General features: G+C 34.9%; 3 protein-coding genes and 1 long non-coding RNA gene across 4 annotated transcripts; 3 read left to right on the top strand and 1 right to left on the bottom strand.

Moving 5' to 3' along the window:
* Positions 1–2,312: 2,312 nt before the first annotated feature.
* On the bottom strand, positions 2,313–5,103 carry LOC132800648 (uncharacterized). Its single transcript, XR_009635858.1, has 4 exons — positions 4,951–5,103; positions 3,872–3,937; positions 3,517–3,662; positions 2,313–2,637 (listed from the first exon to the last, which is right to left on the bottom strand). It is a non-coding gene; the product is annotated as an uncharacterized LOC132800648 (long non-coding RNA).
* A 16,575-nt stretch (positions 5,104–21,678) lies between these two features.
* On the top strand, positions 21,679–24,978 carry LOC107405624 (receptor-like protein EIX2). Its single transcript, XM_060814899.1, has 4 exons — positions 21,679–23,089; positions 23,174–23,711; positions 23,839–24,832; positions 24,958–24,978. Exons 1-4 carry the CDS (start codon positions 21,679–21,681, stop codon positions 24,976–24,978), a joined length of 2,964 nt encoding a protein of 987 aa, XP_060670882.1.
* Positions 24,979–53,626: 28,648 nt separating this feature from the next.
* LOC132800680 (receptor-like protein EIX2) lies at positions 53,627–56,761 on the top strand. The gene has a single exon (XM_060814898.1). It carries the CDS (start codon positions 53,648–53,650, stop codon positions 56,759–56,761), a length of 3,114 nt encoding a protein of 1,037 aa, XP_060670881.1. The 5' UTR covers positions 53,627–53,647.
* A 7,687-nt stretch (positions 56,762–64,448) lies between these two features.
* LOC132800679 (leucine-rich repeat protein 2-like) lies at positions 64,449–64,853 on the top strand. The gene has a single exon (XM_060814897.1). The coding sequence runs from the start codon at positions 64,449–64,451 to the stop codon at positions 64,851–64,853; it is 405 nt and encodes a 134-aa protein (XP_060670880.1).
* Positions 64,854–72,089: the final 7,236 nt, after the last annotated feature.

Raw genomic sequence — 72,089 nt, 5'->3', positions numbered from 1 at the left:
CCATCTTAATATTGTTGAATGTTTCCCACAATAAGTAGAAGGTCACCTACCGAGTCCATTAAGCTTAGCTTCATTTGCAATCGTTGATTTCAGCTCAAACTTCTTCAATGGGTCCATTCCTATCCCAAATGACAACAATAAATTTCTTGCTCTATCCAAAAATAAATTTTCTGGTACTATTCCGAAGAACATGAGTTATGATTTGTATGTCCTCTCTCTTTCTGACAACTATATAAATGGAGAAATCCTAGCTTCTATAGCTAATAATCATCATCTTTTAGTCATTGATCTGTTGAGTAACAACTTAACAGGAAATATTCCATCAAGCATTGGAAATTGTTCTTTCCTAACAGTATTAGACCTCAGTATGAACAATTTATCTAGTACAATTCCTGAATCCTTGGGTCAATTAAGGGAGCTTCAAACCTTGCACCCAAGTGACAACAAGCTTTCTAGATATCTCCCAATATCTTAGCTAAACTTATCTAGTTTGTAGACACTGGATCTTGGATATAACAGGATAATGGGTAGAATACCACCGTGGTTTGGGAAAGGTTTCAAAAGTCTAAGAATTCTTAGCTCGAGGTCTAATTCATTTTTAGGAGAACTTCCACCAGTGCTATCAAATTTAAGCTCATTACAAGTCTTGGACTTGGCAGAGAATCAGTTGAATTGCAGTATTCTTGCTAGCTTTGGAGATTTCAAAGCTATGTCACAAGTCCAAAACATTAACCACATTATCTATTTTATGGGGCATTCGACCATTATCTCTTGTATGGGAGGGCTACTACAAAGAAAACGTTACTGTGAATTTGAAAGGATAGCTTCGAACGTACACCAAGACCCTCTCCTTTCTAACCAGCCTAGACCTCTCAGGAAATAATTTGAGTGGAGATCTTCCTATTGAGATAACAAAATTGTTGGGTTTGGTGGTCTTGAACTTGTCTAGAAACCATATAAGTGGACACATTCCTGAGAGCATTTCAAAGTTGAAGCAATTGTTGTCGCTTGATCTCTCAAGCAACGAGTTTTCAGGTACTATTCCTTAAAGTTTGGGATTGCTCTCATTTTCGGGGTATATGAATTTGTCAAACAATAACTTATATGGAAGGATTCCTTATTTAGATCATCTGTCAACTTTTGATTCACCCTCTTTTACTGGAAACCTTGACTTTTGTGAGACTCCACTTGCTGTAAAATGTCCAGGAGATGACGAAGAAGATTCAGATAAGGGTTGGACTACTCCCAGGGATGGTGACAGTTTGTTGATAAGTGGTTTTATTTGAGCATTGGATTGGGATTTGCAGTAGGAATTCTGGTTCCTTTTCTGATATTGGCTATGAGGAAATCCTGGAGCTATTTTGGTGCTGTGGATGAAATTCTAAAAAGAATACTATATTTATGGTTGAAACATAGAACCATGCAGAAGAGGAATAAATGGCATCAACAGTGAAGATAGTTTTTTTCTTTTTTTTTTGTCGTTTTACTTGTCAAGATTGTGTTTCTTTTGATTGATCTTTTAGCTATATTTACTACTTGTTGAAATTGCGTTGTAAAGGAATCTAAAAATGAATGAATAAGATGGAAATGCATGGATGCCTTTAATCCGTATGAATGAGTTTTTTAGTTTTCTGCATCTTGTTTTTTCTTTGTCTTGTTCTTTTGACTTAATATTTTTGTATGAAACTGTAAAAAAATCTAGAGGAAAGAACAAAAAGGAAGTTCAAATATTAGTTACAATATTAGTAACTTCAAACAGTGATGGTAAGCAATTAGAAAAGTTTTTATAGGTTTTCCTTTTCTCGGCCAAGAGATCATCATCTGGTTGGGCCAGCACAGAGTCTCCTACACTAAAGCAATTAAAACATGAAGAAAGGCCAGCACAGAGTGTCCTAGACTAAAGCAATTAAAACTGTGAAAAATTGCCGCTTGTTTTCCATTAAACACAGGGCAAGGAAAGAATTGAAGAAAACAAGGTAAGCAAGGTTCTATTACAATTACTGAATGCAACCCGGGTAGTTCCATTATGTCCAGCATTTCAAATGGAAACCATAATAATTGTATTATGCCTAAGAAGCTTTTCATTAGGATTTTTTAAATAGTGTAAAACTTTGGACAAATCACCTTATAAACTCACAAAGCTTAAGTTAAGTCTCTATTTAGACCATCTTTTTAGTTGCTCAAAAGCTTTATTAACGGTCAAAACTCACTTGAAACTGGTTATGAGCTAGCATACTGCTACATTTTAGAAAGTACATAATTTTAGATATCATATGTACACAGCAAAATTGTTATCTTTTCTGAAGTTCTATGTCTTCTTTTCTATCAATTTTATGCGTAACACATCTCACATACAGTAAAACCCAATTTCTTTAGTACAATGGATAATATTACCAGGCAAAGACTAATATGAGTATCAAAGCTCATATGGTTCAACAAAAATAAAAAATTCAGATAGTTAATGTTATAGTACATAGATTTTCAGCAACTACATAATCATGACTTTCTTTGTAGCTTCCTTCACTGACTTACAAAAAGGAGTCACTTGCTTACCTCAAAAGCCACATTTTCTTATTTAAACATCCATGAAATGTCTTCTGTTGTGTAGAAAGGGAAGCCAAAGACCAACTGTAATAACTGCAGAAATAAAATAAAATAAAATAAAACAAGAATGACCACCTTTAATAACTGCAGAAATAAAAAAGAAAAGGGAAGCCAAAGACCAACAGTAATAACTGCAGAAATAATAAAAAAAGATTATCATGCAAAAACATATACATGTGCAGGTAATAAGCAAGTCTATCATGCAAATATATAAGTTCTAAGAAAAAAATCCAAACATAAGAAGCAAAAATATAAAATTGAAGAACGATGAGGATAACTTGTAGGGTCATGGCAGTATGACCTTATGGTTGAACCCCACAATCTCCTATTGCATTCAATTTTTATGCACATATGAGAAGGCTATTGGAATTCACATAATGGAAGACACCTATAATTAGTAAAGTCTTGTGAAGAATGTCAATTTATATGCAGTTTCTCTGTCCTTGCTCACAAATTTTGCTCCACCTCGTCTAATACATGATGTACATAGATGGGACAGGTTATATTTGAACACGGACTATATCTTCAAATAGACCTACTTTTGAATAAATAAAACATACATATATAAATAGTCCAAAATGATAACTAATATGATTAGGGAAAGAGAATGATACTGATAACAATGTAAATGGCATGTAGATAAGCATTATATACTATCAATATTGGAACAGATTTAACACTGGAAAACGATATGTAACTAGTTAACTGTGCTACATGCAATAGGGAAGTAACAAAGTAATTGATGCTGTATTCTTCTAGCCCATTTGCAAAATCAATGCAAATGTTACATAGGCTACAACCAACAGTTTTTGAAGCTGAATGTACCACTAACAAATAAAAGAATCTTATTTTTTGAGAGGACAAAGATATTGATCAATTGAGAATAAAGTACAAAACCACAAGCAAAATTACCTATTCCTTTGCAAAGTGAGCACACATTAGGCATGCATGAAGGTAACTTGCTCTCCTTGCCAACCAAAATTCAGACACTTTCTCTGGAGTTCAACAATCCGAAGTCTTTTCAGATGCCTTTCTGATCTTCACATTAGTTTCCCCATCTATATTTAAAGGCAACAACTAAGAATTAAAGAAGACTAGGTGGATTGAACCATGGTGTACATTACATTAACAAGACTAGTTTCCCCCATCTATATTTAAAGGCAACAACTAAGAATTAAAGAAGAATAGGTGGATTGAACCATGATATACTTTACATTAACAAGAAATAGCTCTTCAAAATATAAAAAGAGAAAAAGGATGGAGAAACCTAAATGAGCAGACACCATCTGGGGGGTTTAGCTAGTAATAAGAGAAAGCAAATCAGCAGGGACACCTGCAACCAGTGGCAAGTATAATATTCTTGTGTGAGAATATGAATAACAACAGCAGCAGCACAATTCTAAGAGTTAAAATTCCAAAAGAAAAAAAGAAGAAAAAAAAGGTTTCTAACTTAAGCAGAAAAGGAAAAGCAAAATCAAGAAGGATATAGTCAAAAGTCACCATAAAATAAATATTCTTGACATCTAAGCAATTGCATCCTATATTCATGCACATCTTTCAGGTAATAATATATCTAACATTGTGCATAATAGCTATTCTGCAGAGGCATCGTAAAACCTCCATAAATTGTTTTCCAGAAGCTGGTATCATATAGAAGAAAAGAACTCACTTGACAACCAATTTAAACTAACAAGAGGTATGAACTAACAACATTGCAGGCACAACAAACATAGTTTGCATGGCAGAAATCTTAAGTGCACAATTTGTGCTTGAAACTCTCCTTCTTTCGTTTCTTTTTGTCCTAACTTCAATTGAGTTTCATTTGTTGTTATGATGTTTATAAAATGTTTTGTATACTTGGCTATGCGGGTATTTTAGAAAAATCACTCAAAGAGGAAACAACGAGATATACAAGGAGACTTGGGTATGCTTCTAATGGAGATGGATATCACTCATTATTACAGATTTGGGTACAACCAAATCTAATCACGTTCACTTCTCTAAGTTACATGCAAAAAAAAGTTATCTAAAGAATCAACTCGGCCAAAATCACCATATAATTACAGATCACATAACATATTCCAGTAACAAAAGCACCCAAAAAAAAAAAAAAAGATTTCAAAATTCACAGGTCAAAACTAATAGCAATATTACTCAGCTGTTTGTGTTATATAGCAAGGATGAGTGATATTTTTCTAACAAAAAGTCAATTAAGCAAATTACGCACCTTTGCTCACCAAAGGCAAAGAAAAAAGTAAGATCCACCAAGAATAATAGTAAACCCTAAAAAAAGTGAGACGAACGCCCTATATAGCAATCAGAGAGTGAGAAGAGTCCCTGTCTTACCCAATTTCTTTTGGGATCGGTGATGGAGTTGCAGACACCGGCCAATCCCATCGTCTCGTCTTCTTCAACAATCTCTCTTCTTCCCGCAGCTTTTCCTCTTTTTCTTTTTTTATTTTATTTTTATATTTTCGATCGAGAGAGAGAAAGACAATGATTTGAGGTTCGCAATGTATATGTAATAATTAATTATAATAATATTAACAGCTAAAAACCAAGAAAAAAAAAATATTACCGTTCCTGAATTTAAATTTTCTTACCGTTGGTTTTTCGAAACCCCGAATTTTCAATTTTTTTAATTGACCGTTGGTTTTTCAAAATTCAAATTATCATTATCATTATTACGCATACTCTCTCTCTCTCCCCTCAACTTCTGGCTTTTTTGACTGGATTGAGCCTTCAGCTAAGTAGCCTATCAGGGTCAGCCAAATATTGGGCTTTAGATTTAAGTAATATATGCCAGAATTTCAGCCCAACTTATTAAAAATTATACATTTCTAATAAATTTAAAATAAAGAGGAAGATCCCTAAGCCTAAACTTTATAATCTGTATATTATGCTTTTTCACCCAACAAAAAAAAGAATCTGCATACCATGCTCAACACAAATCAATATAAATAAATAAATATATATGTATATATGTTATCAATTTCAATTTTAATCTTTTTAGGATATATTTTTCTATGATCTTATGCCATTTTTTTCCTTTTGCAAATAAATGTTGATGATAGCAATTTTTTTTTTTCAAACATTTCAAAAGGATGTTCATAATTATTTTTTTATATAATAAAATTACATTTTTATACAAATAATTTTTATTTGTTTATTTTTTCTTAGCAAATATTTAATAAATAAAAATAGCACAAATACTTTTTTCAACATAATAGCAATAGTACTGTCTTTAATGATGACACACTTCATTCTTCATTCTTCACTATTAAGTTCCATTTTCTGTTATATAGACCAAGAGAAATTTTAATTTTGCTGATGACGCACTTTGTTTTTAGTGAAAGCTTTATAGATTCATTTTTGCTGTTTAAAACTTTGCATCTAGTTAATAGAAAACAGAATCAATATCTCATAGGAGTAGAGGACGGCGAAATTGTGTGATCAATATAACTAGATGTTTTCTATTCTATTGATTTTGATTTACCCAGAAAAAATAAAAATGGAGTAGATATACAAATTTCCTATTTCTCTCTAAATTTAATTGGCCTTGCCAACTACTATTCATAATGTGCAGGGGCTGGCCCTGAGATTTTGTTGGCCTTAGGCCAACCTTATAGTTTAATTTCTTATCAATATTTAAAATAAATAATAAATACAATAAGCAAAAATAATAATTTTAATGAAATAGATTTGTATGTTGTATATATTCAAGAAATATAAAAGTTAATCACACAAATATTAATGGCCACTTAATAAGAGCAACCAAATTTTTTTTTTTTTTTTGAAAAAAGCCCTGTCTCATATTAGTATTTTTGCTAAAACAATTAATATTGTTGTATATATTCAAGAAATATAAAAGTTAATCACACAAAATTATAGCTTTAATGGAGAAATCTAGTGGTCCCTAGACCACCTTAATCCACAAAACCCCTCTATTTAAATTTCAACAAGTGGCAAAAATTAACTGACTAGGACTTAAAATTTTTTTTTCCCATTTTTCCACTTAAAATTTCTTTTCATTAAAAATTTTCCCCTAGTTAAATGTTCGGAATTTTTTCTTCCTATTTTGCCGAGTAAACATTTCTCTATTTAATTTTTTTCTTCAATACACTAAAATTTTTTTTCCCCCAATTTAATATTTTTTCTCAGTAAAATTATTTTTCTATTTTGATTTGGCTCATTTGGCTACTTAAAATTTTTAACACTTGTCAAATTTTGAATAGAGGGACTTTCTAGAGGAAGATGGTCCTAGACTCCTAGGGACCACCTGATTTTTCTCCCTTTTTACTAAATAAAAAAAAGAAAATAAGTAAAAAAATAAATAACATTAACTATCCGAAAATATTTATTTTTTACCAAAAATATATATATTTTTTGTTTTTAGCTATCAAAATATATTTAAACAAACACAAAATAATAATATCTTATTACAAATCAAACATTGGGAAATTAGAAACTTTTTTTTTTTTTTGAGGAAAAGGAAAATTAGAAAATAAAATTGTTTAAAACACTATAACTATAATTAATAAAATTATGTCAATTTTTTATTTTTAGTAAAATAACTAAAATGCCCTTTTTCACTAGTGAAATGGTTATTCGTGGGTTTCACCCGTTAAGATGTGTTAACACTATAGGTGTAAATGAATTGACCTATTATCAACACAATGCCGTGTTAGTTAAACCCGAACATTGAATTATTCATACAGTTTCATGTCGTGTTAATGGATTGCATGAGATTTTATCAGATCTATATTGATGGTGTTGGATTTCGAATCTCAGCGCAAGATCCTTATTCATATTAGCAATGAGGAGATCTTTGAATGAAAGCAACTTTAGTTTTTAGTTGAATTAAAATACATGTGAGCCACATAAAATAACAATTAATTCTTAGATATACATGCTTTGGCATTACATATAAAATCACAATTTTAAAGGCTATCAAGTGTTTTTTCCCCCTTGAAAATGCATTCTTGGTTGGGTATCTAATTTAACAAATATTCAATAATTTAAATAGTCCGTTTAGTTTTGTCTTTATTTCCACATTAATTAAAAAAATAGACTAATGTTCAAGAAGATAAACAACTTTTATGATCTTATTCTACCAAAATTTTAATCAGGTAAAAATGTTAAAATTAACTAGTAATTAATTAGTATGGATATATATATATATATATATATATAGCTGTTAGTCACTTATCTTTAAAAAATTGAAGAGATGTTGGATGGTAGCACACAATAATTGAAAGGTGGTGAAAAAGAAGCATTTTTATATGTTAAGCTTCTGTGAAAGGTAAAAAGCTAGATGATTATTTTATGGTCCAAGTCCTTAAGACACGCTTCAAATGTCATGCTATAAACTATATAATACTTTTTAAATCAAATGCTGTGCCTGTTTTCTCCCCCAAAATTCACTCTGTGGAACTTTCCTAATCTCTTCTATATGATATAGATCTTGTTACCAAAGCTAACAGAAATGAAATTTCTATGGTAGAAGATGTGGTGTTTGATTTCTTTATCCATACTTTTTCTTTATTTTCTAATTTGTACTGTAAAGATAACTACTGTGTCAAGTATTATTCGTGTTAAAAAAATAAAAGAAAAAAGATGAAATAAGGTACAGAACACAAAATTTGCAGAAAATCAAAAGAGAGCAAACTTTAAAATTAATTTGTAGAGAGAGAGAGAGAAAAAAAAAAAAAAGAAAAAAAAGAGAGAAAGCTGGTTTGAATTGTAGAGTCAAAAGGTAAGGATGCAACGAATTCAAACTATTATTTCAAATATCACTATTAAAGTAAGCCTTTTGTGGAATAAATTTCAACAAACTTGGAAAAAATGACCACCATTATCGATTAAACAAGTAACATGACTTGCTTTATAGCTATTTTTGTAGTTTATTCTTCTCTGCCACAGAAAGAGCTAAGAAGAAATAAATTTGCATATCAAAATCAGGCAGAGAAAATGCTTTATCACCGACTTGGTAAAGTGACATACCTGCCTTGAGATTACTTTTTATATAACTTTACAATACTAGATTCCATAGACTTTTTATCATGCACGGTTGAAATATAGAAGAGAAATAACAGAGAACTTGCAGAGATTACCATTACCAGTGAAGAATTTTCAGCTTCGTTACCTAGCTGTAGATTGTATCATGAAGAAATCTATTATGTGAACATTTAATGTAGAAAGGCATGCATAACTTATACTTTATACCTAAATATTTTTTCCCCATATTTTTGAACAATTTTTAACTATATTTTGCTAAGAAACTATGGAAAATCTGAAAAGGAAAAACAACGAAAAAGGAAGCACTAACAAGAGTAACTATATTTTAATACCAATTAACACTGATGGAAAGGACTACCTAGCTTTACATGATCATAACTTTCCCTGTGGCTTCTTCAAAAGTAGATCATCTGTTGGTTTATTATTGAATTCAACTTTTCCATATTTTCATCTTTTTGTTGGTTGAAAGTCTGTTCTTATAAAAGCCTATATTCCTCTTCACCAAAACACAGTTCACATTTCAATTTTGTGGTTTCTGCCATAAAGTTTGTGCCTCTGATGGAAACAATTACAGGGCCCCCATTAGTGTTACTAATTCTTTGCTTCATAGTTATAGGAGAATTTCTTGCCAACACAGATGCTGAGGTGATAAATTACTTCAAGTCAGACCGAGAAGCTCTTTATGACTTAAAACTTTAGCAAAAGTTATTACTTTAAAGCGCATTATGCAATAAAAAAATATTTTTTTTCATAAAGCTTGTTCACTGGAATTGACCTGTTATCAACACAATGCGATGTTAGTTGAACCCAAACATTGAATTATTCATACGGTTTTCTATTGTGTAAATAGATTGCATGAGATTTTGTCAAGTGTATATTGATGGTGTTGGATTTGAATCTCAGCGCAAGATCCTTATTCATATTAGCAGTGAGGAGATCTTTGAATGAAACCAACTTTAGTTTTCAGTTGAATTGAAATACATGTGAGCCACATAAATATAACAATTAATTCTTGTATTTACATGTTTTTGCATTACTTATAAAATCACAATTTTAAAGGCTATCAAGTGTGTTTTTTTTTCCTTTGACAATGCATTCTCAGTTGGGCATCTAATATATCAAATATCCAATGATTTAAATAGTCCGTTTAGCTTTGTTTTTATTTCTACATTAATTAAAAATATAGTATTTTACAGCTAATATTTAAAAAAACAAATAACTTTTATGATCTTATTCTACCAAAATTTTAATCAGGTAAAAGTTAAAATTAAATAGTAATTAATTAGCATAAATATATATATATATATATATATACAGCTGTTTGACACTTATCTTTAAAAAAATTGAAGAGATATTGGATGGTAGTAGACTACAATTGAAAGGTGGTGAAAAAGGAACATTTTTATATGTTAAGCTTCTGTGAAAGCTGAAAAGCTAGATGATTATTTTATGGTCCAAGTCCTTAAGACACGCTTCAAATGTTATGTTATAAACTATACAATACTTTTTAAATCAAATGGTGTGCCTATTTTCTCCCCCAAAAATCACTCTCTGGAACTTTCCTAATCTGTTCTATATGATATAGATCTTGTTACCCAAGCTAACAGAAATGGAATTTCTATGGTAGAAGATGTGGTGTTCGATTTCTTTGTCCATTCTTTTTCTTTATTTTCTGATTTGTACTGTAAAGGTAACTACAGTGTCAAGTATTATATATTCATGTTAAAAAACATAAAAGAAAAAAGATGAAATGAGGTACAGAACACAAAATTTGCAGAAAATCAAAAGAGAGCAAATTTTAAAATAAATTTGTAGTGGAAAAAAAAAAAAAAAAAAAGAGAGAGAGAAAGCTGGTTTGAATTGTAGAGTTAAAAGCTAAGGATTTAACGAATTCAAACTATTATTTCAAATGTCACTATTAAAGTAAGCCTTTTGTGGAATAAATTTCAACAAACTTGGAAAAAATGACCACCATTATCTATTAAACAAGTAGCATGACTTGCTTTGTAGCTGTTTTTGTTATAGTTTATTCTTGTCTGCCACAAAAGGAGCTAAGAAGAAATAAATTTGCATACCAAAATCAGGCAGAGAAAATGCTTTATCATCGACATGGTAAAGTGACATACCTGCCTTGAGATTCAATCTCTATTTGATTATATGTTTCATATAATATATACGCTTTTCATGAAATACTAGACAATGATTACTTTTTATATAATTTTACAATACTAGATCTCCATAGACATTTTATCATGCACGGTTGAAATATAGAAGAGAAATTGACAGAGAACTTGCAGAGATTACCATTATCAGTGAAGAATTTTCAACTTTATTACCTAGCTGTAGAATTGTATCATGAAGAAATCTATTATGTGAACATATAATGTAGAAAGGCATGCATAACTTATACTTTATACCTAAATATTTTTTTCCCATATTTTTGAACAATTTTTAACTATATTTTACTATGAAACCGTGGAAAATCTGAAAAGGAAAAACAACGAAAAAGGAAGCACTAACAAGAGTAACTATATCTTAATACCTATAAACAGTTATGGGAAGGACTAACTAGCTTTACATGATCATAACTTTCCTTGTGGCTTCTTCAAAAGTGAATCATCTGTTGGTTTGTTATTGAATTCAACTATTGCATATTTTCATCTTTTTGTTGGTTGAAAGTCTGTTCTTGTAAAACCCTATACTCCTCTTCACCAAAACACAGTTTACATTTCAATTTTATGGTTTCTGCCATAAAGTTTGTACCTCTTATGGAAACAATTGCAGGGCTTCCATTAGTGTTATTAATTCTTTGCTTCATAATTATCGGAGAATTTCTCGCCAACACTGATGCTGAGGTGATAAATTACTTCAAGTCAGACCGAGAAGCTGTTTATGACTTTAAGATGAAACTTTAGCAAAAGTTATTACTTTAAAGTGCGTTATATAATAAAAAAATAATTTTTTCATAAAGTTTGTTCGCTGGAATTAATGTAGATATGAATACATTTTGTAGTTTCAGCGAAAAATAAAAAGAATTGTAAAGACTATGAGTCTTGTAGGATGCAAACCAAGATGGGGCAAAATCAATGAACAATCCCACATAGCTCCGGAAGGAAATTGTTAAGTGCCTTATATGTGTTGAAGTTTCTCTACTTGTAAAAGGCTTTTTGGGCAAGCTAGTGGCACTTCCAAAAACAAAACACTAGTGGATTTGGGTCGAGAATCGATCCCCTTAACCAGTTTTCGATTTTATAATATATTTCAAAATTTTGATAGTAAATGGGAGAGCATTGGTCAAATCCGCTTAATAATTGCAGATGGATGAAACTTGTTAAAATCATTAGAAAGTATCTCCACTTTGTCAAATTTCTATTTTGCAATGGGAGACTCTTATTTTGTTTGCTTTGTGGGATTGAAAAAAACAATTAGATAACAATGGAAAAGAATGGAAAAGAATGTAAATGAGAAATATACAAATAAAGTTTGATAGGAAAGACCCCTCAATTGAATGCAAAAGAATTTGAGATTAACTAAAAAAAGGTGCTTAAGTTAGTGTATTTTTTTTTTCTATGGGTTTCAGACACCTTACAAGGTGAAATTTCTTTATAAGATGGACCACAAAACTATGTGGGGATATCCCTAATCTCTTCTATTTGATATGGATTGTCTACTAGCGTAACAGAAGTGGTATTTCTATGGTAGAAGATCTGTTGTTTAATTTTTTATCAATTCTTTTTCTTTATTTTCTAATTTGTACTATAAATAAAACTACAGTATGAAGTATGATTGACGTTAAACCAAGTTTGCAGAAAATTAAACTAGGAAAAAAGAAAAAGAACAAGAAAAGGGAGGGGCATACTTGCCTTGAAGGACACTCCCTATTTGTCAGAGAAAAATATAAATGAAATGAAAGTCCACTTCCCATCAGTTTAAGCTTTTAGGATCAGTAGTATTTTAACTTGGTATTAGAGTCAGAGATCCAAGAGGTCCTGAGTTCAAAACTTAACAACTCCATCCAAAATTAAAAAAAAAAAAAAAAAACAAATGTAAGAAAACAGAGAAGCCCAAAAAAGGTGAGCTTACATTTGAAGAGGAGTGTTAGAGAAAAATATAAATGAAATGAAAACTTATTTCCCATCAGCTTAAGCTTTTGGGATTACCATTTACAAGTGAAGATGGTATATAGTATTATAAAAGAATATTTTTCAGCTTCATTTCCTACCTGTAGAAATTATATCATGAAGAAATATATTACGTGAAGAAATTATAAGGTGCAAAAGAATGCATAGCCTTATTTTATGCCTATAAATAATTTTTCCATACTTTTTAACAATTTTAACTATATTTTTACCAAGAGACTACTGAAAATCAGAATGGAAAAAGGACTAATTAGCTTTACATGATCATGGATTTTTCCGTGGCTTCCTCAAAAGTTGTTCATAATTTGGTTTCTCATTCAATTCAAGTTATCAATATTTTCATATTATTGTTGGTTAATTGGAAGTTTGTTCTTATATAGGATACTTCTTCCTTCTTCAGCAAGACACAATTTTCTTTTTTTTCTTTTTTTCTTTTTTTGTCAATTTCATTTCTGGTTTCTGGCATAAATCTAGTGTGTAACTTTGATGGTGGCAATTACAGGGCTTCCATTAAAGTGCATTGTAATATTTTATATCGGCTAATATACATAAAGATAAACTTTTATTATCTTATTTTATGAAATTTTTCACAAGTTGAAAGTAGAAATTCAATAGTTATTACCCATGTCTATAGCAGTGAATAGCTTAGTTTAAAAAATTGCAGATGTGCTGATTGTGGTCGATTATAAATGAAGGGGGCGGGTCATGAAAATGAAAATTCTTTTTATGTCAAGCTTCATTCATTGATCTTTCAAATAACCGCTTAACAGGAAGTATTCCATCATGCATTGGGAATAGTTCTAAGCTCAAGGCATTAGATCTCGGTAAGAACAATTTATCTAGGAATATTCCTGGATCCTTAGGTCAACTAAGTATGGTTCAAACATTGCACCTAAATGACAACAAGTTCTCAGGAGAGATCCCAACATCTTTCCAAAACTTATCAAGTTTGGTAACGCTGGATCTTGGAAACAACAGATTAATGGGTAGAATTCCACCCTGGATTGGGGAAGGTTTACATTGGAGATGATCACTCAAACCAAGAACACTTGGTTTTGGGTGACAACTCTGTAATTTTGCTTTTGCAATTTAAAATTTTGAATCTATGTCATGGAAAACAAAATCAATATCTCATAAAAGCAGAGGAGGACAAAATTGTATGATTAGTATATCCATATATTGGTTGTCCCAAAAATAAATTGGAGTATATGTACACAAGCCTGACTAGAATTTTGTAGTCCAACGAATTTTCTATCACTGTTAGGACTTCAGAGATAACTGGCCTTAGAAACACTATATTTGATGGGCCACAGAGTGAGTGCAAGTAAAATAAATATAATTTGCTAGTTTAAGCATTCAATAGTATATTATGATCATTCCCTTAACAATAATAGTATATATTAGGCGTTTACATACTTTGCATTACTTATAAAACCACAATTTTAAGGATAACTAGTTTCTTTTCCTTAATAATGTATTCTTACTTGGATTTACTATGTACTTACATAGGCTCTATTAATTTATCAACCATTCTCAATGCTAATTTTATTCATTTATTTAAATTATCATCTGCTTAGCTCTAATTTTTATTTCCAAAGTAAATTTATACGGATGATGTCATTATACCAAGTGAAAGTAGAAGTATATACGTGTTGAAGCGTTCAAGGTTAATGTGCAGATGTCATACGTAATTGCACACGATTGGACAGTGATCCCCCACCAAAAAGGTTGTGGTAAATATATCTTAACTTAAAAATAGATCTAAGAGTTAAAAATTGTAAAATCTTAGAAACATGTAAGGCCAAGATTGGGTGTTTAGACAAATGTAATAAATCTTGGCTTTTTGGTCTGCCTTCCAGGTAGAAGCCGTGGGGTGTATACGTAAGCATCAGAATGTGAAGTAGAGGAAAATAGAAGAAAAGCTTTTCACCTCTGTTTTTCTTCGTTGCCACACATACAAAGGAAACGAAAAAAGAATTATATATACTTTTTAATTTCCAAAAAACCTAAAAGTTTTTTTTAATGTTTTTTTAATTTTTATTTATTTGTTTATTTGTTTTGTATTAAGCTTATACGCGTCTAAGTCCTTTCACAATGATCCCACTCTCACATCTTTCCAATTTTTGAAACACGGCTGGGTTAGAAAATAAAAGAACCGCCTCGGTGATATATATATATATACACCTGCAAACATTGTTGTTGATGTTAGATTTTATGGATCTAAGTATACATAATAAATTCCATTAATCATAAATTACTAACCTCCAAACGCAGCCATTGATAAATTAAATCTTTAATCCTGCAAAATAGAAAATAATATAAAGTAGTGTCTATGGTCACACTACTCTCAAACCACTCTCAAATATCTGAAAATCGTTATATCAAAATACCGTATGGCATATGTTTGTTTGCTTGCCCTAAACCTTTTATAGTCTCTGCAAATCACACTTACCCATTAATTTTAACACACACAAAATACTAATAATTTAATAATATAATAATACTAGAAAAAATATCGGTAAGTCATTGGGCTTTTAAAGAGAGTTGGTTCTCCAGTTTAATGGGCCAACTAGAGTCTTATAGAAAGTGTGTGACCAAGGGCCCTATTACAAAATAATAAAATAAGTCAGTCCCATTAATGGCATAAATAGGCCCTGTAAGTGAGTAATTGATTATGCTAAGTCCACAAATTATTTATTTATCTAACATTCTCCCACTTGGACTATATAATCATCATCATATATATAATCCAAACTCACTTACTATAGAATCTCCCGAACCATAATACCATTTTATCTAAATATATAGCATGCCGATAGGACACAACAATATACTAGACTAGACAGTAGAGATTCTCTCAGTAAATCTCCCAAAACATGATACCATTTCAACTAAGCATTTTGCATGCCATAAACTCAGTCTAGGTAGTAGAGATTTACCTAGGTAGTAGAGATTTACCTAACCACGTGCAATCCCCCAACACATAATACAATTTCATCCGAGCACATTGTGTATCGACAGGATACATCAATATACCCAAACTAGATAGTAGGGATTCACAATGTCACCTGTAGATCAACATACACATATATATAGACTAATAGTCTAAACAGGCCTGTAAATATAAGGAGCAATAATATGTGTAATAAATCATTTCATAAATATATAATGATCCACATACATCAATGCATCAAAATAATAAATAATACTCAACATGGATATTACTGCAGAAAATATAACAAACTCCCACTAACCCACAACAATCTCAGCTGTCTAACAATCCCATACAGGACACATGCTCCTTAAATATGCCTATTGGTAAAGTCTTAGTCAGTGGATTTGCCACCATGCTATAAGTAGGTGTGTGAACAACAGTAATGAGGCTTTCTTCAACTTTCTCCTTAACCGCAAAATATTTAACATCAATGTACCTCGCACTAGGGGTACCTTTTAAATTATTGGAGAAAGACACTGCTGCAGTATTATCACAATACATCATAATAGGCTTCTCAATGGAGTCAACCACTCCCAAGTCACAAATAAAATTCCGAAGCCAAACTGCATGACAAGTAGCCTCATAACACGCCATATACTCTGCCTCCATAGTCAAGGATGCTGTCACTAACTGTTTGGCACTACGCCAAGATACAGCACCTCCTGCCATGATAAATATATATCTAGTGGTACACTTCTTATTATCCACATAGCCCTTTATAATTTGCATCACTATAACTAACAACATCTAGGGAGTTGGTACGTCGATATGTTAATATATGATCTTTAGTACTCTGAAGATACCTAAAGACCTTCTTAACTGCTTGGTAATGGATAGGACCAGTATTGCTCATAAATCTACCAAGCACACCCACAGCAAAAGCTATATTAGGCCGTGTACATACTTGAGCATACATCAAACTACCCACTGCTGAAGAATAGCGAACATTTCTCATCGCCATCCTTTCTTTATCATTCTTGGGACATTGATCCTTAGAAAATCTTTCACCTTTTGTGACCGGTACACTTCCAGGAGAACAATTATGCATATCAAATCTCTTAAGGATTCTATCAATATAGGTTCTTTGAGACAATTGCAACATATAATTAGTCCAATCTCAAGCAATCTTGATGCCCAAAACAAAAGAAGCCTCTCCAAGATCTTTCATATCAAAATGGTTACACAACATCTGCTTTGTCTCAGCCAACAGGTCAGTGTCATTAGTAGCAAAAAATATGTCATCAACATACAACACCAGAAATATAAAACTACTCCCACTGACCTTTATATATATGCATCTATCAACAACATTCTCCTTAAAGCCATTTTGGATGACAACCTCATCAAACTTAAGATATCATTGCCTCGAAGCCTGCTTAAGACCATAAATTGACTTCTTAAGCTTACAAACCAAATTACCATTCCCTATTTGCTGGAAGCTAACTGGTTGAACCATATACACATCCTCAAATAAATCACCATACAGAAAAGCAGTTTTGACATCCATCTGATGCAACTCTAGGTCATAATGTACCACAATTACCATAATAATTCTAAAAAAATCCTTTGTGGATACAGGAGAGAATGTCTCTGTGTAATCAATTCCTTCCTTTTGGCTAAACCTTTTAGCTACAAGTCTAGCCTTATACCTCTCTACTTGACCATTAAAGTCTCTTTTAGTCTTAAAGACTCATTTGCACCCTATAAGCTTGCTATCCAATGGTAACTCAACCAAATCCTAAACACCATTTGATGCCATGAATTTCATTTCATCTTCCATTGCATCCAGCTAAAAGTTTGAGTGCGAACTGCTTATGGCTTGCTCATAAGTGACTGGATTTGAATCACCACTTATGTCAAAATCATGCTCCTCCAAGTAAACCCCATAGTCATCAGGAATAGCTGACCTCCTAGTCCTTTGTGAATTTCTCAAAGGCACATCAGCATCTACGATAGCTGGGATATTCTGCTCTTCAATGATAGGTTCATCCTGATCAACTACTGGTTCATCAACGAATGGATTAATAATATCTCTATCAGGAACTACAACACTGGGAATGAATACATTTCCTTCTCTAAATTAAGGCTCCCTTGGACCATTACTATCATCAAATCTAAAATCATCTTCAAAATAAATAGCCCTGTCTAATTCAACAATTCTCGTGGTGTGAGATGGACAAAAGAATCTTGAACCCCTAGATCCTATACAATAGCCAACAAAATACCCATTTATAGTTTTAGGATCCAACTTCTTAACTTGGGGATTATAAATCCTTTCTTCGGCTTTGCAACCCCATATTCGAAAATGATGCAAATTAAGCTTTCTCCCTGACCACAACTCAAAAGGAGTCTTAGGAATGGCTTTACTTGGAACTTGATTCAAAATATAAACAGCCGTCCTTAAAGCCTCTCCGCACAAGTAATCTGGCAAGCTAGAATTTGCCAGCATAGATCGTACCATGTCCAACAAAGTGCAATTTCTCCTCTCAGCTATGCCATTCTACTGAGGTGTACAAGGCATTGTATATTGCACATCAATGCCACACTCACGTAAATAAATTGCAAATGGCCTTGGATTTCGTCCACTCTCATCATATATAGCTGCCATAAAATTCACCACCTCTATTAAATCTCATAGCTTTTATTTTCTTATTCTTTTGAAGCTCCATCTTTACCTTAAACTCCTTAAAAGCAACTAAAGAATTTGACTTCTCATGGATAAGCTCAAAATGTTCATAACAACAAAAAAATAAAATAAAATAAAAATAAAAAAATCATCAATAAAGGTAATAAAATACATTTAACCACCCAAAGCAGTTTGAGTGAAAGGTTCACATACATCAGTATGGATTAATTCCAAAACATCTCCATACCTTACTATCTTATCCTTTCTAACCTTGGAAGTTAGCTTCCCTTTCACACATTCTACACAAGTCGACAGATCAAAGAAATCAAGATTAGCAAGTATTCCATCCTGTGCCTAGAAATATATCCCAAACACTTATACCACAACATTGAAGAATTATCATTAACTTTTGTATGTTTAGAAGCAATAACAGGGGCAACAACAGAATTAATAGAAGAATTGAGACCATTACTAAATAAATCAAGTCTATATAAATTGCCACATAAAGTTCCAAAATCAACAACTTTATCATCCTTATACATCTCAACTTTATTATTTCCAAACAAAAAACTAAAATCTTGACTATCCAAAAATGAAATAGATAACAAATTCCTCCTAATTGAGGGTACATATGAAACTTCTTGTAATTCTAAAACATATCTAGTGGCAAGCTTCAACTTGATTGTTCCTATGATATCTACCTTCACTCTTGAGTTATCTCCCATATAAACATGCTGCCCAAGATTAGTTGGCCCCCTTTGCCTTATCATCCCCTTTCTTTTCTTGCTTTCCCTTCAAATGCCAACAATCTATCTTTTTGTGTCCAATTTTATTGTAGTAGCCACACCTTTCATTGAAGTACTCTTTCTTTTCTCCTATCTAATAAGCATCATCAGTATTATTCACAAGGTCCAAATAATAATGCTTATCATTCATATCAAACTTGATAAATTTCTTTCTTAACTCCTCAAGAAGTTCTTTTGCTATATCAAACTTAGGAATACTAGCATATATAGCTTCATCCATGTAATTCTCCATCATCATGCAGCACTTATTAGAATGTTTCCAATCCTCATAAAGTTTTCTAATTACTGCACTACTATCATTAGTTGGTATCTTGAGTGAATCTATTTCCAAAGGCAAATCCAATTTCGTAAATGTCAAATTCATAACCAAGGTCTTTTTTGTTTCACTTTTGATAATTTATCACATCCAATTTAATCATGGCAGTCATAGGCAGAATATTCGGGGTGCTATTAACTGTGAAAATAGTAAACACAATAAAACATTTAATATATATAAAACAACAACTATTTTCCAACCCCTTAACACAAAACATAAAATATCAATATCGCTAGGATCTTTGTAGCACTAAACATACCCTTTCGCAGGCCAGGGATAGTCAACCAAATAACCAAAATAAAATGCATTGAACTGAATTATCGACAGGATAACTCAGAACCTGCGATTCATGGCATTCAATCAACTTCTACTGCCAATCCAGGCATCATACTAAATAATTAAAACCACCGACAGGATAGCTTAGTTACCCGTATAGACCCTAGTTAATAAGTGGGAGAAAATAACATATTGGCAATTTCATGAAATAGGCAAATATAAAATATCTCATTCACTATGTCAACAAATATTACATTGGTACACATAATGCAGATAAAATAAGTCTCACGATAGATGAGTACCTAAAATCTCACACTACTATACCAACTAGGCACAAAGCCTCTTTAGGGAAAGCTCCAAACGCAATCCATTTTTTTTTTAAACATAGATATTTAATTTAATTCAAAAATTTGGAATGGAATAAATAAACCAATAAACAATAAACAAACAAATAAAGAAAGAAATAACAATTTTTTTTAAAATAATAATAAAACAATAGATGAATAAATAATCAACAATAAATAAGTGATAAAATGATGTAAAGATATATCAAATAAAATAAAATAAAGGTTTTTCTTTTTTTTGGTAATTTTAGGTTGATGACGTCCGCAAGAAGGATGCTGACATCAGCGTCTTCTTCACTGAGCTGGGTCGCAATTCCTGGTTAACGGGTTGCACGACCCTTTTCCCCAACCCGGACGGAAAACCACAAAAAAGGGCCACCGTTTTCTTCAATTCAGGTGTCTATAGATTCCTTTCAGTGTGGAAAATATTATTCATAGATCGATTTGGCCTAAAGACCCATAAATTTTAACACCCAATCATAATGAAATTCGGCCGCCAAACTCCAGTGTTTTTTTTTTTTTTAAACATAAATTAACTAAAAAATATTCCATCCGATCTAGAAAAGAAATTCAACAAAGAACCATAATATCCAGATCAAAAATTCATACACACAATTTTCTCAATATTTTGCAAAAGCAAGATACGGCCGAAAATTTTACAATTTTATTATTATTATTATTATTATTATTATTGAGTATATAACAGTCGGATTATATTTCACAGACAATCAACATATAATATCCGATTAATAAAGGAAGAGCAAACAATAATAAAACTAAATATCATGTAATCAATGTACAAATCATCAATGGCCAAATATATGCTGTTCAATCCGATCATCATAGATACAACGAAGACTAATCATAAAGAAATTTATTATGCATATTAACCATGCTCTGATACCAATTGTTAGATTTTATGGATCTAAATATACATAATAAATTCCATTAATCATAAATTACTAACCTCCAAAAGCAGCCATTGATAAATTAAATCTTTAATCCTACAAAATAGAAAACAATGTAAAGTAGTGTCTATGGTCACAGTACTCTCAAACCACTCTCAAATATCTGAAAACCCTTATATCAAAATACCGTATGGCATATGTTTGTTTGCTTGCCCTAGACCTTTTATAGTCTCTGCAAGTTACACTTACCCATTAATTTTAACACACACAAAATACTAATAATTTAATAATATAATAATACTAGGAAAAATATGGGTAAGTTATTGGGCTTTTAAAGAGAGTTAGTCCTCCAGTCTAATGGGCCAACTAGAGTCTTATAGAAAGTGTGTGACCCAGGGCCCTACTACAAAATAATAAAATAAGTCAGTCCCATTAATGGCACAAATAGATCCTGTAAGTGAGTAATTGATTATGCTAAGTCCATAAATTATTTATTTATCTAACAGTTGATTCACTACACACATATATTCTTCTTTATATTTCATTGATGTATCTTTTTCTTTGCTTTTAATTTCAACAACTATCCCTCTTGATCTTCCTCTTCACACCAAATCGCAATTTTCTGGCAAACAAGTTTGTAACTCTAATGGAAGCAATTACATGGCTTCCATTAATGTTTCTAATTCTGTGCTCTGTGAGAGGAGAATTTCTTCCCAACATTGGTGCTCACTTGATGAATTGCATGGAGTCGGACCGAGAAGCTCTCATTGACTTCAAGAATGGCCTTCATGATCCTGCAAACAGGCTTTCTTCATGGAAGGGAAGCAACTGTTGTCATTGGTGGGGAATAAATTGTGAAAACACTACTGGAGCTGTTATTGCAGTTGATCTTCGAAATCCACGTCCAACTTATAATTACGATGATGAATCTCTCGACAGGTATGGATTCTGGAGCCTCAGTGGGGAAATTAAACCTTCATTGATGAAAATCAAGTCCTTGAGGCGTTTGGACTTGAGTTTTAACACGTTCAATGACAACCTAATTCCTGATTTTTTTGGATCTTTCAAAAACTTGCAATATCTGAACCTCTCTCATGTTGGGTTTAGTGGTGCGATTCCGTTAAATTTAGGGAACCTTTCTTGCTTGCAGTATCTTGATGTTTCTTGTGATGATATTTGGGAAAGGTCTAGTTTATTTGTTGATAATCTAAAATGGTTAACAGGTCTTATTTCTCTAAAGCATCTTGTGATGAATGAAGTTAATCTTTTAATGGTAGGATCATACTGGATTAGGCAACTGAATAAACTCCCATCCTTAACCGAGTTGCATCTATCTTCTTGTCGCTTATCTGGTTCCATTCCACCTCCTACCTTTTTAAATTTAACTTCAATTATTATCCTAGATCTTAGTGTTAACCAATTCCTTCCAAAAGTCCTCGATTGTCTTGTCAATGTTAGCAGCCTTGTTACTTTGGATATGAGCAATAATTGGTTGGATGGAAGAATTCCACTTGATTTTAGTGAACTACCAAATTTGCAGTTTTTATATCTGGGAGCCAGTGGTCTTTCAGAAAGTTGTCATCAAATGTTGGGGGGACAATGGGAGAAGATACAAGTCCTTGACTTCGGCGGGAATGATCTCCATGGGAAACTTCCTTCTTCCATTGGAAACATGACATTTCTCAGTCACTTAGATCTTTCTGACAATAGTGTTGACAATGGGATTCCAAGCTCAATCGGAAAACTTTGCAATTTTATTTCGTTAGATGTGTCTCGTAATTACATCAATGAAACTTTACCAAAATTCCTTGAAGGAATAGAAATTTGCCTTTCTAGGAATCCATTTCCTATTCTGCAATCTTTCGACTTGTTAGATAATTACCTGGTTGGTAATTTACCGGAATGGTTGGGTCACATTGAGAATCTTGTTGAGCTTGATTTGTCCTTTAACTATCTAAATGGTCAAATCCCAGCTTTTTTCGGATCATTCCAAAATCTTTCTAGGGGGCCACTGCCTAGTCTGCAATATTTGGACTTGTCAGATAATTACCTGGTTGGTAATTTACCAGAATGGTTGTGTTAACTTGAGAATCTTGTAAACCTTGATTTATGGCGTAACTCTCTAAATGACTCTATCCCAGCTTCTTTCGGATCACTCCAAAATCTTTCGAGGAGGCCACTACTAAATCTGCAATTTTTGGACCTGTCAAACAATCAATTGGTTGGTAAATTACTAGAGCAGTTGGCTCAGCTTGAGAATCTTGTTGACCTTGATTTGTCCAATAACTCTCTATATGGTCCCATCCCAACTTCTTTTGGAATATTACAGCAAAATCTAACTATTCTGGGTCTAGGAGAGAATGAGCTAAACGGGACCCTCCCAGAAAGTTTGGGACAGCTTTCTGATTTGGAGTACTTTGATGTTTCATTCAATAAATTGACAGGTATAGTTACTGAAGCACATTTTTTAAAGCTAAAAAAGCTAGGGCATTTAGATCTATCTTCAAACTCTTTCACCTTGGATGTCAATTCCAACTGGGTTCTTCCATTCCAGGTCTCTTTTCTTGGAATGGGTTCCTGCCATTTGGGACCTTCATTTTCGACTTGGCTCAAATCACAAAAATATGTCGAGCATTTGGATTTCTCAAATGCTAGCTTTTCTGGCTCCGTACCTGACTGGTTTTGGGAATTTTCTTATTCATTATCACATTTGAATCTTTCTTTTAATCAGCTAGCAGGTCAACTACTAAGTCCATTAAAGTTGCCCTATATCGATGTACCTATCACGTGTAATTGTGGATTTCAGCTCAAATAACTTCAGTGGTTCTGTTCCTATTCCAAGTGGCAGCTTTTACTTACTCAATCTATCCAAAAATAAATTTTCTAGTAATATTCCAAATAAATGGAATATTACCGGTGGTACCTTTGTTTTCCTTTCTATTGCTAACAACCAGATAAATGGAGAAATTCCTGCTTGGATGGGCAACATTGTTCCTGGACTTAAAGTCTTTGATCTTTCCAATAACAACTTAATAGGAAGTAATCCATCAAGCATTGGAAATTGTTCTGGTCTTGCTCCACTAGACCTTAGTAATAACCATTTGTCTGGAACCATTCCTACCTTCTTGGGTCAATTAAGTGGGCTTAAATCATTGCACCTAAATGACAACAAGTTCCATGGACAGCTCCCATCATATTTCCAAAACTTATCGAGTTTGGAGACCCTAAGTCTTGGGAACAACAGATTAAATGGTAGCATTCCACCATGGATTGGGAAAGGCTTTGAAAGTCTAAGAATTCTTAGCTTGAGGTCTAATTCCTTTCCAGGAGAACTTCCGGCTTTGTTATCAAATTTAAGTTCAATACAAATCCTAGACCTAGTAGAAAATCAGTTGACAGGCAGTATTCCTGCTAGCTTTGGACATTTCAATGCTATGTTACAAGCCCAAATCATTAACCGTTATCTGTGGTATGGGGCTGCCAGTATTTACCAAAATGCCGGATATGGGAAAAATACTAATGGCTACATAGGTAGCATGGAGTTTGGCAACTACTATGAAAGCTTTGTTGTAAATATGAAAGGCCAACTTCTAAGATACACCAAGACCCTCTCTCTTGTAACCATGATAGACCTCTCAGGGAATAACTTGAGTGGAGATCTTCCTATAGAGATGACAAATTTGTTGGGTTTGGTCGTTCTCAACTTGTCAAGAAACCGTTTCACTGGTCACATTCCCAAGAGCATTTCGAAGATGAAGCAATTGTCTTCTCTTGATCTCTCGCGTAATGGGTTCTTCGGTGCTATTCCTCAAAGCTTAAGGTCACTCTCATTCCTTGGGTATCTGAATCTGTCAAACAATGAATTTTCTGGTCCTATTCCTAATAATGATCATATGCTCACTTTCAATGCATCCTCTTTTGCTAGAAATGTTGGCCTTTATTGTAACACCCCGTCCCGAATCGCACCGGAATCCGTGCACGTTGACCGAGGTTGACCGTTGACCGTTGACCGAAGGGGTCAAAGTTGACTTTTTGACTCGGTGGGAATTTCGAGTTGACCAGGGTACCGTGGCGAAGTGCATGACGCCCTGAGTTCGTAGACTAGTAGCACGTCGAAAACGGAGCTACGGTTTGAAAGTTATGGACGAAACAAGTTGCGGTCCAAACTGTCCAAGGGGTGCCGGAGTTGACTTTTTGTTTATGGGGAATTGAGCTTTGACTCATGCATGGTTGTGAAGTGCTCGTCGATACGAGTTCATAGACTAGCGGCACGCTTAAATCGGACATCCGGTTAAAAAGTTATGGACGTTTGAAGTTTACCGGATACCGTATTATTTTAATGTTTTTGGGTCGTGAACAGTGAAATGCCACGTGTCAGCTTCTGAGTGGTCCACGTGGCATGAACAGTGTCACACAGGGTTTTAATTTTGAAAAACTCTCGGGGAAGAGAGAGAAAGAGAGAGAAGAGAGAGAAAGAGAGAGAGGAGAGAGAAAGAGAGAAAGAGGACCCGCCGGCCGCCGGCCATTTTCACATTTTTCCGGCCTAGTTACTGTACACGCGCCGGCCAGCCAGATTGCCCACCTCATTTCCGGCAAAACCTCCAAATTTCACGGCGAACGGCCGCCGGACGCGCCCGGATCGGACGTCCGAAGTTTGGCGGCGATTTTTCCCCTCCACCGCCGGCCACCGCGAATCGGCACTATTCCGGCCGATAAACAGTACACGCGCCTGACAGCCTTGATCCTCTCCTCAAGTCCGGCCTACCCACCAAAAATCACGGCCATCGGACCACCGACGCGCCGGGATCGGAGCGTTTTCCGGCGAGGGGTCGAAAATCTTCAAACGGTGATTTCTCCGCCGTCCGACCTCCGTTTTGCTCACCGTCGGTCCCGTTGGATTGCTCTCCTCACGATCTACAAATCTGCAAAATTTCACAGCAAACGGCCACCGTCGGAAATTACTGTTCCGGCGACGGTTGCCGGTGACGTGGCGGCCCGCCGGAAAGTACTGTTCCGGCGAGTACCCCGAAAATTCCGGCCAGCTCCAGTCCGCAGTGTTCGACCTCCTGAACCCAAATCCGACTTCCGTTTCCACCAATTCGCGACGGTTTGGGAGAATTGCGGAGCCGAAACCCGAAAAGCTTCCCGATAAAATTCCGACCCCGTCGGGTACGATCATCGGAAATTAAGACCGGATCTGTGATTAGCATCACTCGAGCTTCGATTCGGTATATAATTCGTAAATTTTAGTTATCGTTTGGTGTTCGCTCCCCGGATACCCATTTGGGGATTACCCGAATAAAATATTAATATTTGTGGTTTTGGTACTGTGGATGTTTTAGGTGCACGTGCAAGTAGCGGAGTCAATCCTACGGAGGATCTTGATTGAGATACGTGCACAAGGTGAGTGACCCACCTTCAAATTAATTTTGGGGAATTTAATTGATGAATATATTATGTGTGAATTAAATATTTGGAATCTAATTTCTATGTGCCAAATATTTATTGGATTTATTGTAGAATTATTTATGAATTTATTGGATTTAAGAAAATATGAATTCTACAATTTATGCCATGTGGAATTATTTTATGGTTTTGAGGATTTTGAAATTGGTGTGGTTTTAATGGTAAATTGGGCACGATTTGATTTTCAAATATTTCAAGAAAAATATTTGGTTATATTGGTGATTTCAATTTTTATAAAATATGCCCATGGAATATTATGAGATTTGATTATGATATTTCGAGAAATTATTTATGCTTGGAAAAAAAAATGTGGATATTTGAATTGATGGATTTGGGAGTTGGTGGATTTGAAAATCATGGGATTTATGGTATTAATTATAAGGAAATTGTGGAGAATTTCCCGGTTCAAGCGGATGGATTATGCCCGCTATGTTTATGAAAAATGTGAAATTTGTTTTATAATTTAAATTGTGGATTTTATGATTTTTAGATGCACCGTGCACGTACTGGTGTTCTGATTATGTGATATGGTATATGTGAGATGGTTAGTGTGCACACGGTTGTGATTAGCGCGCAGGTGGGTGTGAGTAGCGCGCGGTTGATATTATGAGGGTGTCCTGTGGATGCCATCGGAGAGGGCGGCCACCCCCCTTTGGCCGGGACACCAGGTTAGCAGCGACGCAGTGGGACGCCACGCGACCGTATGCCGGTTTCTTTCTATAACCTCCTGTCTGGCGGTACCTTGGGACGCTGGGTACTGTTGGCGCCACTGGTATATAGTGGGTGCATCAAATGATTTTCAGAACTGTGTTTTAAAAATAAAATGTTTGGAAACTGAATTGGAATTAAAAATATAATTGTTACCGCTTCTGGTATTTAATTGATGTCTTGGTTTTCGGGGAATATGGATAAAGGGTTTTGTGAAATTGTTTTAAAAGGGGAACCTTTCCAACTGAGAGAATTGTAAGGGTTTTGAGAGAAAATATTATTTCCAAATAATTATTATTTATATACCTATTATCGTGGTATGATAGTGTAGAGTAGTAGGGTCGCTCACTGAGATGATTAGCATCTCACACTCTTAAATTCCGTTCCTCTAGGTACCAGGTTGTCGGTGTTCACTCGGAGCGGACTTGATCTTCCTCGCTGTATTTGTTCGCGCAGTACCTTGTTCTTCTTTTACTGCAGTTGTAATATTTCGTTCACTTTTGCTGTATTCTGTATTTTGTAGTACTTCATAAAGCTCTGTATACTGTATGGGACACTTATGTATTTGTATTGCACTGGATTACTGTATTTTTATTTTGGAGTGCTGAAATTTGTGGAACCAGTTCGTCGTACTGTGGGAGGAATAAGGGAACAATTATAGAAGTGTGTTTTCAGTGCAGGAAATTTTGTGGTAAGTCCATCCCTTAGGGGAGGTTCTGCCGGATCTTCCACAGAAGGGTCCGGTAGGGTTTCCCTGGGATCAGGGCTTGTCTAGGGTTCCGGTGGGGAACTTTGGACGGGTCCTGACAGTTGGTATCAGAGCATAGGTTCTTGTAATCCTAAGGGACTGTGCATTGCTGTACAGCCCATCCGTAAATTCCTTCCTTTTGTAATCGTGCTTAAGTGTCCCTGTTTCTAAACTCTTGTTTGTTTCTTCAGTAATCGACTACGATGAGTCGGCGGGACACACGTAGAACTCGGGAACGCTCGGCTGAGAGTTCCGGGAGTCGATCAAGCCTTAGAGATCTGGTCTCTCAGCTAACTAGAGCCTTAGGAGGTTCAAGCTCTAGTAACCGATCCGTGGATCAGGCTCGACGTTTAGGAGCCGTGGAGTTCGATGGAAGCCAAGGCCCAGCTGCAGCCTTGAAGTGGCTATCCAGCATGGAGAAAATCTTGGAAGAGGGGATGCAGTGCCCCGATGAGGATATGGTGAGGATTTCTGGGTTCATGTTAGAGGGAGACGCCCGGAAGTGGTGGCAAATGGAGAAGACCCGCAGAAGGCATACGTGGGACCAGTTCAAGATTGCCTTCTCTACTGAGTTCTGTCCTCCTGCCTACCGTGAGGCGAGAAGGAGAGAGTTCGAGGGACTGCGCCAGGGAAACATGACGGTGACAGAGTACGAGAGGAGGTTCCGGGAGCTGTCAGAGTTCTGCATGCACTTGATTCCCGACGATCACGCGAAGAAGGTGAGGTTCATAGACGGGTTGAACGAGAGCATCGGCTACACCCTTTCTGGGTCAGTACACCCCACCTATCAGTCCGCCAGGGATGCAGCGCTCGAGCTAGAGAGACAGGCGGAGATACACAGACCCTCGAGGCGCAGACCGTTCGAAGGTTCGTACAGCGGGGTACCTCGACAGGGGGCATCTAAGAAGAGTCATAGTTCAGGCTCAGACAGTGGTGGGTTCAGCCCTCGAGGCAGATTTCAGAGGAGAGGCGGCTATCGTATGCCCCAACCAGCGCGCCATTCCATCAGCGGCGGCACGAGCTCATATCAGCACTCTGGGTTTAGCCCCAAGCCATTCTGCAGACGTTGCAATAGAGCACACCATGGGATTTGCCAGTTTGAGGGTGTGTGCTTTCAGTGTGGACAGGCGGGACATATTAAGAGAAATTGCCCTTATGGAGAGGCGAGAGTGTTAGGGGCGAGCCCACCATCACATCAGGCCAGTGGATCGCGGGGTCAGAGTTCCCGAGGGAGTTATGCAGTAGGAGGTTCATCGGGATCAGTCCCACAGCCTGTTGGACCGAGCAGGGGTAGAGGACGGAGGCCCCAGCAGACAGGGCAGGGTCGAGTGTTTGCGATGACCCAGCAGGAGGCCCTAGCTACACCGGACGTCGTGGCAGGTACGTTGAATATACTTGGTAATGATGCATTAGTACTTATAGACCCGGGAGCAACACATTCATTTATCTCCAAGGAATTCGTCACTCGGGTCGGTATGACCCCTACTTCTTTAGAATGTCTAGTAGAGATAGCCACTCCTGCAGGAGAATCCTTGTGGCCTAGCCAGTTAATCAAGGAATGTTTCTTCTGCATCGAAGATCAAGTGATGGAGGCGGACTTGATCCTGTTGGATCTGTCCGGACTTGATGTAATTTTGGGCATGGATTGGTTGGCAAGGAACCATGCATCTGTAGACTGTTTCAGCAAGGAAGTTACATTCAGGAGGCCAGGGTTGCCAGAAGTAGTATTCCGTGGAGGAGTTGGAAGGCCCTTACCGAGGTTGATATCTACCCTTACCGCCAAGAAGCTACTGAATAAAGGTTGCCAGGGGTATTTGGCTCATGTGATAGATACCCGAGTAAGTGGGGTCAGGTTGGAAGACATGCCCGTTGTGAGGGATTTCCCGGACGTGTTTCCTGAGGAGTTACCAGGATTGCCTCCGGAAAGGGAAGTTGACTTTCCCATTGAATTGATTCCAGGCACCGTGCCTATTTCTCTACCACCGTATCGGATGGCTCCAGCGGAGTTAAGGGAGCTAAAGGTCCAGTTGCAAGATTTGGTAGATAAGGGGTTTATTAGACCAAGTATATCGCCGTGGGGAGCCCCAGTTTTGTTTGTAAAGAAAAAGGATGGTAGTTTAAGGCTGTGTATAGACTACCGACAACTTAATAAGGTCACCATTCCTAATCGCTATCCGTTGCCAAGGATAGATGATCTATTCGACCAACTCCAAGGTGCCAAGGTGTTCTCCAAGATCGACTTGAGGTCGGGATACCATCAGTTAAGGATCCGAGAGTCGGACATTCCTAAGACTGCCTTTAGGACGAGGTACGGACATTATGAATTCCTAGTGATGTCGTTCGGACTCACCAACGCCCCAGCAGCTTTCATGGACTTGATGAATAGGGTGTTTCGTCCGTACTTGGATCATTTTGTCATTGTATTTATCGATGACATTCTGATCTATTCAAGGAGCCAAGAAGAGCACGTGAGGCATTTGAAGAGAGTGCTCCAAACTCTAAGGCAGCATCAGCTATATGCTAAATTCGACAAGTGTGAATTCTGGTTGAATCAAGTGGGTTTTCTCGGACATATCGTGTCGGCAGAAGGTATCTATGTGGACCCTGATAAGGTAAAGGCAGTGTTGAGTTGGGAGCGCCCTACCACTGTGAGGGAGGTACGAAGTTTTCTTGGATTAGCGGGTTACTACCGTCGTTTTATTGAAGGGTTTTCAAGGATTGCCGGGCCGCTTCATAGATTGACCCGAAAGAATGTTGAATTTAGTTGGACGGACAGGTGTGAACAGAGTTTTCGGGAGTTGAAGCAAAAGTTGACATCCGCACCTGTTTTAACTTTACCTGATGGGAATGAAGGTTTTGAGGTTTATTGTGATGCATCCCATCAAGGGTTGGGTTGCGTGCTAATGCAGAATCAAAGGGTGGTAGCGTATGCATCTCGGCAATTGAAGCAGCACGAACAGAATTACCCTACGCACGACTTAGAATTGGCGGCGGTAGTCTTTGCTCTAAAGAAGTGGAGGCACTACTTGTATGGGGCCACGTGCCAAATCTATACCGACCACAAGAGCCTCAAGTATATTTTCACTCAGAAGGAGTTAAATATGAGGCAAAGGCGATGGATGGAGTTGTTAAAGGATTATGACTGTGTGATTGACTATCACCCGGGTAAGGCGAATGTAGTGGCAGATGCTTTGAGTAGGAAGGCTACTGGATCCCTTGCTCACATCCAAGTCATCCAACTACCTCTCATGGTGGAGTTGAAGAAGATGGGGGTGTTAATGCATATGCATCCTTCAGGAGTTCTCATGGCTAGCTTCCAGGTACGACCGGTGTTGGTGGATCGTATAGTAGAGACCCAAATGGAAGATCCTAAGTTGAGGACAATTAAGGGCAAGGTACAAGAAGGTCTTGATCCGGAATTTTCCATAAGGAGGGATGGAGCCCTCGTGTATAAAGGACGACTTTGCGTTCCGGATATCCCAGGACTCAAGAAGGAGATTTTGGAGGAGGCGCATAGCTCGATGTATGCGATGCATCCTGGGAGTACCAAGATGTATCGGACGCTTGTTAAGTATTATTGGTGGATTGGTATGAAGAGAGAAGTGGCAGACTTTGTATCAAAGTGTTTGATTTGTCAACAAGTGAAAGCAGAAAGACAGAAGCCTTCGGGACTACTCCAACCTTTACCGATTCCCGTGTGGAAGTGGGAAGAACTCAACATGGACTTCGTATTCAAGCTTCCTTCCACACCTAGAAGGTACGACGGCATTTGGGTAATCATTGATCGTCTCACCAAGTCGGCACACTTCCTACCGGTACGAGAACGTTTTTCGCCCGAGAAGTTAGCCCAGTTGTTCGTGCAACGCATTGTAAGTCTTCATGGAGTACCGTTAGCCATCGTCTCCGATCGAGATCCGCGCTTTACTTCACGACTATGGCGGAAGTTGGCTGATGCACTAGGAGCAAGACTTAACTACAGCACCGCTTTTCACCCACAATCTGATGGACAAGCAGAGCGCACAATCCAGACATTAGAAGACATGCTAAGGTCTTGCATTATGCAATTTAGCGGTAGCTGGGATGAACAACTGCCACTGATAGAGTTTGTCTACAATAACAGTTATCAAGCGAGTACTGGAATGTCCCCGTATGAAGCTTTATATGGGAGGCAGTGTCGGACACCTTTGTGTTGGAGTGAGGTAGGAGAAGAGAGGCTCCTTGCAACAACTAATGCGGTCGGATCTGAGTATTTAAGGATGACCTTGGACAAGGTGAAGATCATTAGGGATCGATTGAAGGTTGCCCAAGATAGACAGAAGAGTTACGTCGATGTGCGTAGAAAGGATTTGGAATTCGAGGTAGGAGATTGGGTATTCCTAAAACTATCTCCATGGAAAGGAGTAGTACGTTTTGGACGACGAGGTAAGTTGGGTCCTCGTTATATTGGGCCTTACGAGGTTACGGAGAGGATTGGCCCGGTGGCGTATAGGTTGGTGTTACCGGAAGAGCTAGCTCGAGTACACAACGTGTTTCATGTGTCGATGCTACGGAAGTATATTGCAGACCCTTCGCACGTACTCGAGAGTCCGGATATAGAGATAAGGGAAGATCTTTCGTATGTGGAGCAGCCAGTACAGATTTTGGATCGCGAGGAACGCACGCTACGCAACAAGACTATTCCTCTAGTTAAGGTCTTATGGCGGAACCACTTGGTCGAGGAAGCAACGTGGGAACCCGAAGCACAGATGCGTGAGCAGTACCCGTATCTGTTCCAGTGACGTGCGGAAATTTCGAGGACGAAATTTTTGTAAGGGGGGAAGGCTGTAACACCCCGTCCCGAATCGCACCGGAATCCGTGCACGTTGACCGAGGTTGACCGTTGACCGTTGACCGAAGGGGTCAAAGTTGACTTTTTGACTCGGTGGGAATTTCGAGTTGACCAGGGTACCGTGGCGAAGTGCATGACGCCCTGAGTTCGTAGACTAGTAGCACGTCGAAAACGGAGCTACGGTTTGAAAGTTATGGACGAAACAAGTTGCGGTCCAAACTGTCCAAGGGGTGCCGGAGTTGACTTTTTGTTTATGGGGAATTGAGCTTTGACTCATGCATGGTTGTGAAGTGCTCGTCGATACGAGTTCATAGACTAGCGGCACGCTTAAATCGGACATCCGGTTAAAAAGTTATGGACGTTTGAAGTTTACCGGATACCGTATTATTTTAATGTTTTTGGGTCGTGAACAGTGAAATGCCACGTGTCAGCTTCTGAGTGGTCCACGTGGCATGAACAGTGTCACACAGGGTTTTAATTTTGAAAAACTCTCGGGGAAGAGAGAGAAAGAGAGAGAAGAGAGAGAAAGAGAGAGAGGAGAGAGAAAGAGAGAAAGAGGACCCGCCGGCCGCCGGCCATTTTCACATTTTTCCGGCCTAGTTACTGTACACGCGCCGGCCAGCCAGATTGCCCACCTCATTTCCGGCAAAACCTCCAAATTTCACGGCGAACGGCCGCCGGACGCGCCCGGATCGGACGTCCGAAGTTTGGCGGCGATTTTTCCCCTCCACCGCCGGCCACCGCGAATCGGCACTATTCCGGCCGATAAACAGTACACGCGCCTGACAGCCTTGATCCTCTCCTCAAGTCCGGCCTACCCACCAAAAATCACGGCCATCGGACCACCGACGCGCCGGGATCGGAGCGTTTTCCGGCGAGGGGTCGAAAATCTTCAAACGGTGATTTCTCCGCCGTCCGACCTCCGTTTTGCTCACCGTCGGTCCCGTTGGATTGCTCTCCTCACGATCTACAAATCTGCAAAATTTCACAGCAAACGGCCACCGTCGGAAATTACTGTTCCGGCGACGGTTGCCGGTGACGTGGCGGCCCGCCGGAAAGTACTGTTCCGGCGAGTACCCCGAAAATTCCGGCCAGCTCCAGTCCGCAGTGTTCGACCTCCTGAACCCAAATCCGACTTCCGTTTCCACCAATTCGCGACGGTTTGGGAGAATTGCGGAGCCGAAACCCGAAAAGCTTCCCGATAAAATTCCGACCCCGTCGGGTACGATCATCGGAAATTAAGACCGGATCTGTGATTAGCATCACTCGAGCTTCGATTCGGTATATAATTCGTAAATTTTAGTTATCGTTTGGTGTTCGCTCCCCGGATACCCATTTGGGGATTACCCGAATAAAATATTAATATTTGTGGTTTTGGTACTGTGGATGTTTTAGGTGCACGTGCAAGTAGCGGAGTCAATCCTACGGAGGATCTTGATTGAGATACGTGCACAAGGTGAGTGACCCACCTTCAAATTAATTTTGGGGAATTTAATTGATGAATATATTATGTGTGAATTAAATATTTGGAATCTAATTTCTATGTGCCAAATATTTATTGGATTTATTGTAGAATTATTTATGAATTTATTGGATTTAAGAAAATATGAATTCTACAATTTATGCCATGTGGAATTATTTTATGGTTTTGAGGATTTTGAAATTGGTGTGGTTTTAATGGTAAATTGGGCACGATTTGATTTTCAAATATTTCAAGAAAAATATTTGGTTATATTGGTGATTTCAATTTTTATAAAATATGCCCATGGAATATTATGAGATTTGATTATGATATTTCGAGAAATTATTTATGCTTGGAAAAAAAAATGTGGATATTTGAATTGATGGATTTGGGAGTTGGTGGATTTGAAAATCATGGGATTTATGGTATTAATTATAAGGAAATTGTGGAGAATTTCCCGGTTCAAGCGGATGGATTATGCCCGCTATGTTTATGAAAAATGTGAAATTTGTTTTATAATTTAAATTGTGGATTTTATGATTTTTAGATGCACCGTGCACGTACTGGTGTTCTGATTATGTGATATGGTATATGTGAGATGGTTAGTGTGCACACGGTTGTGATTAGCGCGCAGGTGGGTGTGAGTAGCGCGCGGTTGATATTATGAGGGTGTCCTGTGGATGCCATCGGAGAGGGCGGCCACCCCCCTTTGGCCGGGACACCAGGTTAGCAGCGGCGCAGTGGGACGCCACGCGACCGTATGCCGGTTTCTTTCTATAACCTCCTGTCTGGCGGTACCTTGGGACGCTGGGTACTGTTGGCGCCACTGGTATATAGTGGGTGCATCAAATGATTTTCAGAACTGTGTTTTAAAAATAAAATGTTTGGAAACTGAATTGGAATTAAAAATATAATTGTTACCGCTTCTGGTATTTAATTGATGTCTTGGTTTTCGGGGAATATGGATAAAGGGTTTTGTGAAATTGTTTTAAAAGGGGAACCTTTCCAACTGAGAGAATTGTAAGGGTTTTGAGAGAAAATATTATTTCCAAATAATTATTATTTATATACCTATTACCGTGGTATGATAGTGTAGAGTAGTAGGGTCGCTCACTGAGATGATTAGCATCTCACACTCTTAAATTCCGTTCCTCTAGGTACCAGGTTGTCGGTGTTCACTCGGAGCGGACTTGATCTTCCTCGCTGTATTTGTTCGCGCAGTACCTTGTTCTTCTTTTACTGCAGTTGTAATATTTCGTTCACTTTTGCTGTATTCTGTATTTTGTAGTACTTCATAAAGCTCTGTATACTGTATGGGACACTTATGTATTTGTATTGCACTGGATTACTGTATTTTTATTTTGGAGTGCTGAAATTTGTGGAACCAGTTCGTCGTACTGTGGGAGGAATAAGGGAACAATTATAGAAGTGTGTTTTCAGTGCAGGAAATTTTGTGGTAAGTCCATCCCTTAGGGGAGGTTCTGCCGGATCTTCCACAGAAGGGTCCGGTAGGGTTTCCCTGGGATCAGGGCTTGTCTAGGGTTCCGGTGGGGAACTTTGGACGGGTCCTGACATTTATGGTGGTCCACTTACGGTAAAATGTCCAGGTGATGACGAAAATGAGAAACCAGATAAGGGATGGATGACTCCCATGGATACTGCTAATGGTGACAGCTTCATTGATAATTGGTTTTATTTGAGCATTGGACTGGGATTTGCAGCTGGAATTCTTGTCCCGTATTTGATAATGGCGATGAGAAAATCTTGGAGTGCAGCCTACTTTGATGTTGTTGATAAAGCTGTGGATAGAATACTATATCTGTGGTTGAAATATAGAACCATAAAGCAGAGAACTAAAGGGCATCAGCGACGAAGATAAAGAGTATGTTTTCTTTCTTTAGTTTGCTACTATATTTGCTTTCCTTTCTTTATTGATGTCAAGTTACTTATCAAACTGACTTTTTGATAAATAGTACTTCTAAAGTTTCATTCCTAAATAATAATATGTTTCTTCGACAATGTGTTTCTCATCTACTAACTGTACTAAACTCAGAAAATGTCATTTCCATTTGTGATTACTTCCAGTTAGGGAAGGTGAGAAGCTTGACCAAATATTCAAGGAGAAAGCAAAGAGGTTTTCAATGTCAACTTTATTTCTTTGGAAGTGAATTTCAGGGACACTATTGAAAGGATGGAGGAGAAGGGTGGTTTCCTCGTAGATTATATAATTATAAATAGTACATTTCTTTTTTCTGCTTCACTATCCCAACCTTCTATAATTTGTGATGGTTTTAAAAGCTGTGTTCAAATCAACATTGTAGTGAATGTCAATTTTCTACTAGTTTTCAGCCTTATGAAAATTGTGAAGTTTCTGGTTATGTACTGCAAAGCATATTAACTTGCATATTGACATGCATATTCAATTTCACACATTTGAGGTTGTTGCACCTATTTTATAGGGAGGTGGGAGCTATAACTTCCTTGCTTTCTTGACATTCCTACTTTAAAACACCCCCCCCCCCAAAAAAAAAAAAGGAAAAAAAGAAGAAAAGAATAAGAATATGGAAAAATCAATTGCCAAAACAAAAAACAAAAACAGAACATGCCTCTGTTTAGCCTTGTAACTTCAAAATAGCTTTATAGTTCTAAAAACAACATTAATTAGTTATGCATGTAAACAAAAATGTAGTTAGAAACAACACTAAGCAAAACTTTTGTCAACTCAAGTAATAAGCAAAGCCTTTTGTCATTTCTGGTTTTCCATTATTTCCTTGCATAGAAGCTCACTGCTTCGCAAGTTATCATTTGGATTAGATGCCAAGTTATTCTTACCTTTGATAAGAAACTTTAAAAGAAAAAAAAACAATTACTTTTGCCCGCGTTTTATATCTAGAGCTCTTGGAAAGAATATATATATATATATATATTTTTTTTTCTCCAAAGACTTTAATGGGAATTAATCAGACATGAGTGTTTTTCTTTATCAAGACTCGAGAGTTAATCTCCATATTACAAAAGTTGAATTGCCTTTATATTATTTTTCACAACTTTGTTTGATAATAAAGGAGAGAACTTCTGCTAAAATCCGACTTCTAAACAGGGCATTAATGCTTGCAGATTGATGAAAAAAGTTAAAACCAATTGCCTTTAATGCTCTATTTTGTCAAGTCTCATTCGAACCTAACAAACTTTGCTATTTATAAATGTTTCAAGAAATACTTGTCAATAAATGGCCTGTTAAATATAGTCTTTGCTCCTTCGAATCACGAACAGCTACTTATTAATATTGCCTACAGTCTACAGAGTGAGTACTTTACATGCATAAAAATGATTTGATAAACAAAAAATTGGTTTTCTTGATCCATCTTCAGTTAGTTTTCTCATTTTTTTCAATTTCTGCTTGATTTAAGCATCTATCAGCATAATGTGATCATTCCCCTAATAATACTGAATCAGACGACATGCTTTGTGTTGCTTATTAAACCGCAGTTCTAAAGACTATCTTTTCTTTTCTTTTCTTTTCTTTTTTTTAAACCTTAATAATTCATTCTTAGTTGGGTTGGATATCTAATTTTTCAGACATTTACGTGCTTCTTTTAGTCAATTATTTAAATAATCTGTTTAGCTTTGTTTTTATTTACAACTTAAAGTGATAGTATTTTACAGTTAATATACAAGAAGGCACACAACTTCTACGATCTTATGCTACCAGAATTTTGACTAGACAAAAGTAGAAACTAATTAGTAATTACCATGGATAGATATGTTTGTGAATCAATCATCATTGCAAAATTGCAGAGATGCTGGATTGATTTGTGGGGCCTTCCTAATCTCTTCTATTTGATGTGGATCTTGTTACCGAAAGTAACAGAAGTGATATTTCTATGCTAGAAGATTTGGTGTTTGATTTCTTTATTTTCTAATTTGTACTATAAAGAAAAAGATTGATGTGTAAAAAAAGGGCAATTGGCCCGTTTCCTGTTCAACTGAATATGTTTTGGCACTTCAATCCTTGAACTTTTTGTTTTTTTGTTTTTTTTTTTTGGTACTTTTCTCTTAGAACTTGAATTATATCTATAGGTAAAATTACTGGTATTTATGCTATTGATCTTTCGAGTAACAACTTAATGGGAAATATTCCATCAAGCATTGGGAATTGTACTTCTCTAGAGGTATTAGATCTGAGTAAGAACAAGTTGTCTGGCAACATACCTGTCTCCTTGGGTCAGCTAAGCTTAAATCGCTGCACCTAAGCGACAGCAAGTTCTCTGGAGAGCTGCCTACACCCTTGCAGAACTTATCTTTGTTGGAGACATTAGATCTTGGAAAAACAGATTAACGGGTAGAATTCCACAATGGATTGGAGAAGGTTTTCAAAATATAAGTATTCTTAGCTTGAGGTCGAATGCATTTTTTGGAGAACTTCCATTGGCGCTCTCAAATTTAAGCTCAATTCGGCTCATAGACTTTGCAGGAAATCAGTTAAGTGGCAGCATACCTGCTAGTTTGGGAAATCTCAAAGCTATGACCCAAGTTCACAACCATAACCATTCTCGCTTATATGGGGGTTTGAATGGCTATTATGAGGAAAATTTTGTTGTAACCACGAAAAACCAGCATCTGGAATTCACCAAGAGCCCCTCCCTTGTAATCAGCTTAGATCTCTCGGGAAATAATTTGAATGGAGATCTTCCTGGAGAGATAACAAATTTGTTGGGCGTAGTGTTTCTGAACTTGTCCAGAAACCATATCAGTGGACACATTCCCGAAAGCATTTCGAGGTTGAGACAATTGTCATCACTTGATCTCTCACACAATAAGTTTTCAGGTGCTATTCCTCAAAGTTTGGGATCACTCTCATTTTTGGGGTATCTGAACCTGTCGGACAATGACTTCACTGGTAAGATTCCCCACAAAGATCAAATGATCACTTTCAGTGCATCCTCTTATGTTGGAAATCATGGCCTTTGTGGTAGTCCACTTGATGTAAAATGTCCAGGTGATGAAGACGCTGATGATACAGATAAGGGATCGACTATTCACAAGGATAATAGTAATGGAGGAAGCTATAGATAGTTGGTTTTACCTGAGTGTTGGATTGGGATTTGCAGCAGGAATTATTGTTCCTTCTCTGGTAGTGTCAATGAGAAAGTCTTGGAGTGTGGGCTACTTTGATGCTGTGGAAAAAGTTTCTGAAAGAATACTATATTTGTGGTTAAAATATAGAACCATGCAGCAGAGGAATAGAGAACATCAGCATAGAAGATAAGTATATGTTTTCTTTCTTGAATTTATTACCTTTATCATTGATTTACTTTTCGGATTAAATTCCAGTACTTCCATTATGTTGAAATCAAAGACATGTGATTGAATAATGGTGGAAATGCATGCATGTAGTTATTACCTTCTTTTTTTTATTTTTTATTTTTTTAATCCCTTTTTGTTATAGCCATTTTATTCAGAAAAAGAAGTAAAAGTTTGTGAAGAGCAATCAAAGACCATGATACTAGCTTTTGCTTCAATTTTTATATTAGTATCAACAGAGTAAGTTGGGTTTCATATATGTAAATAGTTGCTAATTCATATATATAAGTAGTTGTTAACTGTATAATGTATATCTTTTATTTTCAAGTGATAGTTTGATAATGAATCTGAGACGATGATTCTCTACGCTTGTGTGTGCATTTTGTACCCACTGTAACATTTTTTTTTTCGAACTGATATTTGGACCATATACAGAATTATTATTGATTACCTCTTTATTGTTGTTGTTTACAGGCTCAATACCCTTGATCACAAAATTACGGAGAGAATGGCAGTTTCTGTATTCAGAATTTCTTTCTTAATAGACAATCTTTATTTAGTGGGGTTTGATGTGCTATGCATTTAACTTTTGCTTGCTTGATCAAATAAATAAGCCTTGTATATTCAGATTATCTTTCTTAATATATAATCTTTGTTTAGTGGAAGTTTGATATGCTATGTATTCAACTTTTTCTTAGGTAATCAAATAAATAAGCCTTTTATTCAGATGGTAGAAGATAATTAAAACCCAAAAAACTTGGCTTTTCTTGACAACATGTAGTTTTGTTATTGCAATTTTAAATTTGCATCTACTTGATAGAAAACAAAACCCATGTCTCTTAAAATTAGAGGCTGGAGGACAAAATTGTGTAATAGATTATCTACATATTTTTGGTTGACACAAATATTTACAACCCTGACAAGAATTCTGGAGTCCAACAAATTTCCTCTGTTTTTAATTGGCCCTACAATCAGCAAGTGTTTATAATTGGGGGCAATGCAAGAGTACCAGATAATAAAATTTAAACATATTTAATAAGCAAAAGTTTGGCAATTACTTGAATTCAACATGAATGTACATAGATTCTAACAATCTGCTAGTCATTCACATAAACTCAGATAAGTTGGCATCCAAAATTTAGTAAACGAATTTGATACTTTTAAGATTTCTTTTAATGATTTTGAATAGTACTCTGCTTAGCATTATCGTAACTCCATATTAAAGAGATTGTATTTTATAGCTAATTATATACAAGAAGGCAAACAACTTTTATGAACTATTTTACCAAATTTGATGTAGGTCAAAATAGAATTGCAGCAATTAATATGGATATATATGGCTGTGGATTACTTATTTTTTTCATTTAAAAAAAAAAAAGAAGGAAAAATTGCAGAGTTGAACCATGGTCAATTATTATTGAAGGGTCGAAAAATGGATAGAATGAGTAGAGTTTTTTCTTAAAAAGTATTCTTTTTGTAGTCGCCAACTCAGTCTTGTTATACACAAGTAGTACAGCAAGACTAAGTGTGTTAATTCTTTGTAAGCAATATACATGTCTTTTATTTCAATTTTTTTTTTGTTACTTTGATTATTATTTTTGTTTCGGTTTCTTTTTCTCTTTTTTCCCCCCCATTTATTTATTTCTTCTGGTGTAATTGTCTTCAAATAAAGACTCTTATATGTAAAAAAGTTTTGCATCATTTTTACGTTTTGACTAACGAAAAAAAAAAAAAAATATTTTGAAGTAATGAACATGTGTGTACAGAGTTTTAAACGGTAAGGTTTGAGAAACATAGAAGGACAAAGATGTGAAGTCCTATATCGGTTGGAAAGGGGAACGAAGCATGCCATATAAGTGGGTGTGGATACCTTTCCCGTACGACGAGTTTTGATAAAACCTTGAGGGTTGGGTTGTAAGAGGATTCTCCGGGTCCAAAGAGTACAATATCGGACACGGATAGTCTGGGCTGTTACATATGGTATCAGAGCCAGTACCCGGATCGCTGTGCTAGCGAGGACACTGGCCCCGAAGGAGGGAGGATTGTGAAGTCCCTCCCACATCGGTTAGAAAGGGGAGCGAAATATGCCATATAAATGGGTGTGGATAAGAGCGAAGTATGCCATATAAATGGGTGTGGATAAGCATGCCATATAAGTGTGGGAGCGAAGCATGCCATATAAATGGGTGTGGATAAGCATGCCATATAAGTGGGTGTGGATATCTTTCTCGTACGACGCATTTTGACAAAACCTTAAAGGCTGGGTTGTAAGAGGATGCGTTTTGATAAAACCTTGAAGGCTGAGTTGGAGCGAAGCATGCCATATAAATGGGTGTGGATAGGAGTGAAGCATGCTATATAAGTGGGTGTGGATACCTTTCTTGTATAAGTGGGTGTGGATAAGCATGCCATATAAGTGGGTGTGGATACCTTTCTCGTACGACGCGTTTTGACAAAACCTTGAAGGCTAGGTTATAAGAGGATGCGTTTTGACAAAACCTTGAAGGCTGGGTTGTAAGAGGATGCGTTTTGACAAAACCTTGAAGGCTGGGTTGGAGCGAAGCATGCCATATAAGTAGGTGTGGATAGGAGCGAAGCATGCCATATAAGTGGATGTGGATACCTTTCTCGTATAAGTGGGTGTGGATAAGCATGCCATATAAGTGGGTGTGGATACCTTTCTCGTACGACGCGTTTTGACAAAACCTTGAAGGCTGGATTGTAAGAGGATGCATTTTGACAAAACCTTGAAGGTTGGGTTGGAGCGAAGCATGCCATATAAGTGGGTATGAATAAGCATGCCATATAAGTGGGTGTGGATACCTTTCTCGTACGACTCGTTTTGACAAAACCTTGTAGGCTGGGTTGTAAGAGGATGCGTTTTAACAAAACCTTGAAGGCCGGGTTGGAGCGAAACATGCCATATAAGTGGGTGTGGATAGGACGAAGCATGCCATATAAGTGTGTGTGGATAAGCATGCCATATAAGTGGGTGTGGATACCTTTCTTGTACGACGCATTTTGACAAAACCTTAAAGGCTGGGTTGTAAGAGGATGCATTTTGACAAAAGCTTGAAGGCTGGGTTGAAGTGAAGCATGCCATATAAGTGAGTATGGATACCTTTCTCGTACGATGCATTTTGACAAAACCTTGAAGGTTGGGTTGTAAGAGGATGAGTTTTGACAAAACCTTGAAGGCTTGGTTATTCTTAGATTCCCCAGGTCCAAAGAAAACAATATCGGACGCGGGTGGTTAGGACTGTTACAAAAATCTTTTGGGGTTTGAAATAGGGAATGTAGAATATTGGATGAAAACCAGGAAAAAAAAAAAAGGCTTAATGACTATAAAATATCATTTACATTTTAAGTGACAACTTTCTTGAAAAAATTATTGCCTTTTTCTTATTTTTTTTGTTTTCAAATAGTAACACTACTATTTCTCACGCAATTAGCTAAAGTCATTGAAAGATAGTTTATGATAAAGAGAGTTTACTTGCTGGCTATATAATGAATGCTTAAACAAATATTGGGGATTTAGAATAAAAATTTGAAGGTAATTTTAAATTTCAACATATATATTGTTGAAAAACAACACTGAAATTCCATCTATACTCCAAGTGTAAACATATATTTACGTTATCATGAAACTCTACCTCAAAAGTCATGAAATGAGACTATACATGGCTTACTCGTTAGATTTATTATTATTTTTTTATCTTTTTGTTTGGAAGTTGTTCTGATCTTTCCCTTCGTTCTTATTTCCAATAGCTACTAAAGTTCTCGTGTATGAAATAAAAACCTTCCTCTTCACTAGAATGCATTATATATTGAAATTCAATGGATGGTTTGTGACTTATAGATTTATGGTCTTCCCCTCGAAGCCATTCTCATAGGCTTATCCGTCCCTCGAACTAGGCTTCTTGACAATGCATTTCTAATTGGTAAATTTAGCGGGTGTTTATGATCCAACTTGGTCAATTTGTTTCCAAGTATATGATATGATCAAGGTCTTCTATCTATATAGATTTTGAAAATACTATAAAATTATCTTTGTTTTCTAATATAGTGAAGGAAATGTATTCTAATAAGTGGAAGACAAAAATGAAATGTACTTATTGAAATTGAATTTATTACGACTGAATTAAACCAAGTGCATACACTTGAAAAAACAAATATTGGGATTTAGAATGGAAATTTAAAAGTAATTTTAAATATCAACATAAATATGTTTTAAAAAACAACATTCAAATTCCGTCTATACTAGTATAAATATATTACAGTATCATGAAATTCTGACTCATAAGTCGTTAAATGAGTCCATACTTGGTTGCTCATTAAATTCAACTTTTCTATTTTTATCCTTTTGTTGGTTGGAAGTGTTTTGATATTTTCCTTTGCTCTTACTTCCAAAAGCAATTAAACTCATTTTGTGTACGAAATTAAAAATTTCTTCTCCACCAGAATGCATTATATATTGAAATTTAGTGGACGGTTTGTGGCTTACAGATTTAGTGGTCTTCCCCAAGATGCCATTCTCATAGACCTTTCCCCTCGACTAGGCTTTTTGACAGTGCATTTCTCAAAGCTAAATTGAGGGGGTGTTTATTATCCATCTTAGTCTATATAACCATTAGATCAACGTCTTCTGTATAAAATTTGAAAATTAAGTGGTAGTTTGATTATGTTATTTTATAAACAAACTATAAAAAGCCAACCCAACATGGAGTCAAATTGTCAAAAATGTATTCTATTAGTGAAGTACAAAAAATGAAATGTAATTATTGAAATTCAATTTATTACAAATGAATGAAACCAAGTATGTTGAAGAAAAATAAAAATTTCAAAAGCTCCCCCCCTTATTTTGTCTTTTTCTCCACTCTCTCTCTTCCCATCTTCATCTATCTACTTACTTTCTCTTTTCATTTTTATCTCTGTTTTCCCCCCCATTTGTATACTTCTAGCATTCTGTCTCTACTTTTATCAAATGCACTCTTTACTTTTTTTCCCCTCAACATCTTTCCTATCTACATTTTTGTCTCCACTCTCTCTTTTAATTTCTCTCTGATTCACATTTCTTTCTACTTATCTTTCACCTTTTCACCACTTTCCTCCAAAAACAATCTCGACACTTTTCACTACTTTCTCCATAGATCTCTAATCTTATATAATCTTTTAAACTTTCTATTGCCACCTTTTTACCCTACACTTTTTATACTACATTCTCTTCTAATCACTCTAGCTCCTTATTCTAGTTGCTTTCTCCTTTTGGCTATTGCAACAAAGTAAATCATTTAATCCACAAACTGTCAATGCTTTCCTGTACATTCTACTTTGTGTCCTTAATTATATGAATTAATTATGAGTATTTCATTCATTGTCACTATGCATTCTTTTGGATAATTTTTTAAGGTAAACTTTTCTTTTCTCGTATATTTCTATCTATGTTGATAGTTACTACATGTGTATGAAAGTCTTTTATCAAGTTACTGTTTTTTAAGTTAAACTCTAGTTTCCTACTTATATAGTAATTATAGTGGTAATAACGCTACGTATTCTCCTCGATAAATTTTTTAAAGTAAATTTTCTTTTCTAATACATTATTATTAATTATCTATGTTGATAATTATTATATGCAAGTCTTTTATCCAATAACTATTGTTAAGGTAATTATTCTTAGTTTCTATTTACTATTAAGTTTATACGTGAATATATCTAATAGTTTTTTTTTTTTTTAAATTTGTACTAGAAAAACTTTAAAGAAGAAAAAGAAAGAAAACTTAAATATTAAATTATCTAATAGTTTTAAGTTTTTTTTACTACTATTTTCTTAATAATTATTACAAGTAATGAAAGAATTTACCTGAAGTTTTTTTTTTTTCTTTATAAGTTTTTTAATTCCATTAAAAATGTAAACTATACGCTTTTTTTTTTCGAAAGAATTGTAAACTATACTTAGATTATGAATATTTTACTGAGAGAATAACAATATATATTAAAATTTAACAATATAAAATTAAAAACCATATCAAAATTTTGTTAATTTCTTGTTTTATCTAAGTTAACTAATTTCTTTACATTTCTTAAAATGTGTTTCTAATTTCTTATTAAGTTTTTTGTTTTATTTTGTTTTTATGCCTATTTTAGGTTGTTTTACTAATTTACTTAAATGTTCTTTTTGCACATCTAATCGTTTATTAATTTCTTATTTGTTTAATGGTTGGTTTCTTCAATGAGTTCATTTTGCTATTTGTTTATAGTGAAAGTATAGCTCCTTTTTTTCTTTCTTTCTTTATTTTTTTTTCTTTCACATTTAATTTTTTTAAGGACATATCAAAACTAAGCATTGATATCATGTGGAATAAATAATTTACCCTATGGCTATAACTTCAGGTTGAAAGTAAACTAGACATAAAGAGCACAAAGAAATTAGTAAAAGAAAATAGAAAAGAAAGTTGAGAGAAAAAAAAAAGGCAGCAAGAGAAAGTTTAAAGAAACAGAGAAGAAAACTAGGAAGAAAGTAGTAAGGTGTTGCGAAAGAAAATAGAGAAAAAAATGGAGAAAAGTATAAAGAAAAAGCAGTGAGAAAAAGTAAAGAGATAACAAAAAAAAAAAAAAAAGAAAGTAAAGAAAAAACAAAATAGAGAAAGCAAGTCAAGAGAGAAAGCATTGAGAAAGAAGAGAGGGAAAAGCAGAAAAAGAAATGCAGGGATAGAAACAGAGAGGAATTCAAGTGAGAAAAATTGAAAGGGAAAGGAAGCAAATGAGAGATAAGAAGCGAGACACACAAAGCAAACCAACCCACACAAGAGGGAAGAGAACTTTAAGCAAATGTCACATAGATCATCACTTACAGTTTTTGAAACATGACTAATAAATACGAGATTCTTATTTTTTGAGAGGTCATAGATCAATTAAGGCACAAAACGACAAGCAAAATTCTCTATACCTTTGCAAAGTAAGTATATGCATTACGCATGCTTGAATGTAACGTTCTGTCCTTGCCAACAAACATTCAGACACTTTCTCTGGAGTTAAACAATCCATTGTCCATTCAGATGCCTTTCGGATCTTCACATTAGTTTCCCCATCCAAATTTGAATTCAGAAACTGAGAATTAGGAAGATTAGGTGGATTTAATCATGGTATACATCATAATAGAAAACAACCTTACTCTTAAAAATATTAAAAGAGAAAAAAAGACAAGAGGATACTCCATGTAGCAGACACCATCAGGGGGATTTGGACTAGTAGCAAGAGAAAACAAACCGGGAGGAAAGCCTGCAACCATTGGCAAGTACTATACTCTTGTTTGGAATATTATTATTATCTTTTCTTTCCAGAGAAAGACAAGGATTCTCAGCCTGAGAAGTTCGTAATTTAGAAATATAATAACGGCTAGAAACGAATGTAAGAAAATATTACCGTTCCTAAATTTGAATTTTTCTTACCGTTGGTTTTTCAAAATTCAAATTATTATTTTATTATTATTATTATTTTTCTCGATCGCTCTCCTAACCCAAGTGGCATTGGGTTACACTCTGGGTCAGCTGAAAATTGGGCTTGAACTTTCAGCCTGTATATGCCAAATTTCAGCCCAGCTTATTAAAACTTTACGTTTGGGATTTTTTTTTTATTTTATTTTTTTTTTTGCGTAAAAAATTTTACATTTCTAATAAATGGAAAATGAGGAGGAATATCCCTTAACTTTATAATCTCCATATTATGCTCAACACTAATTAATATCAAAAATATATATTTTTTTTATCAATTTAATTTTTTTACAATATATTCTTCTCTGCTTTTATACCATATTTTTTTCAAATAAATATTGATGATAACCATTTTAATTTTTTGGGACAAAAATTTCAAAAGGAATGTTGAAAATTATTTGTTTATGTAATAAAATTACATTTTTATACTAACAAATAAACAATACAAAAATACTAAGTTAGTATTTAAACTTCTCAAATACTAAGCTTAGTGGTGCAGTTCCTCCACGTTTAAGAAACCTCTCTGGCTTGCACAAGATATTAATCACTCTGTGAAATATCATTATTAACGTAAGCCATTTTGTGGAATAAATTGCAAGAAAATTTGGAAAAATGAAGCTGATGCTTAATATTTTCTATGCTAAACAAGTAGTATGGACTTGCTAGTGACAATTTTTGTTATACTTTATTCTTTTCTGCATAAAAGCTGGCAGAGAAGTTCAAGCTGAGGATAAAATATTTAACATCAATATCAGGTAACAGACACGGTTGCATTATCACATGGAATTTTCTGAATGGCTTCCTTATTGACTTTCTAAGAAGATATTGTGAAAGAAGTAGGTATTTGTGCTACTCACCAAATGTAAAATTGTCCAGGTGACAATAATGGCTTAGCAAAGGATCATGTGGAAAGGAAATTGTGTCGTGTCATATGATGTTTGTATTAAATTTTACTCATTTAAATATAATCTGTTAAAGTAATGGATGCCAAAGATATTCATATTTAAACTTATCATTTAATTTAATAGGTTATTCGTTACCTAATATGTTAACACGTTAAGCTTTTTCAATAGATATGGATTAACAACAAACATATCATCTATTTGATCTGTTTGATCTTTATATTTCATATTATATTCTTTAAACAATTTTTTTACCACAGAAAAATCAGGTGGTCTCTGGACCACATTTCTCTACAAAGTTCTATCTAAATTTAAACAAGTGGCAAAAATTAGCTGATTAGGGCTTAAATTTTTTTGCCCCCCATTTTTCCACTTGAAATTTCTCTTCATTAAAAATTTTTCTCCAGTTAAATGTTTGGAAATGTTTTTTCCTATTTGCCGAGTAAAAATTTCTATGTTTAATTTTTTCTTCCATTTATTTTTTTAGTTTGTTTTTTCAATATTTAACACCTAAAAATAATTTTTCCAAATTTAATAATTTTTTTCCCAATACAATTTTTTTTTTTCTATTTTGATTTGGCTTATTTGGCTGGTTCAAATTCTAGTCAAATAAATTTTATAACACTTGTCAAAATTTGAATGGAGGAACTTTGTAGAGGTGGGCCAAGGACTTTTCCCTTTTTACTAAATATTTGTCAATATATGGCTTGTTAAATGTAGTCCTTGCTCCTTAAAATACAAACAGATACTTATATTATGGCCTACAGTCTGCAGAGTGACGACTGTACATGTAAAACGCTTTCATGACTTATGATCAAATTGTAAAATGATTCGTTAAACAAAAATATTGTTGTCTTCTACCATCTTCAGTTCATTTTATAATTTTCCACTCAATTTATGCTGTCATTACTTATGATCAACATGCTTTGCATTGCTGATGAGAACACAGTTTTATAGACAATATAGTTTTTCTTCCTTAATAATGCCTTCTTAGTGGGGTTGGTATCTAATTTATCAAATATTCAATGATTTAAATAATCCGTTTAGCTTTGTTGTTATTTCCACATTAATTAAAGAGATAGTATTTTACAGCTAATATTGAGGAAGACAAATAACTTTTATGATCTTATTCTACCAAAAATTCGACCAGGTAAAAGTTGAAATTAAGTAGTAATTAATTAGCATGGATATATATATATATATATAGCTGTTAGTCACTCATCTTTAAAAAATTGAAGAGATGTTGGATGGTAGTGGTCTATAATTGAAAGGTGGTGAAACGGGAACATTTTTATATGTTAAGCTACTGTGAAAGGTAAAAAGCTAGATGATTATTTTATGGTCAAAATCCTTAAGACACGCTTCAAATTTCATGCCATAAACTATAGAATACTTTTTAAATCAAATGCTGGGCCTGTTTTCTCCCCCAAAAATCACTCTGTGGAACTTTCCTAATCTCTTCTATCTGATATAGATCTTGCTACCAAAACTAACAGAAATCAAATTTCTATGGTAGAAGACTTGGTGTTTGATTTCTTTATCCATTGTTTTTCTTTATTTTCTAATCTGTACTATAAAGATAACTACAGATTCAAGCATTATTCATGTTAAAAATAAAAAAGAAAAAAAAAAAGAGAGAAAGATGGGAGAGAACATACAGAACACACAAAAATTTGCTGAAAATCAAAAGAGAGCAAATTTTAAAATTAATTTGTAAAGAAGGAAAAGAGAGAAAGCTGGTTTGCATTGTAGAGTCAAAAGTTAAGGATGCAAAAATTCCAACTATTATTACAAATGTCACCATTAAAGTAAGCCTTTTGTGGAATAAATTTGAACAAATTTGGAGAAAAAATGAAGCTGATGATCACCATTATCTATTAAACAAGTAAATGACTTGCTTTGTAGCTATTTTTGTTATAGTTTATTCTCGCCTGCGACAAATAGAGATAAGAAGAAACAAATTTGTATACCAAAATCAGGCAGAGAAAATGCTTTATCACCAACTTGATAAAGAGACATACCTGCCTTGAGATTCAATCTCTATTTGATTATATGTTTAATATAATATATACGCTTTTCATCAAATACTAAACAATGAATACTTTTTATATAATTTTACAATACTAGATTTCCATAGACTTTTTATCATGCATGGTTGAAATATAGAAAAGAAATAACAAAGAACTTGCAGAGATTATCATTGAATTACCTGTGAATAATTTTTAGCTTCATTACCTAGCTGTAGAATTGTATAATGAAGAAATCTATTTTGCGAACATATAATGTGGAAAGGCATGCACAACTTTACCTTATACCTAAATATATATATTTCTTTTTCCATATATTTGAACAATTTTTAACTATATTTTGCTTTAAGACTATGGAAAATCTGAAAAGGAAAAACAACGAAAAAGGAAGCACTAACAAGAGTATCTATATTCCAGCGATGGGAAGGACTAACTAGCTTTACATGATCATAACTTTCTCTGTGGCTTCTTCAAAAGTGGATCATTTTTTGGTTTATCATTGAATTCAACTTTTCTATATTTTCATCTTTTTGTTAGTTGAAAGTCTGTTCTTACGAAAGCTTCTTATATTCCTCTTCACCAAAACCCGGTTTACATTTCAATTTTATGGTTTCTGCTGGCATAAAGCTTGTACCTCTGATGGAAACAAGTATAGGTCTTCCATTAATGTTACTAATTCTCTGATTCAATGAAACTTTAGCAAAAGTTATTACTTTAAAGCACATTACAGTGATGAGAATCAATCCACTTATCCAGTTTTAGATTTTATAATATGTTTCAGAATTTGATAGTAAAGAAGAGAGCTCTGCTCAAATCCGCTTAATACTTGCAGTTGGATGAAACTCGTTAAAATCATTAGAATGCATATCCACTTTGTCAAATTTCTATTTTGCAGTGGGAAACTCTTATTTTGTTTTGCTTTGTGGTATTAAAAAAACACAATTAGAGAACAATGGAAGAGAATGTGAATGAGAAATATACAAGTAAAATTTGATTGGAAAGACCCCTCAATTAAATGCAAAAGAATTTGAGATTTAAATAAATAAAAGGTGCTTAAGTTAGTGTATTTTTTATCTATGGGATTCGTGAAATTTCTTTATAGGATGGACCACAAAACTATGTCGGGGTATTCCTAATCTCTACTATTTGATATGGATCTTGTCCACTAGTGTAACAGAAGTGGCATTTCTATGGTAGAAAATTTGCTGTTTAATTTTTTATGAATTTTTTTTCTTTATTTTTTAATTTGTACTATAGACAAAACTACAGTATGAACCAAGTTTGCGGAAAATTAAACTTGGAAAAAAGAACAAAGGAAAAGAAAAGAGAGGGGGGGGGGGGGGGGGGGGGAGAGAGAGAGAGAGAGAGAGAGAATACATAGAACCAAAAGTTTGCAGAAAATCAAAAGAGAGAACATTTAAAAATTTGCAGACCAAGAAAAGAAAGAAAGCAGGTTTGAAGAATCAAATGCTAAGGATGCCACAAATTCAAACTATTATTTCAACTGTCAAAATTAAAGAAAGCTTTTTGTGGAATAAATTTCTAAAATTTTGGAAGGAAAAAAAAAAAAAAAAATCAAGCTGATGGTTGTTAAAGTTTAATATTGTCCGCCATAAAGAAAGCTAAGAAGAAAGAAATTCGTATATCAATATCAGGTAGAGAAAATTGCGCTTTATCTCTAACTTGCTATAGAGACTTAGTTCCCTTGAGGGTCACTCTCTATTTGACTATATATGTACAGTAATACATGCACTTTTCAAAAAATATTAGAGAATGATCAACTTTCATCAAGTTTGCAATGCTAGATTCCCATGACTTTCATCATGCATGATTGCAATGTAGAAGGGAAACATGTCACCTTTTTATATTGAAGCTGTAGAGAAAAGATCATGACTGATTGGTGGAAACGTAGAATATCAATTTAACAGACAACTTGCAGAGATCGTTATTTACAAGTGAAGTATATAGCCTTAAAAGAAAAAAGAAAAGCTTTTTTTCCTACTTGTAGAAATAATATCATGAAGAAATCTGTTATATGAATAGATAATGTGAAAAGGCATGCATAGCTTTGCTTTATACCTATAAGTAATTTCCATACATTTAAACAGTTTTTAACTATATTTTATTTTGAGACTGAGAAATCCGATGGGAAAAATGAATGGTTAGCTTTACATTATCATGGCTTTAACTGTGGCTTTCCTAATCTCTTCTATTTGATATGGATCTTGTTACCAAAAGTAACAGAAATGGTATTTCCATGATAGAAAGATTTGGTATTTGATTTCTTTATCCATTTTTTTTTTTTAATTTTCTGATTTGTACTACAAAGAAAACTACAGTTAATATGATTGGTGTTTAAACCAAGCAAAAGAGGTTGGGGAAAAAAATTTAAAATTAAGAGAGAGAGAGAGAGAGAGAGAGAGAGAGAGAGAGAGAGAGAGAGAGAGTGTAAAGAACACACAAAGTTTGCAGAAAATCAAAAGAAAGCAAATTTTAAAATTTGCAGAGAAAAAAAAGAGAGAAACCAGGTTTGAACAATCAAAATCTAAGGATACAACATAATCAAACTATTATTCCAAATGTCATTATTAAACAACACTTTTCAAATATCATACTATAAAATACAGCAGGCTTTAAAAGATACATCTGTTTACTCTTTTAATCAAATGCTGTACAGTTTTTTTCTCCCACTAAAACACTCTCTGGAATCTCATTATTAAAATAAGCCGGCTTTCTGAAATAAATCACAACAAATTTTGGAAAATTGAAGCTGATCTTCATTATTACCTTATTAAATAAGTAATATGGACTTCTCATTGTAACCATTTTTGTTAGAGTTTATTGTTTTCTGCATAAAATCAGGCAAAGAACTACGTAAGAATAAAAAAATTTACATGAATATCAGGTACACAACAATAGCATTATCACATGGCATTTTATTTGTGGTTTCCTAACAGAGAGACAGCTTGAGTGTTGGATTTAAATTTTCACATTGGCAATGAGAAAATATTTGAATGAAACCTACTTTAGTTTATATTATATCTTAGACTTCAGTGTTGAAAGGCAAAAATCCTACTATAGAATGCTTTAAAGGTTCCTTCTATTTGCCCTTTGTTTTAATCATAAGCTGTGTCTGTTTGCTTCCACTAAATCACTCAGTGAGGCTTTCCAAATCTATTCTGTTTACATAGATATAAAGAGAGAAAAAGCTGGTTTGAAGAATCAAAATGTATAAATGGTGCAACTAATTTCAAATATATGCAAAATGTCACCATTAAAGTAAGCTTTTTGTCGAATAAATGGCAACAAATTTGGAAAAAAGAAGCTGATGATCATTAGTATCTGCGTTAAAGAAGTAATATAGATTTGATTGTAGTCATTTTTGCTATAGTTTATTATTTTCTGATTAAAAGCTTGAGAGATCACTCACCGAGAGAGCTTTTTCTCAGTGGTTCCCTCATTGGCTTGAAAATTCGACCTGCTTGTCTCCAAATTCGGTAATGAGTCTATACCATTTGTTATCACCGTGTAATGCTGAACCACAGTCCATTTAGCAATTTTATATTATTAATCAGCACTAACTTTTTCAAGAATAAATACGACTACTTTTGCATGCTTTGAATACAAAGTTTCTTCTTCCTCTTCACTAGAACAAAATTTATACTCTTGAAATTTTGTTTATGGTTTCTTGCAAAAAGGTTTTACCTATGATGGAAACAATTAGAGGTCTCCCATTAATGTTACTGATTTTCTGCTTTTCAATCATAGGTGAATTTCTTCCCAACACTGATGCTGAGACGATGAATTGCTTGAAGTCGGACCGAGAAGCTCTAATTGACTTCAAGAACGGTCTTCATGATCCTGAAAACTGGCTTTCTTCATGGAAGGCAAGCAACTGCTGTCAATGGCGGGGAATAACCTGTGAGAACACTACTGGAGCTGTTATTGCAGTTGATCTTCATAATCCTCATCTGCAAGATTTTGATTCTTCTGGCAGGTATGAACTCGGGAGCTTCAGTGGGGAAATTAGACCTTCATTAACAAAACTGAAGTCCTTAAGGCATTTGGACTTGAGTTTCAACACATTCGATGACAACCCAATTCCTGAATTTTTTGGATCTTTTAAAAATTTGCAATATCTAAACCTCTCAAATGCTGGGTTTAGTGGTCCAGTTCCTCCAAATTTAGGAAACTTGTCTAGCTTGCAGTATCTTGATCTCGAGTCTTTGAGTTTACTTGTTGATAATCTTGCATGGGTAAAAGGTCTTGTCTCTCTAAAGCATCTTGTGATGAATGAAGTTGATCTTTCAGAGGTAGGATCAGACTGGATAAAGTCCCTGACCAAGCTCCCATTCTTAACTGAGTTGCATCTATCTGATTGTAGTTTATCTGGTACCATTCCACCTCTCATCTATGTAAATTTAACTTCTCTTGTTGTCCTAGATCTCAGTTACAACAAGTTGAATTCAAAAATACCTAATTGGCTTGTCAATGTTACCAGCCTTGTTGCTTTTGATATAACCTTAAATAACTTCTTTGGAAGAATCCCACTTGGTTTTAGCAACCTTCCTAATTTGCAGAGTTTAATTCTTAGTAGTAACTACAATCTTACAGCAAGTTGCTATCAATTGCTTAGAGGAAGATGGGAGAAGATAAGAGTTCTTGATTTAGGGGGAAATAAACTACATGGGAATCTTCCTGCTTCCGTTGGAAACATGACATTTCTCACCTACTTGAATCTTGGTTCCAATAAAGTTGAGGGTGAGATTCCAAGCTCTATTGGAAAACTCTGCAACCTGATGCATTTCTTAATGTCAGGTAATAACTTGACTGGAACTTTACCTGAATTCCTTGAAGGAATAGAAAATTGCCTTTCTAAAAGGCCACTGGCTAGTCTGTTAAACTTGGACTTGTCACAAAATCACTTGGTTGGTAAATTACCACAATGGCTTAGTCAGCTCAAGAGTCTCGTTGTTCTTAGTCTGGCAAGGAATGAGCTAAACGGAACTTTGCCAGAAAGTTTGGGACAACTTCCTGATTTGTCTTATCTCGATGTTTCTTCCAATAATTTGATGGGTATAGTTACTGAAACACATTTTTCAAAGCTAGGGAAGCTAAACCTTTTGTATCTATCTTCGAACTCTTTCACCGTGAATATCAGTTCCAGTTGGGTTCCCCCATTCCAACTCTGGTATCTTGATATGCATTCATGCCATTTGGGTCCTTCATTTCCTGCGTGGCTTAAGTCACAAAAGCAAGTCATAACTTTGGATTTCTCAGATGCTAACATTTCTGGCTCCATACCCAACTGGTTTTGGGAACATTCCTCTAGCCTTTTATGGTTGAATGTTTCTTATAATCTGTTAGAAGGTCGTCTACCAAGTCCACTAAACTTAGCTTCAAATGCAGTGGTTGATTTCAGCTCAAACCTCTTCAAAGGGTCCATTCCTCTTTCAGCCGGCAAAATTTACTTTCTTGATGTCTCCAAAAATAAATTTTCTGGTATTATTCCAGATAACATAAGTGGTTCCTTGGTTTTCCTCTCTATTTCTGGAAACCAGATAAATGGAGAAATCCCAGCTTCTATAGGTAACAATCCTGGTCTTCAAGTCATTGATCTTTCTAATAACAACTTAACAGGAAGCATTCCATCAAGCTTTGCCAACTGTTTTTATATTAAAGCACTAGACCTCAGTAACAACAATTTGTCTGGAAAAATCCCTGCCATCATAGGTTACCTAAGTTTGCTTCAAACATTGCACCTAAATGACAATAAGTTCTCCGGAGTGATCCCGTCATCTTTCCAGAACTTAGCAAGTTTGGAGACACTGGATCTTGGAAACAACAGATTAATTGGTAGAATTCCACCATGGATTGGGAAAGGTTTCGAAAGACTGAGAATTCTTAGCTTGAGAGCCAATGCATTTTCAGGAGAACTTCCACCAGTGCTATCAAATTTAAGTTCGATACAAGTTTTGGACCTGGCAAGAAATCAGTTCCATGGCGGCATTCCAGCTAGTTTTGGAGATTTCAAAGCTCTGAAACAAAAGCAAATCATAAACCATTATCTGCTTTATGGGATGTATGGGACTACCTATTATAAAGAAAAGTTTGTTGTAACTCTGAAAGACCAGTCTCAGAGTTTCAGCAAGATCCTCTCCCTTTTAGTTGGCATAGATCTCTCAGGAAATAATTTGAGTGGAGATCTTCCAAGAGAGATAACAAAATTGTCAGGTTTGGTGTTTCTGAACTTGTCCAGAAACCATATCAGCGGACACATTCCCGAAAGCATTTCAAAGTTGGAGCAATTGTCATCACTTGATCTCTCAAGTAATAAGTTCTCAGGTGCTATTCCTCGAACTTTGGCATCACTTTCATTTTTGGGGTTCCTTAATTTGTCAAACAATAACTTCTCTGGTAGGATCCCTTATACAGATCATATGTCAACTTTTGATGCACCTTCTTTTGCCGGAAACACTGGCCTTTGTGGCATTCCACTTGATGTAAAATGTCCAAGTGATGATGATGATGATGATGATGATCCAGAAAAGGGATTGACTACTCCAAAGGCTAATACAAGTGGTGACAGCTTTGTCGACAAATGGTTTTGCTTGAGCATTGGATTGGGATTTGCAGCAGGAATTCTTGTTCCTTATCTGGTAATCACGATGAAAGGGTCTTGGAGTGTAGCCTACTTCGATGCTGTTGAGAGAGTTTTTGATAGAATACTATATCTGTGGTTGAAATACAGAACCAGACAGCAGAGGAATCGAGGGAGTAACCAAAGAAGATGATAGTCTGTTTTCTTTCTTCACTTAGTTATCTAGAAATGCATACCCTGCTTTCTTTGTTACTGGTTTATGTCTTTGTTACTGGTTTATGTCAATTCATTTTACTTGTCAAAATCCCTTTTCACTCAATAGTTTTTCTATAGTTTCATTTTGAAATAGTATTACGTTTATTTGAAAATGTGCTTCCCATCTATGAACTATTACTTATGTATCATCTACATTTCGTGCTTCAAAGCATTTGTTTTTTCTTCTCTTTATTATTTTTTTTGCCTAGAAGGGAGGGAGGCATGTATTTTATTATATTTGAAAATCTCAATTTTTTTACGAGTAAAAGTTGTGAAGGTTTAGTGATGTGATGGTGGTCTAAGGAAAAGGTTTCTGTTCTTAACTTCAAGATGGAAAAGTGAGAAACCTCACCAAATTATTTGGTCCAAATATCCTAAAAGAGAAGAAAAGGTTTCATTTCTTTGGAAGTGAGTTTATGAAAAACTGTTTGAAGGCCTGAAGGAGAAAGGTTTCCTCAACACAGATAATGTATATAATTACAAAATATATCTACTCTTTTGTTTCACTTTCCCAGCCTTATTTAATTTGTTATTTTATATAAACGTTGTGTTCAAATCAATATTGAAGGAAATGATATGCAGCTATTTACCCAAAACAACAACCCAAAAAAAAAAAAAAAAAAAAAAAAAAGAAGAAGGAAATGATATGCTGCTGTATATTTTTTACCTTAATCATGGGATTGAGAAGCCTATGATCAGCTTGTAATATATAAAATAATTGAACTGAACGTCCAACTTTTAAGAAACCTCATTGCATCAATCTTTCTATAGCATTTACAGTGACCAAACTTTGACAAGTGTGAACAGTGAATAGAAACTTTTTTCTCATTTTGTCACGTGGAGTTTTCCACTGAGCAAAAACTTCAATTCGTTGATATTTTTCTTACTAGTTTTGGTTCAATGATTCCAATACGGATTGGAATTTTTCTTTAAAAGAAAAAAAAAGGGAAAAAAAAAAAGCCAACATTTGGATTAAAAATTTAGAAGGTAATCCGTGTGACAAAATTTTAGTACATGGGTTTGGTCAATTGTCATTTACATTGTATCTAATTTTCTTTCCCATTTTTCATTTTCATTTCTTTCCCATTATAACAACATCTAGCACTGATGGAAAAAGAGTGATACTTAGGGCACACTTCGACAAAAGGTCCAGAGCAGAGCAGAGAGAGAGAGAGAAATGTTATGAGTGGAGGGCAAAAGTGGTGTGTGTAACAGGAACTTCAGGTTACATAAATAGACAGTATTGAGTCTATACTACAATTTGTCATCACCATAGAGAGACAATGGAGAAACTAGCTTCTAACAATTCTTTTAATCGCAAATACATTTACTATTTGGTTAAAAGAAAATACTAATAAAAGCTTCTAACAATTCTTTTAATCGCAAATACATTTACTATTTGGTTAAAAGAAAATACTAATAAAATGCAGCCACAACGTTAAATTGTTTATATATTACTTTAACTTCAAAGTTTATTTGTAACATCCCAAACCACCAGTTGCATGTAATATTGTCCGCTTTGGATCCACACTACTTTATAAGGCGTGCTTCGTTCCCCTTTGCAACCGATGTGGGATCTCACAATCCTCCCTCCTTGGGGCTGGTACAGCCATCCGGATACCGGCTCTGGTACCAAGTGTAACTGTCAGGACCCGTCCAAAATTCCTCACCGGAATCCTAGACAAGCCTTGATCCCAGTGAAACCCTACCGGACCTTCCAATGGAAAATCTGGCAGAACCTCCCCTAAGGGTTGGACTTACCACAAATTTCGTGCACTGAAAACACACTTCTATATACATCCCCTTATTCCTCCCACATTACTATAATTTAATTCCATAAATTTGCAGCACTCCAAATGAATAATAGGAAATCGGTGCATAATTAATAACTAAATGTCCAATACAGTATACAGAGTATTATACAAATAAATGTGGAATTAATACAATGTTAGATAAAGAAGCAATACAAGATGAAGAAGAAAAAAAAAAGGAAATGCTTCTTGGACTTTCGGCAATGAACTGAGATGTCGGGCTTGCCCCGGACGATCAACGTCTCCCAACCTTGACCTAGGAGAACGGAATTTAAAAATATAAGATGCTAATCATCTCAGTGAGTGACCCTATCTACTGTACAATTATAATATTAATAATATAATAAAAGAAATTTAATTAATCAATACCAAACAATTAAATAAATAATCATAATAAATATTTGAAATAATGTTTTCTCTCAAAAACCCTTACAGTTCACTCAGTTGGAAAAGTCTCCATTTTAAAACATTTTCACAAAACCCGCTATTTGTATGCCCCAAAAATCAAGGAATAATTAATTTAATAAAAATTTAAATAATCCAAATTTATAATGAAATAAATTGAAATAAAATAACTTATAACAATTATTAAATAATTAAAGCATGTCATAACAATTAATACTGAAATATTAATAAAACTCACATTAAAACAATTCATGAAATAATTAAATAATTAAAATAAATCAATTTATTGAATAATTAAGCAAAGGAAAATTTAAATCAAATTAAAACCTCTATTTGAAATAGATAATAAAAACAACATTAAATATATTCTTAATTTAAATACAATTTCAAATATTTATTTTGAAATCCAAGTTCTAAAAACCACTTAATGCACCCACTATATACCAGTGGCACCAACGGTACCCAGCGTCCCGAGGTACTGCCAGACAGGAGGTTAAAGAGAGAAACCGGCATACGGTCGCATGGCGTCCCACCGTGCCGATGCTAACAGGCATCCTGACCATGGAGGGGCGGCATACCCTCATCTGATGGCAACCACAGGACAACCCTATAATCACCTGTGCGCTACTCACACCTACTTGTGCACTCATCACATCCACTTGAGCGCTAATCAAATCCATGAGCAAAGAACACCAGTACGTGTATGGTGATCTAAAAATCATAAAATCAATATATTTATTTTCCAGTCTCAAAATCTCATAAATATCATCGGGTTTATTCCATCCAATTAAACCCATAATTTTCCATATTCTCTTTTAAATCATCATCATAAATTTATTGTATAAATTCCATCAATTTCAAATCCACCAGCTCTCAATTCCATCAATTTAAATATTCAAATTTTCCAATGGCATAAATATTTTTGAAACATAATAAATTAAATCAATATTTCTTTCTCAAATATTCAAAAACCAATTTGAATCAAATATGTCATTTAATCCTCATAAAATCCACAATAATCAAAATTCTCATAAATATACATTTCAAACACATAATAAATCCATTAATGAAATTATCAATAATTAAAATAAATATTTTTTCAATTTCATAAAATTCTTTAAATCAAAATATTTTCTTAATATATAAATATTTTGATTCACTCAATTGGGCATCAAATTTCCACATATAAATCCACTAAGTATTTATCACATAGAATATCAATTTCAAATATTCAATTCACACAAAATATTTGCAAATTTAATTCCCAAAATTAATTTGAAGGTGGGTCACTCACCTTGAGCACGCAATTAACCCAAGATCCTCCATGGGATCAATTCCACGACGCACACGTGCTCCTAGAATAACAATATTACACATCTCAAATAAATTAATATTTTATTTGAGTAAATAATACCCGGTACCTGGGGGGACTAACACAAACGTTAACCAAAATTGACGAGTACTATACCGAATCGAAGCTTGTGGAACGAGGATCGTATTACCGGCCTCCATTGACCCCAATTCTGCCGGTGGTGGTCAGAATTTGCTCGGGAAGTACCGGCCGAACTTCACCTCCTTATAACTCATGAACCACTTTGAATTTAAATAATTGGAGACCATATTTGAACTCAGAGGACCCAAAATAGGGGGAAAGGGGTGGCAATCCGGACTGGGCTTGTAACAGCCTAGTCCACCTGCATCAAGATATTGTCCGCTTAGGGGCCAGCCGGCACGGTTTTGTTTCTGCCAGTCCCACTGGCAAAAGGCCTCTTGAAGGGAAAAGTATCCACATGCTTATAAGCCATGCTTCGTTCCCCTTTCCAACCGATGTGGGATGTTACAGGGCTGGCCGGAAACGGCGAGAATAGCCTGAAACGACAATAATCTCCGGAAAAACAAAATGAGCCGCCGCCGGCTTCAACCGCCGATCTGGGCGCGTCGCCTACCGACCGGCCGCCAAACTTGGCGCCTGAGCTCGCCGACGGCTGAGCTTCACCAGTGGCCAGCATGTGTGGCCGTTCGTTGGCCAGAATTTAAGAAATGGCAAGGGCCCGAGAGGAAGAAAAGGAAAGGAAAGGAAGAAGAAGAAGAAAGAATTCGAAGGGGGGGGGGGCTAGGCTGTTTTTTCCCACGTGGGGGAAGAAAAAAGAAGAAAAAAGAAAAAAAGAAAAAGAAATAAAAAGAAAATAAAATAAAATAATTAAATAATATTAAAATAATATTATTGTATAAAATAATAATAAAATAATATGGTATTTAACCATAGTTGACATGTGGCATCTCACCATTGTGACACATGGCACCTTTTTATTAAGTCACACGTGGCACACTGTTCACATATTAAAAATAATATTAAAATAATAATGTATTTGAAAAACTCCACAAGTCCATAACTTTCAAACCACATGTCCAAATCGGACGTGCCGCTAGTCTATGAACTCATATCGATGAGTACTTCACAACCATGCATGAGTCAAAGCTCAACTTTGCATGAACAAAAAGTCAACTCCATCACCCCTTGGACAGTTTAGACCTCAACTTGTTTTGCTCATAAGTTTCAAACCGTAGCTCCGTTTTCGACGTGCTACTAGTCTATGAATTCGTGACAACATGTACTTGACGTGCTACTAGTATATGAATTTGTGACAACGTGTACTTTTTAACGGTACCTCGGTCAATGTGAAATTCCATCAGGAGTAAAAAGTCAACATTTGTCCCCTTCTCGGTCAACGATGGTCAAACCCGGTCAACCTTGGTCAAATTTGAGAAATTTTCGGTGTACTTTAGGACGGGGTGTTACAGTAACAGCCTAGATCACCTGCATGCGATATTGTCCACTTTGGGCCCAGTCCGTACGATTTTGTCAAAATGCGTCGTAAGGGAAAAGTATCCACACCATCTTATAAGGCATGCTTTGTTCCTCTTTCCAACTGATGTGGGATCTCACATTCTTCATCCTCTTTGGTAAAACTAAAGTTCATAATGGGATTTTGTTTTTGGTGTCTCGTATAACGGTTGTACCTAGTTTACTAGTTTCTTTACTTTTCGTAACTTGTGTTTCCAATTTCCTATTTAGTTTTTGTTATTTTGCTTTTTATGCCTATTTTTTGTTGTTTTACTAATTTACTTTTTTTTTTCTTTTTGTTTTTTATCATTATTAATTTACATAAATGTTCTTTTTGTACATATAATTTTTTACTAACTTCTTATTTGTTTAATGGTTGGTTTCTTCAATATGTTTCATTTTATGCTTTTTTTTCACATTTAATTTTTTTAAGGACATAAATAATTTTTTTAAGGACACAAAACTAAGCATTGATAGCATGTGGAATAAATAATTTACCCTACAGCTATCACTTCACTTTGAAAGTAAACTAGAAATAAAGAGCATAAAGAGAAATTAGTAAAAGAAAATAGAAAAGAAAGTGGAGAGAAAAAAGGCAGTAAGAGAAAGTTAAAAGAAACATAGTAGAAAACTAGAGAGAAAGTGGTAGGTGTTGAGAAAGAAAATAGAGAGAAAAATGGAAAAAAAGAAAAAAAAAGGGAAAAAAAAGGTATAAAGAAAAAGTAGTGAGAAAAAGTAAAGAAAAAGCAAAATAGGGAAAGACGGTCAAGAGAGAAAGCATTGAGAAAGGGGAGAGGGAAAAGCAGAAAAAGAAATGCAGAGATAGAAACAGAGAGAAATTCGAGTGAGAAAAATAGAAAGGGAAAGGAAGCAAATGAGAGACAAGAAGAGAGACACACACAGCACACCAACCCACACAAGAGGGAAGAGAACCTCGGGCAATTCCCGCATGATTCTCTACACCCAAACGCCAAAAAATTCATATTTTTTTATTAGCAAAGAGTTATCACAGCGGGACTCAACATTGCTTTACAACAAATATACACCCCTGACATTTTTTCGTTTACACATCCATAAAAAGTCTTCTATTGTGTAGAGAGGGAAGACAAAGACCAGCTGTAATTACTACAGAAATAAAAAATGAAAATTATCAGCAAGACTATCATGTAAGTACATGTACATGTGATTTACCAATAAATAAATAAATAAAAAATACATGTAAATGTGCAGGTAAGCAAGTCTATCATGCAAATATAAAAGTTATAAGAGGAAAAACAAACATAATTAGCAAAAATATAAATTTGACAAACTATGAGGACAAACTGTGATGTCACGGCAGCTAGGACTTTAGGCAAATGTCGTGTAGGTCAACACTAACAGTTTTTGAACTTGATTAATAAATAAGAGAATCTTATTTTTTTGAGAGGTCAAACATCCATAGATCAATTGAGAATAAGGTACAAAACGAAGTAAGAAGAAAGATCACATTTTTTTTTTTTAATTGTACACTTCTTATAAATGGAAAATAAGGAGGAAGATCCCTTAACTTTATAATCGCCTATTATGCTCAACACAAAGAAATATAAAAAATATTCTTTTTATCAATTTAATTTTTTCACAATACATTTTTCTTTGCTTTTATACCATTTTTTTTCAAATATATTAATGATAACCATTTTAATTTTTTTGGATAGACATTTCAAAAGGAATGTTGAAAATTATTTGTTTAGGTAATAAAAGTACATTTTTATACAAATGCATAAATAGTACAAAAGTGCTAAGTTTAGTATTTAAACCTCTCAAATACTAAATTAGTGGTGCAATTACTCCACATTTAAGAAACTTTTCTAGCTTGCACTAAATACTAATCACTCTGTGAAATGTCATTATTAACGTAAGCCTGTTTTTCGGAATAAATTGCAAGAAAATTTGGAAGACTGAAGCTGGTGTTCAATATTTTCTACTAAACAAGTAATATGGACTTGCTAGTAACAATTTTTGTTACACTTTATTCCTGAATTTTTGGGATCTTTTAAAAATTTGCAATATTTAAATCTCCCAAATGCTTGGTTTAGTGACGCAATTCTTCTAAATTTAGGGAACCTCTTTGGCTTGCAGTATCTTGATGTTGAGTCTTGGAGTTCTTATGTTGATAATCTTGGGTGGGTGACAAGTCTTGTCTCTTTAGAACATCTTGTGATGAAAGAGTGAATCTTTCAATGGTAGGATCAGACTGGATTCGGATACTAAACAAACTCCCATCCTTAACTGAGCTGCACCTCTCATTTTGTAGCTTATATGTTACCATTCCACCTCCTGCTTTTGTAGACGTTTCTTCACTTGTTTCCTTAGATCTTAGTTTTAACACCTTCAATCCAGAAATACCTAATTGACTTTTGGTTTTAATGAGTTGCCTAATTTGCAGTTTTTATATATTGCTGGTAATCATAATCTCACAGGAAGTTGCCATGAATTGTTGAGGGGAAGATGGGAAAAGATATATACATGTCCTTGATATTGCATCCAATAATCTACAAGGGAAACTTCCTACTTCCCTTGGAAACATGACATTACTTACTCGCTTAAATCTTCTTGAAAATCATGTTGAGGGTGAGATTCCAAACTCTATTGGAAAACTTTACTACCTGATGCATTTTGATATATCAAGTAATAATGTGACTGGTACTTTATCTGAAATCCTTGAAGGAACAGATTGTCTTTCCAAGAAGCCAACACCTAGTCTACAGGATTTGGATTTGTCAAACAATAACCTGGTTGGTAAGTTACCAGAATGGCTAGGTCAGCCCAAGAATCTTGTTGAACTTTGTTTGCTCTATAGCTCTCGTCATGGTCCCATCCCAGCTTCTTTAGGTTTACTGAAAATTCTTTCTGAACTAAATGGAACTCTTCTAGAAAGTTTAGGACAACTTTCTGAGTTGATATTTTTGATGGCTCTTCCAATCATTTGATGGATATAGTCATTGAAACATTTTTTAAAGCAAGGTAAGCTAAAACATTTACTTCTATCTTTTAACACCTTGAATGTCAGTTCCAATTGGGTTCCCCCATTCTAAGTCTAGTATCTTCATATAGGTTCATACCATTTGGGTCCTGCATTTCCTGCTTGGCTAAAGTCACAAAAGGAAGTCATTAATTTAGATTTTTCAAATGTCAGGCATCATCGATTCCATGCCCTACTAGTTTTAGGAACGTTCCTCCATCTTAATATTGTTGAATGTTTCCCATAATGATTAGAAGGTCACCTACTGAGTCCATTAAGCTTAGCTCCATTTGCAATGGTTGATTTCAGCTCAAACTTCTTCAATGGGTCCATTCCTATCCCAAATGACAACAATAAATTTCTTGATCTATCCAAAAATAAATTTTCTGGTACTATTCCGAAGAACATGAGTTATGATTTATATGTCCTCTCTCTTTCTGACAACTATATAAATGGAGAAATCCCAGCTTCTATAGCTAATAATCATCATCTTTTAGTCATTGATATTTTGAGTAACAACTTAACAGGAAATATTCCATCATGCATTGGAAATTGTTCTTTCCTGACAGTATTAGACCTCAGTATGAATAATTTATCTGGTAAAATTCCTGAATCCATGGGTCGATTAAGGGAGCTTCAAACCTTGCACCTAAGTGACAACATGTAACACCCCGTCCCAAAGTACACCAGAAATTTCTCAAATTTGACCAAGGTTGACCGGGTTTGACCGTCGTTGACTGAGAAGGGGTCAAATGTAGACTTTTTACTCCTGATGGAATTCCACATTGACCAAGGTACCATTAAAAAGTACACGTTGTCACGAGTTCATAGACTAGTAGCACGTTGAAAACGGAGCTACGGTTTGAAAGTTATGAGCCAAACAAGTTGAGATCCAAACTGCCCAAGGGGTGCCAGAGTTGACTTTTTATTCATGCAAAGTTGAGCTTTGACTCATGCATGGTTGTGAAGTACTCATCGATACGAGTTCATAGACTAGCGGCACGCTTAAATTGGACATCTGGTTAAAAAGTTATTGATGTAAACCCGCCTGAGCTCGCACCACCGACAACTCACTGGGGTACTGTTCCGGTACGGATGAAGACTGGACCGATTACTAGGGCTTAAGCTAAGAGGTTTAAGGACAATCTTGCTGCCTTTATCCTGAAAGTAATTCATTCTTAAAAAGGCTTGTCCATACCTGAAGATAAAAGACCTGTTTTAAGTATCCAAGTGGTGGAAGCTGATACATCGGATACCCATACATCGGACATTTTATATCGGACACCCTTGCCTCAGACATCGGAGCCTTGCCTCGGACATCTAATCTCGGACTTCGGACATCGTATGTAATTTAGCTCGGACAGACATCAGTTAGCTCGGCCAGACATAACTTAGCTCGGACAGACATCAGTTAGCTCGGCCAGACACAAGTTAGCTTGGACAGACATCAGTTAGCTCAGATAGGCCATTAGTTAGCTCGGACATCAGGCAGACATAAGTTGGCTCGGTTGAAGACATAATTCAGCCTAGATGTCAAAGCCAACTCATTACATAATTTGCGATTGACTTTATTTTTTTTGGGTTTTTATTTATTTATTTTTTTGGACAAATAACTTTAGGAAGGTTTTTGTTTTATTCTTTCCATTGTAAATTAATTAATTCCTAATTTAATATAAAAGAATTAATTAATCAAACTTATATTAGGAAAGGAAGTATAGTTTCAGCCAACTAGGTTTCTTTATGTGTGTGGCCTGTTTTACCTAGGGTTTTTTTTAGGGTTTATTTTGTTTCTTTCAAAGCCTATTTAAAGGCTTATTTTTCAATAAGAATACAACTTTGATTTGATTGAGAAAATACTTGTGAGATTAATTATCTCTTTGTTCTTTGAGAACACCTAAAACACCATTAGAGAATTGGTTGTTTTAGCTTGACTTATCAATAGGTTTTCCATCCCCTATTGTAGCACCTACATTATACCAAGGTTTCTAACCATAGGTTGGTTAGGGGTTGAGGTCAATTCCATTAGAACTTGAACTTAATTAAGATCCGGGCTAATATAATACGGGTTTAGGAGCAGATCGTCCTAGGTTCGTATCAGTTATGGACATGTAAAGTTTTCTGAATACCGTAATATTTTAATATATTTTGACTTGAGTGAACAGTATGTGCCACGTGTTGCATTTTCAGCCAATCCCGTGAGTGAACAGTGTCACCCACAGGTGGCTTTTATTTTGGCAAAACACAGGAGCCGGGGAGAGGAGAGAGAAAGAAAGGAGGAGAGAGAGAGAAAGAGAGGGCTAGAGTGAGAAACCAACCGGCCACCTCTGTTCACCCATTTCCAGCAACTGGAACAGTACACGCGCCACCCTAGCTTGAAGCCCACCTGAAAACCGGCCGGCCAGCCAAAAATCACGGCCAACCGACAGCCGACCCGCCCGGATCGAGGCTTTTTCCGATGGCAATGCCGATCATTTCAAACCCAGATTTCTCCATATTCCGACCTCCGTTTGCCTCACCATCGGTCCCGTTGAGTTACCCATCACCAGATCTACCTTCTCACCAAAAATCACGGCCAGTGGCCACAAGATGTGCCACTAGCTGTGGCGGATTCCGGTGACCACTGCGGCTCACCGGGAAATTGACTTTTCGACGAGTTTCCAGCTGCACCGCCCCTCCTTTCCCACTAATTCCGACCCTCTGAACCCAAATCCAGCGTCCACTTTCCTCAATTCCTAACGGATGGTGAGAATCGAAGGCTTAAAATTCGTGAGCTTTCCGATGAGATTTTGGCCACCACGGGTCCGATCTCCGAGAGGTAAGCCTTAATCCGTGATCCTCGTTCCATAAGCTTCGTTTTGATATATTATTCGTAAATTTTGGTTAACGTTTGTGTTAAACCCCCCTGAGTACCGGGTATTATTTATCTGAATAAAATATTAATTTATTTGAGCTATGTAATATTGTTGTTCTAGGAGCACGTTGGTACCGTGGAATTGATCCCATGGAGGATCTTGGGTTAATTGCGTGCTCGAGGTGACTGACCCACCTTTAAAACTATTTTGGGGTGATTAATTATATTTATTTTGTGTTAATTTAATATTTAGAAATATACTCATGTGGTGGAATTTAAATATAATTGTGGTAAAAATTTTGTTTTATATATATATATATATATATGTTTATTGATGCTAAATGAAAATTTGGTTTATTAAGGAATTCTTGATTTTTATTATTGTGATTTAATTATATTTATTACGCATGAGCAAGGTGTTTTCATTTAATTAAGTGTATTTGGATTTTAATATTATTTTTTAGCATGATTTGGTTTTAAATATTTCGAGGAAAATATTGGCTTAAGTTTGGTGGTTTCAAAATTATATAATTATGCCCTTGGAATATTATTTGATTGATTTTATGATTTGGGGAAAAAAATTAATTGTATATTATTATCGGTGGATTTATGCTGGTGTTATTAAAGAAAAATGTGGGATGATGAATTTGAAAAATGGTATAATTCCCACGTTGAATTTTGAAAAAATTGCGTATTTTAATAATAAACTTGGTTATTTGTTTTAGACGCACTGATACAGTACTGGTGTTCTGTACTGTATATGTGGATGAGCGCGCAAGTTATAATATCTTCTGTGATTGCCATCGGACCGAGGACAGGCAAGTTTGATATTGGCCATAAGCCACCCCCCTCCATGGCCGTGATAACGGTTTAAGCAGCGGCGCTGTCAGGACACCGAAGCGACCGTATGCAAGTTTCTCTCTTTAACCTCCCGTTACACGGTGCTCGGGACGCTGGGTATCATGGGACATCACTGGTATATAGTGTGGTGCGTCAAGTAGCTTTTTATATTATTTCCAAATAATAATGTTTTTAAAGAGTATTTAAAATAAAAATGTATCTAATGGAATTTTTATAATTTATTTAATCAATGTTTCTAAAATGCATTTTACCTTGATTATTTTACTATTTAAATGGATTGGTGTTTTCAAATAAATTCTTTTATAGTTTTATCATTTACTTCAAATAGATGATTAAATTGATTTAAGTATTTTTTTTATTAATTAAATGATTTATTTTACTATTTATATTGATTTGCTGATTTTTAAAGCGATTTTACTATGTTCTTACCATTCATTTTAAATGGAGGTTTTAATTTGATTTAATTATTTATTTATTTAATTGTACAATTAATTGATTCATTCTAATTATTTTATTATTTCCTGAATTGTCTTAATGTAAGTTTCATTAATATTTTTGTATTATTTGTTTATGACATTTATTAACCATTTAGTAATTGTTACGAAATTATTTTTATTTCTATTCCTATTTTATTTTCATCATAAATTTTGGATGCTTGATTTATTATATTTTATTTGATATTTAGTAGACTAATTTATTCCTTGATTTTTGGGGCATAAAAGATTGGGTTTTACGAAAATGTTTTAAAAGGGGAACCTTTCCAACGAAGTGAATGGTGAGGGTTTTGAGAGAAAATATTATTTTCAATTAATTATTATTTACTTACTTATTTATTCTTAATTAACCAAATGTACTATAATTGTCGTTACTATTATAATTGTACAATAGATAGGGTCACTCATTGAGATGATTAGCATAGCATATTTCTAAATTCCATTCTCCTAGGTACAAGGATTGGGAGACGTTGATTGTTCGGGGCGAGCCTGACGTCTTACTTCATTGTCCAAAGTCCAAGAAGCATTTCCTCCATTTTTCCTCTTCATCTTGCATTGCTTATTTATCTGACATTGTATTAATCTTATATTTACTTGCATAATGCTTTGTATACTGTATTGGACACATTTTATTCAATACTGTATTAATTCCCTGTTATTATTTTGGAGTGCTCTAAATTGTGGAATTAAATTGTAGTAATGTGGGAGGAATAAGGTGGTGTATATAGAAGTGTATTTTCAGTGTAGGAAATTTGTGCTAAGTCCAACCCTTAGGGGAGGTTCTGCCGGATTTTCCATTGGAAGGTCCGGTAGGGTTTCCCTGGGATCAGGGCCTGTTTAGGGTTCCGATGAGGAATTTTAAACGGGTCCTGACACAACAAGCTCTCTAGATATCTCCCAATATCTTACCTAAACTTATCTAGTTTGTAGACACTGGATCTTGGATATAATAGGATAATGGGTAGAATACCACCGTGGTTTGGGAAAGGTTTCAAAAGTCTAAGAATTCTTAGCTTGAGGTCTAATTCATTTTTAGGAGAACTTCCACCACTACTATCAAATTTAAGCTCATTACAAGTCTTGGACCTGGCAAAGAATCAGTTGAACTGCAGTATTCTTGCTAACTTTAGAGATTTCAAAGCTATGTCACAAGTCCAAAACATTAACCACATTATCTATTTTATAGGGCACTCATGTCAGGATCCGTTTAAAATTCCTCACCGGAACCCTAGATAAGCCCTGATCCCAAGGAAACCCTATCGGACCCTCCAATGAAAAATATAGCAGAACCTCCCCTAAGGGTTGGACTTAACATAAAATTTTCCTGCACGAAAAACACTTTTAGAAATATCCCCTTATTCTTTCCACCTTACTACAATTTGTTTACACAAATTTACGGCACTCCAAAATAATAAGAGGGAATCAGTAAGCAATTAAACAAATATCTGTCCAATCCGTATACAGAGCATTATACAAATAAATATGAAATTAATACAATGACAGATGAAGCAATACGAGATGGAGAGGAAAAATGGAGGAAATGCTTCTTGGACTTTCGGAAATGAACTGAGACGTCGGGCTCACCCTGGACGATCAACGTCTCCCAACCTGGGCCTAGGGGAATGAAATTTAAAAACATGAGATGCTAATCATCTCAGTGAGTGATCCAATCTATTACACAATTATAATATTAATAATATAGCAATAAAAGAAACTTAATTAATCAATACCAACAATTAAATAAATAATTATAACAAATATTTGAAATAATGTTTTCTCTCAAAACTCTCACAATTCACTCTGTTAGAAATGTTCTCCTTTTTAAAACGTTTTACAAAACCCACTATTTGTATGTCCCGAAAACCAAGGAAACAATTAGTCAACTAAATATCAAATAAAGTATAATAAATCAAGGATCCAAAATTTATAATGAAAATAAAATATAAATAAAAATAAAAATAATTTTGTAACAATTACTAAATAATTGATAAATGTCATAAACAAATAATACAAAAATATTAATGAAACTTACATTAAGACAATTCAGGAAAGAATTAAAATAATTAGAATGAATTAATTAATTGAACAATTAAATAAATGAATAATTAAACCAAATTAAAACCTCCATTTAAAATAAATGGTAAGAACATAGTAAGATCTCTTTAAAATCATCAAATCAATGTAAATAGTAAAATCAAGATAAAATGCATTGTTAAAACATTAATATAAATAGGTAATTAAAAACATAATAAAATTCCATAAAATTTGTATTAAAATCTCCAATTGAAATAAATAACAAAAACAACATTAAATACATTCTAATTTAAATATAATTTCAAAATATTTATTTTAAAAATCATGTTTCGAAAACCACTTGATGCACCCACTTAAAGAGAGAAACCGGCATACAGTCGCATGGCGTCCCACCATGTCGCTGCTAACAGGCATCCTCGCCATGGAGGGGTGGCCTACCCTCATCCGATGGCAACCACAGGACAACCCCATAAATCACCTGTGCGCTGCTCAAACCCACCTGCGCACTCACCACATCTACCTGCGCACTAATCACATCCATATACATAGAACACCAGTACATGTATGGTGCATTCCATACATAAATATCATCGGGTTTATTCCATCCAATTAAACCCGTAATTTTCCACATTCTCTTTTAAATTATCATTATAAATCCATCAAGTTCAAATCCATCAATTTGGATATACAAATTTTTCAATGGCATATGGTCAAGCCATTAATATTTCAATGCATAAATATTTTGAAACATAATAATTTAAATCCATATTATTCTCAAATTCTCAAAAATCAATTTAAATCAATAATATGAAAACCATATATAATTAATTCATATAATTGTGCACAATAATTGAATAATAACCATAGCAATAATTAAAATAAATCGAAACCACTATTTCTTTAAATTCCCAAATATATTCTTTTGGCACCAAAACATATGTTAAAAACATTATAAATTGGCAAT

Source organism: Ziziphus jujuba, chromosome 2 (genome assembly GCF_031755915.1).
Source record: "Ziziphus jujuba cultivar Dongzao chromosome 2, ASM3175591v1".
NCBI classification, from domain to species: domain Eukaryota; kingdom Viridiplantae; phylum Streptophyta; class Magnoliopsida; order Rosales; family Rhamnaceae; genus Ziziphus; species Ziziphus jujuba.
This window is presented reverse-complemented; position numbering and strand designations above follow the sequence as displayed.

What these genes read in the sequence shown, in the direction of transcription:
- LOC132800680 (XM_060814898.1), top strand. Translation starts at nt 53,648, where the DNA reads ATGGTTTCTTGCAAAAAGGTTTTACCTATGATGGAAACAATTAGAGGT.
- LOC132800679 (XM_060814897.1), top strand. Translation starts at nt 64,449, where the DNA reads ATGACATTACTTACTCGCTTAAATCTTCTTGAAAATCATGTTGAGGGT.
- LOC107405624 (XM_060814899.1), top strand. Translation starts at nt 21,679, where the DNA reads ATGGAAGCAATTACATGGCTTCCATTAATGTTTCTAATTCTGTGCTCT. An exon ending in GTCAGATAATTACCTGGTTG is followed by an intron (nt 23,090 to 23,173) that starts GTAATTTACCAG and finishes ACTCTATCCCAG; the next exon opens with CTTCTTTCGGATCACTCCAA. An exon ending in TCTGGCTCCGTACCTGACTG is followed by an intron (nt 23,712 to 23,838) that starts GTTTTGGGAATT and finishes TGTGGATTTCAG; the next exon opens with CTCAAATAACTTCAGTGGTT.